Raw genomic sequence first — 72,089 nt, forward strand, 5'->3', positions numbered from 1 at the left:
AATGAACATAATTTTTGTCTTTCAATGTCCAGATAGAAAGGTTTTAACGGAATACTGAAAGTCAAATGTGTTGTCCCTTGTTCCTACTATTATTGCAAATCAATCAATGGTGAAAGGTAAAAGATGACGCAGTTATTGGACTTACTATCAATAACTATTAAAATTGAAACTTTCTATAAGTAACACTAAACATTTATACTTACAGTTTCTTATTAGTCGTTTAATTGAATTGTAATAATTAGTTTCCCTACGCCTCAAATCGCTGTACTTTCTTAGGCATTGACGTCTTGTCCTTTTTATCTTTGATACTCTATGCATCCTTCTTATCATTTTGTATATAATATGATCACGACTGTCCTGCTTTACCACTCGAACTCCTCCCATACGATGAGGAAAATATCGTTCCATTGCATATACCAGAATGACTATTTCTCCAGCTGTGAAAGGCTCCGTTAGCGACATGTTAGTATCTGACGTCACAACTATACTTGTCAATCAAATTGACGCATGACTATTTTTACAATGTAGCATTATTTTTTGTTGAATCTTTATTTTTCTAATACAATGTAACATGAATAATATTGTTGATCCGACTAACCATTAATAACCAATATTATATTAAATTTCTGTTGGAACGATAAATTTTGCATGAGGAATGAACAATGACGATATAAATATATCGTCATGGATAATCTTTTTTTTAGTACATCACTATATCCTAGGTCATTGACCACAGATAACACTACCAATATATATATTCTCAAATTTTGGGATTCATTTATATTTGATACAATTACTATGTAACAAAATCACTGGTTAAATGTAGAATAGTAAGTCTAATATGTAACCTTTTGAATAGATAAATGTTGAACTTTTTTAGTTATGTAAATATATTAGTTGTATTAGGATAGAAATAGTTATAATTATTATTCTTGTTGCCTTTTGAACTTAAAATAAATTGTTATATTATTTTCATTAAAAAAAAATCTGTTTCATTTATTTTTGGGGTGTGAACAATGAAAATAAGGTTTGTTTAGAAAAAGGGCTACAAAGAAATAACAATATGATGATGTTGCACACAAATTTTATTTGAAAAAAAAAAACATAACTGCAGAACACAATTTACATACAAGAGGAAAAAATTGTTAGAGAAAGATCAATCTTCGAAATATTGGTCAGAAACCATATCCCTTGTGGCCATGCCACGTCTATTGGTGTTTTCTCTGAAAATTTCTTCTGGAAAGTCATTAAAAGGCATGGCAATATCGTCATCAATGGGGCATCCTCTTTTGGTGGCAATATTATGCAAGACACAGCAAACTAAGATGATTCTTGCTACTTTTTCTGTAGAATACTGCATTGCACCGCCAGATCTGTCCAGACATCGGAACCTCATTTTCAATAATCCAAAAGTCCTTTCGATGACACCCCTTGTGCTCTTGTGTGCTTCATTAAAACGAATATGTTTCCGGAGTTGGGGGTTATTATAGGGTGTCAGAAGCCATTCATAACAAGGGTAACCGGCATCCCCTGTAATTAAAAAAAAAAAATATTGATGTAAGTCATTCCAAAAAGACAAAATAATTTTTATTAGTTATTGAGGCTAGCGTCAAATTAGTATAAATTTATAGTAACAAATTAAAAATTTAATTATATAATGTGTTTTTTTTCAAAATTTATTTATATATCCTTTGTTGAAAAAATATCAATGCACAAATGTGAGCCAATCAAACAAGGCCTCTAGGTGCATCAACCAATCGGCAGCTATTGAGCATATATCTAGATATGATTTTCAACAACTGATATAAAAAGAATAAAAAGTCGTTTAAAATTACATGCTCTTTAAAAAACCTTTAAAAATTTTGGTTGAGTTCAATTCAAGCTTACCTAATAACCATCCCTCTGGCATTTCCCCATTTTCGAATTTTTGGTACAGTCCAGTCTGCCGCAGGATATAAGCGTCATGGCAGGAGCCAGGGTAATTTGATCTCACGCTGATAATTCTCATTTTGGGGTCACAAACCATCTGTACATTCAAGGAATGGCAGGACTTTCGGTTGCGGTAAATCTCCTCCCATAACCGTGGCGGTCGAACTGCAATATGGGTACAGTCTATTGCCCCAAGAACATTTGGCATTCCAGCCACACTGTAGAATTGCGACTTTATCGATTGCCACTCTTCTGTGGTAGATGGTAGACAAACATATTCGGGGAATATATGCATGAGTGCATCGATAACTTTGGCAAGATGACGAGAAAAGGCAGACTGACTGAAACCAATGATGACGCTGGACACTGCCTGAAATGATCCGGTGGCAAAAAAGTGCAAGGCAGCAAGAAACTTTAGTATTCCGGGAATGGCCCTTGAACGAGCCGTCACAGGCTCTAGAAAATGTGCTATTTGAGCATATAAAGACAATATTGAATGTCGATCCAGACGGAACCTTTGAATAACCTCTCGATCGGAAAGGGCATCTAAAGGAACCCGAGGAAGGAATACCCGCTGTACTCGTAATCGCCTTCTTCAAACCGGATTTGGGGCATCAGGTTGACGAATTTGCCTTCTACCCCTCATTTGCATCAGACGAACAATATAAAGTTGAAGAAGTGACTCCATAATGGCTAACAGGATCAAAAGTGAGTAACCATTCAATTGTACACCTCTTTTAAATCAGTTGTAGGCGTTGATCTGATAGACCCTATTGTTTATTATGGTGCTCGCCACCTATTAGCTGGGGAGGGATTTTTAACGAGGTAGGTGCGGAGAAATTCATGAGCGTATAAATAGATAGTTTAGTAATTCCTGTTTTGTGCGAGATTTATGTCGAGCGAGTATTTTCTAGCTACAAAAAAGACGAGAATTCAAGATTTGCGGGCAAGTTCGCTCGCCGTTTTTTAATATAAGGTTTTCAATGGATTCGTGGGATAGTACATACGGTTATTGATCCGCACGCAGAAATTTAGACGAAAATAGTGACGAAGACCTCGCAGACAGCTTAGTACATGGTGCCCATTGTATAGTGATCCTCTTTAGCCCACTCCCGACCTGCATCCAGTCTGTATGTAACAGTGTGCATCTGGGTTGCCGTATGTGATGGAATCAGAGCTCAAAGACCACATTCCTTGCAGATTACTTGATTCATAGGGAAACAGCAGCCACATTGTCCAGACTCTACCCTCCCACCTGCTCCATGTGTCTGGAATATGCTCAGGAATGGGTGAGGAGACTTCAGATCGATTCGGGGGTCCTGGCTGGGAGGGAGAGGATATTGAAGGAGCTTCCGTCGAACATATGGAGTAAGACTTTCTTGCGGGAGCTTCTGTTTAGTTAAGCATGGTGAGTATAGAGTGGCAGTGTTCCGTCGTCTGGCTTGCTGGTTATTGTTTTGACCTTAGACGTACTAAGCATCTCCACCTTTAATATTGAGGGGTGCTGTGTGATGAGCAAGTCTGCAGTTGGCACCAAAGGTTTAGTATCACAAAGTGTGGGTATACTGTTGCCATCTTGGAGGCGCATGTAGTCAATATTGGTCAGGGGATCATTAAGCCTTCTTTCAGCTTTGCGACTTAGTTCCTCCAGCAAGGCTGCTACGCGTGTATAAAACTCCTCCATCATGGGTTTCTTGTGTCATGGCTCTCACCTGGCAAGATATCAAGCCAGGGGGGGGGGTTGATGGTATGATGAACTAGGCCGGTGCAATCAGTCTCGGTTGGTGTGTGTCTTCTAGAGTCAGATTTGCGGTGTTATTGATATCATCTTACTCAGAATCCACTCCTCAGTTGATATGTGGATATCTTTTTGCAGGATGGGATAACAAATAGAAGATAATCAGTGGGTTATGAAGAGTACTGTAAGGGCTTCAGCAGTTAACATCCGACCATGCCTGCGGCTTAGACACGCCCCCTTATCTATTGCATTCTGTTTTGTTTATTTTGCTGCCTAATTTGTTTTAATCCTTTGTATCCTCTATTTCTGCTCTGTACTGCCTTAAGAATTTTTCTCCAGCCACCATCTTGCTTTCTCCTTGCTGGTCTCTGTGGGCTGTTTTTTGACCGTTCTCACCACCCTTTGCCTCTCTGATATTTTACTTGGCTTGCCACTTCTGGGCTTAACAAGAACTGTGTCTGTGGTCTTCCAATTCCTCACTATGTCCCTCACAGTGGACACTGACAGCTTAAATCTCTGCGATAGCTTTTTGTAGCCTTCCCCTAAAACATAATGTTGAACAATCTTTGTTTTCAGATCATTTGAGAGTTGTTTTGAGGCCCCCATGTTGCCACTCTTCAGAGGAGAGTCAAAGAGAACAACAACTTGAAATTGAACACCTTAAATACCTTTTCTCATGATTGGATGCACCTGTCTATGAAGTTCAAGGCTTAATGGGCTCACCAAACCAATTGTGTGTTCCAATTAATCAGTGCTAGGTAGTTACAGGTATTTAAATCAACAAAATGACAAGGGTGCCTACATTTAAGCACCTGTCTAATTTTCGTTTTGATGCATATTGCACAATTTCTGTTAATCCAATAAACCTCATTTCACTACTGAAATATTACTGTGTCCTTCAGTTATTTGATAGATCAAAATGAAATTGCTGATCCAAACACCCAATTATTATTGTCAGGGGTGCCTAAACTTTTGCATACAACTATATATATATATATATATATATATATATATATACAGTGTTTTTTTGTGAAAGAAAATGTGCCGGTACGCAAAAAAAAAGGTGTCAGTACTCACTGATTATTGATTGATATATTCTGTTTAGTTACTTTGAGAAATGAAAAGGACAACATTTTTTTACATTTGATTTATTTTGCAGACCTCTCTGGTGAAAATTATTACATGATGGTTAGAAATATTACCTCTTATGAGTTGGCAGAGGTGGGGGTACTCAGTACCGGTGAGTACCCCCCCAAAAAAGCCCTATCTATATATATATATTTATAATAAAGAAAGACAGTATGTCCTAGCCGGCACATACATATATCTATCCTAGATAGTGAATATATCCTGCAATACAGTTGCGTGAGCAAGGTACGATAGTCCCAAGGTGACAGGTACCCCTATCCCAGAGATAACCACAAAATATAGCATATACAGTATCAGATGAAATTTATTTATTAATGTGTGCAATTACTCAGATGTAAGTGCAAAAATAAGTGACTAATCGTCAAATTAATCAACCTATACAATTAATAACTAACAACCAATGGCCATTGGATCCTTTCTAGTAATACTAGTGGTGCCCCTTAAAAAACTGACAGGGGCTCAAATGGTCCGTATACTGCATATGTAATTCAAATCCAGTATCTTCGTAACAGTCACACATAGACCTTTAACCGTACTGGTAATAGTAATAATCCATCCATACTCATCTGTTATAAGTTAGTCGTCATAAGATGATGTTAGTAACAATGGTCAGGAATCTTTCATCTGCAAGGAGGAGACATAGCAATAAAATGGCAACAAACATTAAGCAAGGCATGCAGGTATAAAGCATTGGTAAAGTCAGTTAATCACAATCATTCACACAACCACTGCAGGGACCGCTGATGATATCAAATATCCATATAATGTCCCACGTAGCCACTACAAACACTTAACCCCTTCTGGGTACCACCTCCTGAGGGATATACCCTCACCAAAGGGACCCTAACTATGTCTCCTCATTGCATATGAATGATTCCTGACCATTGTTACTAACATCATCTTATGACGACTAACTTATAACAGATGAGTATGGATGGATTATTATTACCAGTACGGTTCAAGGTCTATGTGTGACTGTTACGAAGATACTGGATTTGAATTACATATGCAGTATACGGACCATTTGAGCCCCTGTCAGTTTTTTAAGGGGCACCACTAGTATTACTATTAAGGATCCAATGGCCATTGGTTGTTAGTTATTAATTGTATAGGTTGATTAATTGATGATTAGTCACTTATTTTTGCACTTACATCTGAGTAATTGCACACATTAATAAATCAATTTCATCTGATACTGTATATGCTATATTTTGTGGTTATCTCTGGGATAGGGGTACCTGCCACCTTGAGACTATCGTACCTTGCTCACGCAACTGTATTGCAGGATATATTCACTATCTAGGATAGGTATATGTATGTGCCGGCTAGGACATACTGTCTTTCTTTATTATAAATATTAATTCCTTTATGTCTCCAGGCACCCTTGGTTATCCTTATTTAGTTTACCAAGGTTACATCATTACATATAGATTTAGGTGAGCTGACACATTGCTTTCTTTTTCTCACACATATATATATATACACTGTATATATATATATATATATATATATATATATGTAACAATCCCATAATAATATATGTATATATATATATATATATATATATATATATATATATATATATATATATATATACTGTATATATTTTGTTAGTTTTTTTAAGTAATCTTTGGTGGCTTTTAATTTTTTTTTAAAGTAATGTTAGTTTTTTTAAGCAATGTTGTTATTTTTTTATTTTATGGTAAGGTTAGTTTTTTATTTAAAGATACTGTTAGTTTTTTTTTTACAAGTAAGGTTAGTTTTTTGGGGGGGTAACTTAGGGGGTGCGAGGTTAAGGGGTTTAGATGTTAGTGGGTTACTTTGCAATGAGGGTGTGTTGGTTTAGTGGTTAATAGTGTATTGGGTTACTTTGATTGGGGGTTTGGCAATTTAGGGTTTAATAATGTAGTGGGTTATTTTGGAATGGGGAGTGTGGCAGTTTACAGGTTAAATATGTAGTGGGTTACTTTAAGAAGAGGGGTGTCATGGTTTAGGGGTTAATAGAATAGTTTAGTGCTACTGTTTCCTCCGGCCAAACTCTTTACGCAATCTTTAAGGTCATGTAAAAAGTTTTAGCGGTAAATGCAATTGCGTTTGAGCAATTGCATTTCTTTTCAACTTGTAATACAAGCAGCATTTGTATGGGCATTACCCTTAAAAAGGCATTTATCTCTTTTACATTACCCTTAAAAGGGCATTTAGCTTTTTTTAAATAGCTCAAACCCTAATCTAAAAAAAAACAACCCAAATTTTTTTTTAAAAAAACTAACACTAACCCCCGACGATCCACTTACAGTCTCTGAAGTCCGGTCATCCAGGCGGCGAGAAGTCTTCATCCAGGTGGCAAGGCCTTCGTGCAACCAGACGGTGTCTTCTATCTTCATCCAGGTGGCATCTTCTATCTTTATCTCGGTGGCGTCTTCTATCTTCATCCCGGTGGCGCGGAGCAGGTCCATCTTTCAAGACATCCAGCATGGAGCGTCCTCTTTATACACTGAATCTTCAATGCAAGGGAACCTTTTCAAAATGGCGTCCCTTGCATTCCTATTGGCTGATTTGATTTTTTTAATTCAAATCAGCCAATAGGATGAGAGCTACTGAAATCCTATTGGCTGTTCAAATCAGCCAATAGGATGAGAGCTACTGAAATTCTATTGGCTGATTTGAATAGAGTCACTCCTAATGACTGTGTTACTGTTTTTATGCTGAAATGGCCATTTTTTCAGCGTTAAAAACATAACACAAAACTTGTAAACTAGGTGTATAAACTGTATTGTTACTGCTGTACTTATCACTTCACTATATACCAAATAACAGTACTGGAATAACAACCTTTTGTGCTCATGTGATATATCTCTTTATATATTCATATTGCTATAATTACTTTACATATTGACACAAAAAAGATTAAACAAGGCCACAACAAAGTCAATATAAACCTGGACAATATTGTGCTACCTGTGTATATACAGTGCATAGCCGGTATTACAAGTAAGAGAGTGCAGTCACATTTTATGCTCGTCTGGTTATGACTGAAAACCTTGTGTAAAGGGTAGTGAGTTAAAAAAAGTTGCAGCAAACACAACATAAATTAAATTACAGTTACTCTTATATAAACACTATCTCAGAGATATATCTGTATGGTCATGTATTTGACTGCAAAGGGCTATTATATATACACAGTATATATATATACAGTACACACATTACACACACACACACACATATATATATATATATATATATATATATATATATATATATATATATATATATATATATATATATGTCATGGAAGAGCAAGAAGAGATTCCAGGAACGAAATCCTGGTATAAAAGACAGGGATTTCAGCACTCTTTTTTTCAAAAAACTCATAAACAGTTTTCAACATTAATATGTGATTTTAATCATGAAAAGTAGTTCCTCTACACTAAAAAATGTAAGATCTGTGAAAAAGTTTAGACTAATAGTCTTATACTTATAGATACAATATATGTTTGCAAGTACAAGGTATTTTATTATATCAAGGGAGACCACCTCTAGTCTAACTACACCCGGCTGCTCACAGCACCCCTTAGTTTGGGGGTAAAGCGCTGTGCTCCTTGCATCTTCTAACATCACCTCCTCCCATGCCAGGCTACAGGACTTTGCTGCCTGGCTTTCTCACTTTCTCTCTACAAATACACCTGCTTTAATCCTGGGGGACTTCAACATCCCCATTGATAACCCATCTGCCCCTGCTGCCTCTAAACTTCTCTCACTCACAAAATCCTTTGGTCTCTCACAATCCACCATATTCCCTACTCACCGCGACGGACACTCTATTGATCTAGTATTCTCCTACCTCTGCTCTCCCTCTGACGCCACCTGTCTCCCATTTCCCATCTCAGACCACCATCTGCTCACCTTTAAGCTTAATATACAGGCTAAACCTACTTTTCCCCCTCACCCCCGCACCTGTAGAAATCTGCACACTGTGGATCCTCTACAACTCTCCAACCTTATTCAAAAACACCTCCCCCACACTTCTACAATATCCTGCCCTGACCTTGCTACAACCCACTATAACAATACTCTCTCCTCGGCACTGGACACTTTCGCTCCTCCCCAAATACGCAAAACCCCACGTCATCAGCTCCAACCCTGGCACTCTAACCAAACACGCTACCTGCAAAAATGCTCCCGTGCTGCTGAACGTGCCTGGAGGAAATCCCGCTCTGAATCAGATTTCCTTCACTATAAATTAATTCTTTATTCTTACTCCTCTGCCCTTCACTTAGCCAAGCAAACCTACTTCTCTTCTCTTATATCTACTCACTTCACAAACCCTAAACGTCTCTTCTCCATTTTCAACTCTCTCCTTTACCCACCTTCACCACCCCCTTCAACTGCCTTTAGTGCTCAAGACCTGGCAGACTACTTTTTCAACAAAACAATTACCATCCTAAGTAATATCCCAACACAAGTCTGAAACCTTCCATCTCCACCCCCGGCAACCCCCTCCACCACTCTCAGCACCTTCCCCCCTATCTCTGAGAATGAAGTGAGTTCCCTATTGTCTTCCTAACACCTCACTACCTGCCCACTTGACCCTATCCCTTCACATCTAATACCGTCTCTGTCTTCTACCCTCACTCCAGCTCTTACTCACATATTTAACCTATCCCTTACTACCGGTTCATTTCCATCTTCCTTCAAACATGCAAAGGTCACCCCCATCCTCAAAAAACCCTCCCTCGACCCCAATTCTCCTGCAAACTACCGCCCCATATCACTGCTTCCGCTAGCTTCAAAAGTCCTGGAAAACTAGTCTTCGATCGCTTAACCAACTTCTTGTCCTCCAACTCACTGCTTGACCCCTTACAATCTGGCTTCCGTTCCCAACACTCAACTGAGACTGCCCTCACCAAAGTTACTAATGATCTTCTTTCTGCTAAAAAAATGGCCACTACTCAATACTTATCTTACTTGATTTGTCTGCTGCCTTTGACACAGTTGACCATCCCCTTCTCCTACGGACTCTCAGCTCCTTTGGGCTCTCTGACACTGCCCTTTCCTGGATCCACTCTTATCTCTCTAATAGGTCCTTTTCTGTCTCCTTTGCTGGTGGCGACTCCTCTCCATTGCCTCTGTCTGTTGGAGTACCTCAAGGCTCTGTTCTGGGTCCCCTACTCTTCTCTATTTATACATCCTCACTGGGAAAACTTATCAGTAGCAATGGCTTCAACTACCACCTCTATTCTGATGATACCCAGATCTACCTATCCGCCCCTTCACTCTCTCCTTCTGTCCTTGCTCACATCGTTGTATCTGCTTATCTGGCATTTCTTCTTGGATGGCCTCTCACCACCTAAAAATCAATATGTCCAAGACTGAGCTCCTTCTAATCCCCCCCTCTAATTCTACCCCGGTCCCTAACTTTTCAATCACTGTTGGTGATACCACTATCTCCCCATCACCCCAAGTCTGTGTCCTAGGAGTTACACTTGACTCCAATCTATCCTTCATTCCCCACATCCAATTGCTCTCTTCCTCCTTTTACAACCATCTACGCAATATCTCCAAAATCCGTCCATTTCTGAGTGCTGAAACTACTAAACAGCTAATCCCCTCCCTGTAATCTCCCGACTTGACTACTGTAATAACCTACTAACTGGCCCCCCTCTCTCCCGCCTCTCCCCTCTTCAATCCATCCTAAATGCCTCTGCTAGGCTAATCCACCTCTCCCGACGCTCTGTATCTGCTGCACCTCTCTGCAAGTCCCTTCACTGGCTACCCATCCACAGCAGAATTAAATTCAAAATTCTCATCCTGACCTACAAAGCCCTTACCAACGTAGCCCCCCCTACCTGTCCTCACTCATCAAGAAATATACTCCAGCCCGCCCCCTAAGATCCAACAATGACCTGCTCCTTGCATCTTCTAACATCACCTCCTCCCATGCCAGGCTACAGGACTTCTCTCGTGCAGCACCAACCATCTGGAATGCACTTCCCAGAGCTGTTAGACTTTCCTCCTTTAAATGCTCCCTAAAGACCTTTCTGTTCATGGAAGCCTATCTCTAAATCAGTAAAAAATTAATTCTAACTGCTGCCCCATCTAATTCCACACTAACATCATTCTCACCTTTGCAGTCCCCACCTCCTGTTTCTCACCCTCCTACCATCTAGATTGTAAGTTCCCACGGGAACAGGGCCCTCAATTCCCCCTGTATTTGTTTTGTTAAACTTTGGTGTCTTCTATATTGTATTGTACTGCACTTTTATCTTTGTACCCATGGACAGTGCTGCGGAATCTGTTAGCGCTTTATAAATAAAGAATAATAATAATAATATGTTTGCAGGTACAAGGTATTTTATTATATCAAGGGAGACCACCTCTAGTCTAACTACACCTGGCTGCTCACAGCACCCCTTAGTTTGGGGGTAAAGCGCTGTGCAGGTACGTATTTGGGATCTAAGTAGACACTCAAGTGGACCCTCTAAATATGTACATATCAAGACAAACGTGCAGGAAGTTACAAGTACTGAAGTTTTACACTTGTTATTTCATAAAGCAACATTGTTTCATTCATGCATAGTTCAGAAATAAAACCATAAGGCAAGATGCAGGGTTGTTAAAGCAAGATGCAGGCAGCATGTAAGTTGTTGCAAGGTTAGCAAGCATAGGCAAGAGCGAGTTCGTTAGTACATAGTCTTAGCAAGAAATGTATGATCCCAAGCAGAGACCTGTTCATCCAAACTTCAATTGATTATGTCAAAACTGAGAACATAGCCTTACCAGTAACAATTGTAACTTAACAAACGAAGATTCCTTCCAAAGCGGGTATTGCCAAGTATAATGACTGGCTACTTTATCTCTTAGGTGTCAACAATTGTGAGTTCATATGACCTTGCTTTTGAAAACTTTATCCCGAATGTCCAAGTAACTCCACGCTTGTCTCTTTCTTGTGTGGTTTCATTCAGGCAACGATCTCCATTACCGGGACCAAACAGTTGCGGTACTTGCGTGCATCACATGACCTGATCAGCCTAGCCAATGCTAGTATATATATAAATATATATATATATATATATATAAATAAATATAATATACTATATATATATATATATATATATATATATATATATATATATATATAGTAAAACGAAGAAAGGTCCAGACAGGGAGCTCAAAGCAAAAGGTGAATGTTTATTGACAATACAGTATAAAAGCTTCTAAGATTATTATTACTGGGCAAATGGCTATGATTGGCAGCAGAAAAGGGGCTGGGGTGGGCGTCTGACGCGTTTCAGCTCCTTGGGAGCCTTAATCATAGACAGAATACTGCCCTAATGCCCTATTCTGACTGATATAGACTATGCTGACTTACTATTGGATAGCCTGACCTGCCTGTGTTACTGGCGGGCGTGTACCTGCTCTGGAGAGCTACCTATGTAAGGTTAAATGCCTTATGCTACAGAATAGTAATTCTCTGACTTGTTTGCTTTATTATATATATGTATTTAGCCTTGCTAGTACCCTAATCACCATAAACTGATAAATTAATAGATAAATAAGTGAAAGAAAAAGGTGTGTAAACTAATCTAATAATTGAGTTTCTATATTCTTATATTTAATAAAGACTACTAATCTAATCGCATTGTATGATATATATGGACAAAATCTTGTTAGTAATCATACATTTTTGCTGCTTATTATAGATGGTAGCAACTCAGTCATATATATATATAAAAAAAATCCCATAATAATATCTGTATATATTTATGTGAAATATATATCTAGTTATTTTGTTAGTTTTTTTTAAGTAATATTTGTTTGTTTTTTTAAGTTTTTTTTTTAAGTAATGTTATTTTTTTAAAGTAATGTTCGTTGTTTTATTTAGTAATGTTAAGTTTTTTTTAAGCAATGTTAGGTTTGTTAGTTTTATGGTAAGGTTAGGTTTTTAATTTTTAAGGTAAGGTTAGATTTTTTACTTTTTCAGGTATTTTCTTTATTTTAAGGTACTGTTAGTTTTTTTTACAGGTAAGGTTAGTTTTTTGGGGGGTAACTAAGGGGGTGCGAGGTTAAGGGGTTTAGATGTTAGTGGGTTACTTTGCGATGGGGGGTTGTTGGTTTAGTGGTTAATAGTGTAAAGGGTTACTTTGATTGGGGGTTTGGCAATTTAGGGTTTAATAGTGTAGTGGGTTACTTTGCGATGGGGAGTGTGGCAGTTTACGGGTTAAATGTGTAGTGGGTTACTTTGAGATAAGGGGTGCAGTGGTTTAGGGGTTAATAAAATAGTTTAGTGCAACTGTTTCCTCTGGCCAAACTTTTTATGCAATCTTTTAGGTCACGTAAAAAGTTTTAGCGGTAAATGCAAATGCGTTTGAACAATTGCATTTACTTTCAACTTGTAATATAAGCAGATACTGCTGCTCAATGCCGCCCATAGAAAATATGAGAAGCATAAATTACCTCGCTTTGAACAGCGCACAACTTGTAATATGGATTTGAGCTTAAAGAACTCTGAGATCTTGCAATTACATTTATGCTCCTCGCGCTTACTATAGCACTCCACTCGTAATCTGGCCCTAAGTCCTACGTTACAAGTGGAGCACTATAATAATGCCATACACAATTAATAACACATGACAGGGTAAAAATGTTTATTAACCAAAGCATTTTTAATGCATTCAATACTTATACACTGATCTGCCACAACATTAAAACCACCTGCCTAATATAATGTAGGTCTCCTTCATGCTGCCAAAACATCTCTGATGCGTCAAGGCATGGACTCCACCAGAACTTTAAATGTGTCTTGTGGTATCTGTCAACAAGACATTAATAGCAGATCCTTTAAGTACTGCAAGATGCGAGATGGGGCCTCCATGGATCGGATTTATTGTCTCAGCACATCCCAAAAATACTCAAACGGATTGAGATCTGGGGAATTTGGAGGCCAAGGCAACATCTTGAACTCTTTATTATGTCCCTCATACCATTCCTGAACAATTTTTGCAGTGTGGCAGGTTGCATTATCCTGCTGAAAGAGGCCACTGCCATGAAGGAACACCATTTCCCTGAAGTGGTCTACATGATCTGTAACAATTTCTATGCAGGTGGTACATGTCAAAATAAAAAACACATTAATGCGAGGACCCAAGGTTTCCCAGCTGTCATATATATGATGTTCCTTTAACTCAAAACCTCCTCCTCACTCCACACTTCCTATAAAAGGATTTGTTCTACTCCTCCTCCTTGCTTGATAATTGTGAGTGTTCATTGAATTAATAGTAGTTTGGTCTCTCACTTTGTTTAAGCCTGCTAATTCATAGCCCTTTTTCACCTAACTTCAAATTGCCTACTCATCGCTTCGTGGGATTTCCTAACTCAAGATAAAGAGACTTTGGGTTTCCATTAACCACTCTTTCATAACTTGTACAAACCTTTTAATTATAGCATTTTCGCAGTTCCTCAACTCTCACCTGATTATCTCTCACCTGATACCGCTGAAGCATTCCACTTAGTCCGCCTCATACACTCTCTACACAGGCGGTGATGTCATCAGCCTCTCTCTCAGTATCACAGCGATTCAGCGGTGGATCATCGGAGCCTCTCACAGACGCTACCATGGAGAAAGCAAAGATCAACAGGTACTCTCCTGAAAGGAGTTTAAAAATGAACTTATAATATTTGTTTGTACCAATTCCTTCAGCTATCTCAATAACCAAAGACTATTTAACTAAACTGAATTCTATTGGAAACTGTCACTGAAAATCTATGTATCTCGATCTATACTGTTAAATCTAAGTCCTATGTGGAAATACCTATTCTGATTATTCTGTTGATTACGTGTTGTTAAATAGCGTATCACTCATAAAAAAGACTAACACTCACTTAAGGCAAATTACTATATACAGGTATACCTCACTTTACATCGCTTCACTTTACAGCGATTCGCTAATACAGCTCTTTGTGGAGCTGAAGTTCAACCTCCAAGGATTTTGAAAATGTGCTGTAATCTTTGTGAGATTGCGAGAAAAGTGACTGGCACCATTTTGTTATGCTTAGCTCACTCTGTTTACAGCATTACAGTGCAATCTGTGTCTCAGTATTATAGTCTGGTAAATTGTACTACAGTAATTGTCACTATTTTACACGTACAGTATTTATTGAATACTAATTGAATACTGTGCTGTGCGAGTGTTAAACTAAACATAGCACTATTGCATCCCTAATATATGTTAGTTCAAATATGCTTTCAAGTTTTTAAACACACTGGCAAGTGAAAAGAAAGCTAAAACCGCCTTGTTTCACTTTAAGGCGGTTTTCACTTTACAGCGAGGCTCCGGTCCCTAACCCGCTGTATGAGCGGGGTATACCTGTAGTTATCCTGAATCTTTAGGGGTAACATTCTCAAGTCTCGATAGCTTTTATTCAAACACTGTTTTTGTATAAAGTGTTGTTATAAGGGCATTACAGACCAACTGCTTTTCTCTGGTTAAAGTTCAATTCCCTCAATATTGGACTGTGTACTTATAGAAAAGCTACATATACAATCTAATCAACAATCTGAAAGGATAAAGTGTCACACCAGCAGAACATTGCTTAGAGAATAACACTGCCTCTGCCGGCCTGCCTTCTTCCCATAGTGCATCCTGCTGCCATCTCTTTCCCAGGTAAATGATGCACATGCACCTGGCCATCCACCTGAAGAAAACATGATTCATCAGACCAGGCAACCTTCTTCCATTGCTCCATATTCCTGTTCTGACACTCACAGCCCCATTAAAGGTGCTTTTGGCAGTGGACAGAGGTCATTATGGGCACTCTGATCGGTCTTCTGCTACGCAGGCTCCTACTCATCAAACTGTAATGCACTTTGTGTTCTGTCTCCTTTCTATCACGGTCAGCATTTAGCATTTAGCAATTCAAACTACAATAGCTCTTCTGTGTTATCAGACCAGACAGGCTATCCTTCCCTCTCCATGTGCATCAATGAGCGTTGGGCATCCATGACCCTGTTCACTGGTTGTCCTTCCACTTTTGGTAGGTACTAACCACTGCATTCCGGGAACACCCCACAAGACTTGTCGTTTTGGAGATGCTCTGACCCAGTTGTCTAGTCATCACTATTTGGCCCTTGTCAAAGTTAATTATACATTTTCGCTTGTCCTTTTTTCTGCTTCCAACTCATGAAATTCAAGAACTGACTGTTCACTTGCTGGCTAATATATATATATATATATATATATATATATATATATATATATATATATATTGCATACAAAGAGAGAAGCGCTCTACCAGGAATGACCAACAGTTCATCAGCTAGTTCTATGGCAATTTACCACACAGGAGCAGCCTCTTTTAGATCAGTGTGCTTTTAACAGAGGAAAATTTTCGTGAAATATATCAGCCTGATCCCGCCAAGTAAGGTCAGTCCAGCCCGAAAATTAAATACCAGGCAATTACTGACCTTACTTGGCGGGATCAGACTGACATACTACAGGAAAGTTTTCCTCTGTGAAAAGCACACTGGTCTAAAAGAGGCTGCTCCTGGGTGGTAAATCGCCATAGAACTAGCTGATGAGCTGTTGTTCGCTCCTGGTAGAGTGCTTCTCTCTTCGTATGCAAATATATATATATATATTTATAATATTTAATGCTGTGGCTTATCAGTGTATAGTGTGCCCTATAGAAGAAGAAGAAGAAGCAGTTTTAGTGTGCTTATTCTTCTTGTTACAAGTTGTCATTTAAAAGTTGCACTCTGAAAAACTGCTTTCTCTTGAAACACAGTTATTACCTGTGTGCTTTCTATTGTACACTAAAAACCATGGTTTATAACAAAACACTGTTCCAAACACTCCATTTGCTTTGTACTATCTAATATGAATTTAATTGTGGGCCACCAAAGAAATCCAATATCAATTGTGTAGCATGCACTATACTACCATTAGCATGAGAAATATTAACCATGAACTTGTAATACTAATGTAAAAATGCAAGAGCTATGCATTTGGGTTGCATTCCAATAATGTTTATGCTTCTAAAATTGTATTTTTTGAAATGCAATAAGAAATGTTATTTTAGCTGTATGATTAATGCATATAAGACTGTGAAATAATGGTTCCATTCCACCAAAAATAAGTAACATCATTTATATTTCAGATTTAAGGCTTTTTATTTTTATACATAAAAAACTGGGGATAACAACATACAGGGAGTGCAGAATTATTAGGCAAATTAGTATTTTGACCACATCATCCTCTTTATGCATGTTGTCTTACTCCAAGCTGTATAGGCTCGAAAGCCTACTACCAATTAAGCATATTAGGTGATGTGCATCTCTGTAATGAGAAGGGGTGTGGTCTAATGACATCAACACCCTATATCAGGTGTGCATAATTATTAGGCAACTTCCTTTCCTTTGGCAAAATGGGTCAAAAGAAGGACTTGACAGGCTCAGAAAAGTCAAAAATAGTGAGATATCTTGCAGAGGGATGCAGCACTCTTAAAATTGCAAAGCTTCTGAAGCGTGATCATCGAACAATAAAGCGTTTCATTCAAAATAGTCAACAGGGTCACAAGAAGCGTGTGGAAAAACCAAGGCGCAAAATAACTGCCCATGAACTGAGAAAAGTCAAGCGTGCAGCTGCCAAGATGCCACTTGCCACCAGTTTGGCCATATTTCAGAGCTGCAACATCACTGGAGTGCCCAAAAGCACAAGGTGTGCAATACTCAGAGACATAGACAAGGTAAGAAAGGCTGAAAGACGACCACCACTGAACAAGACGCACAAGCTGAAACGTCAAGACTGGGCCAAGAAATATCTCAAGACTGATTTTTCTAAGGTTTTATGGACTGATGAAATGAGAGTGAGTCTTGATGGGCCAGATGGATGGGCCCGTGGCTGGATTGGTAAAGGGCAGAGAGCTCCAGTCCGACTCAGACGCCAGCAAGGTGGAGGTGGAGTACTGGTTTGGGCTGGTATCATCAAAGATGAGCTTGTGGGGCCTTTTCGGGTTGAGGATGGAGTCAAGCTTAACTCCCAGTCCTACTGCCAGTTTCTGGAAGACACCTTCTTCAAGCAGTGGTACCGGAAGAAGTCTGCATCCTTCAAGAAAAACATGATTTTCATGCAGGACAATGCTCCATCACACGCGTCCAAGTACTCCACAGTGTGGCTGGCAAGAAAGGGTATAAAAGAAGAAAATCTAATGACATGGCCTCCTTGATCACCTGATCTGAACCCCATTGAGAACCTGTGGTCCATCATCAAATGTGAGATTTACAAGGAGGGAAAACAGTACACCTCTTTGAACAGTGTCTGGGAGGCTGTGGTTGCTGCTGCACGCAATGTTGATGGTGAACAGATCAAAACACTGACAGAATCCATGGATGGCAGGCTTTTGAGTGTCCTTGCAAAGAAAGGTGGCTATATTGGTCACTGATTTGTTTTTGTTTTGTTTTTGAATGTCAGAAATGTATATTTGTGAATGTTGAGATGTTATATTGGTTTCACTGGTAAAAATAAATAATTGAAATGGGTATATATTTGTTTTTTGTTAAGTTGCCTAATAATTATGCACAGTAATAGTAACCTGCACACACAGATATCCCCATAAAATAGCTATAACTAAAAACAAAACTACTTCCAAAACTATTCAGCTTTGATATTAATGAGTTTTTGGGGTTCATTGAGAACATGGTTGTTGTTCAATAATAAAATGAATCCTCAAAAATACAACTTGCCTAATAATTCTGCACTCCCTGTATATAGGTAGAAAACTGGTTGTTTTAGAATGATGCAGTTGAAAAAAGGTAATTATGTAAAATGATGATAAAAATAGTATAACAACATTGTTTGTTAAATAAACCTAACAAATCTTATTCATGTGAAATATTAGGAATATGATAAACACATTGTTAAAAATACACATTTAAAATAATTTGATAAGAAGGTATCCGGGAGATTACGAGTTTTGCCTGTAACAAGGGGTGCGTTGCTAGCGAGCATTTTCTTTTAACGCTCCCTTAAGACAACGCTGGTATTATGGGTTTTTTTAAATCCGGCGTTAGCCGCAAAAAGGTGAGCGTAGAGCAAAATTTAGCTCCACATCTCGCCTCAATACCAGCATTGCTTATGGTAGCGGTAAGCTGGCTAAACGTGCTCATGCACGATTTCCCCATAGGAATCAATGGGGCAGATTCAGCTGATAAAAAAACCTAACACCTGCAAAAAAGCAGCGTTCAGCTCCTAACGCAGCCCCATTGATTCCCCTATTGGGAAAGAAATTTTATGTCTACACCTAACACCCTAACATGAACCCCGAGTCTAAACACCCCTAATCTTACACTTATTTACCCCTAATCTGCCGCCCCTGACATTGTCGCCACCTACATTATAATTATTAACCCCTACTCTGCCGCTCCGGACACCGCCACAACCTACATTATACCTATGAACCCCTAATCTGCTGACCCAACATCGTCGAATCCTAAATTATATTTATTAACCCCTAAACTGCCCCCCAATGTCGCCGCAACCTACCTACACTTATTAACCCCTAATCTGACGCCGCCAACATCGCCACCACTATAATAAAGTTATTAACCCCTTAACCTAAGTCTAACTCTAACCCTAACACCCCCCTAATTTAAATATAATTTAAATAAATCTAAATAAAATAACTACAATTAAATAAATTATTCCTATTTAAAACTAAATACTTACCTATAAAATAAACCATAAGCTAGCTACAATATAACTAATAGTTACATTGTATCTTGCTTAGGATTTATTTTTATTTTACAGGCAACTTTGTATTTATTTTAAATAGGTACAATAGTTATTAAATAGTTATTAACTATTTAATAGCTACCTAGTTAAAATAAATGCAAATTTTCCTGTAAAATAAATCCTAACCTAAGTTACAATTACACATAACACTACACTATAATTAAATTAATTACCTAAACTAACTACAATTAACTACAATTACATAAAATAAACTATAGTACGAACCCCCCCCCCACTAAATTACAGAAAATAAAAAAATAATTACAAGAATTTTAAACTAATTACATCTACTCTAATCCCCCTAATAAAATAAAAAAGCCCCCCAAAATAAAAAAATCCCTACCCTATACTAAATTACAAATAGCTCTTAAAAGGGCCTTTTGCGGGGCATTGCCCCAAAGTAACCAGCTCTTTTACCTGTAAAAATAAAATACAATACCCCCCCAACATTAAAACCCACCACCCACACACCCAACCCTACTCTAAAACCCACCCAATTCCCCATTAAAAAAAACTAACACTAACCCCTTGAAGATCACCCTACCTTGAGACATCTTAACCCAGCCGGGCACAAGTGGACATCCAAAGGGGCAGAAGTCTTCATCCGATCCGGGCAGAAGAGGTCCTCCAAGTGGCAGAAGTCTTTATCCAGACGGCATCTTCTATCTTCATCCATCCGGAGCGGAGCGGGTCCATCTTCAATCCAGCCGATGCAGAGCATCCTCTTCAAATGAAGTCCAAGCAAAGAATGAAGGTTCCTTTAAATGACGTCGTCCAAGATGGCGTCCCTTGAATTCTGATTGGCTGATAGGATTCTATCAGCCAATCAGAATTAAGGTAGGAAAAATCCTATTGGCTGATCCAATCAGCCAATAGGATTGAAGTTCAATCCTATTGGCTGATCCAATCAGCCAATAGGATTGAGCTTGTATTCTATTGGCTGTTCCAATCAGCTAATAGAATGCAACCTCAATCCTATTGGCTGATTGCATCAGCCAATAGGATTTTTCCTACCTTAATCCCAATCGGAATTCAAGGGACGCCATATTGGATGACATCATTTAAAGGAACCTTCATTCTTCGCTTGGACTTCATTTGAAGAGGATGCTCTGCATCGGCTGGATTGAAGATGGACCCGCTCCGCTCCGGATGGATGAAGATAGAAGATGCCGTCTGGATGAAGACTTCTGCCGCTTGGAGGACCTCTTATGCCCGGATCGGATGAAGACTTCTGCCCCTCTGGAGTCCACTTGTGCACGGCTGGGTGAAGACGTCTCAAGGTAGGGTGATCTTCAAGGGGGTAGTGTTAGGTTTTTTTAACGGGGGATTGGGTGGGTTTTAGAGTAGGGTTGGGTGTGTGGGTGGTGGTGGGTTTTAATGTTGGGGGGGATATTGTATTTTTTTTTTACAGGTAAAAGAGCTGATTACTTTTGGACAATGCCCCATAAAAGGCCCTTTTAAGGGCTATTTGTAATTATTTTTTTATTTTGGGGGGCTTTATTATTTTAAAATTATTGTAATTATTTTTTTATTTTCTGTAATTTAGTGTTTTTTCCATACTTTAGTTTATTTTATTTAATTGTAGTTAATTGTAGTTAGTTTAGTTAATTAATTTAATTATAGTGTAGTGTTAGGTGTAATTGTAACTTAGGTTAGGATTTATTTTACAGGTAAATTTGTATTTATTTTAACTAGGTAGATATTAAATAGTTAATAAATATTTAATAACTATTGTACCTATTTAAAATAAATACAAAGTTGCCTGTAAAATAAAAATAAATCCTAACATATTGTAGCTAGCTTAGGGTTTATTTTATAGGTAAGTATTTAGTTTTAAATAGGATTAATTTATTTAATTGTAGTAATTTTATTTTGTTTTATTTAAATTATATTTAAGTTAGGAGGTGTTAGACTTAGGGTTAGACTTTGCGATGTGGGGGGGGGGGGGGCTCGGTTTAGGGGTTAATAGGTAGTTTATGGGTGTTAGCTTACTTTGTAGCACTTTAGTTAAGAGTTAGCCCATAAAACTCTTAACTACTGACTTTTAAATGCGGTAGGAGTCTTGACAGGAGAGGGTCTACCGCTCACTTCTTCCAAGATTCGTAATACCGGTGTTAAGCAAGTCCCATTAAAAAGATAGGATACACAATTGACATAAGGGGATTTGCGGGAAGCTCGAGTCGCGGAAGAAAAGTGAGCGGTACACCTGTACCTGCCAGACTTGTAATACCAGTGGGCGTTAAAAAGCAGTGTTGGGACCTCTCAACGCTGCTTTTTAAGGCTAACGCAAGACTCGTAATCTAGCCGTATGAAAATAATGTGCCTTTTTTATTTGCTGCACCACCTTAACTTGAATTTAAATAATAGATATGTTTTGCTTTTTTTTTTTTTTTCATTCTGATTTTTTTTTAATTCCAAAATATTTTAGCAATATTTAAGTAATCTTTAAAATTCATGTAAATTCTTCAGCAATATAAAGGTGTTTATTTGCAACAGTTTCCCCTTCTTTGGCTTTTGAAATAATCATTGATAGAACACAAAATGTATTGAAACAAAGACTTTTATTATTATTATTATTATTATTATTATTATTATTATTATTATTATTATTATTATTAAAATTATTAAATAAATAAGTATACTTGTAAAAGGTGACAATTTATAAAGCACTCTGTGAATGTGGACAGACATAATATTTATTTACATATGTATATACTTATATTTTTTTACCAAAGTAAAACTAGCAATAGGGGTGGAAGGGAAACTAGTTGTTCTGTTCTTCATTCTTGGTAGATAATTTGTTGACTTTTACTGATTATTTATTTATTTTTGAAAGAAATAAAATACCAGTATACATGAATCAAAGAAACAGGAATGTCCTGGTGATGAAATAAATGGAGTCATGTGCCTTGAGAAGTAGACTGGTTTGAATATGCGGTGGCAGACTTTCTGAAATGGCGAAGCATCGTTCTGAGTAGTCCAGTAGGTCTGTTCCTCATTAGATTTAGTTGGACTCATTCTTACATTTTTCTTTAAAGCACCAAAGGCTCAGAATATCATGCACTGCTAATACAACAAATTATAAAGTAAAACAATACTACTTCAAATTGCAAAAGGGGCTGCCAAGAAAAATACATGAGTCTACAGCACCTTTTGCCAATATACAACCAATCTACTTAAGAGGCTGATGATTTAAAGCATTAAATATAAAAAGCTAAAGTCTAACAATATACTGCAATAGCAGTCTATGTCCTTACTCATGCACTGTTTGACAAACTGGTATTATTTTGTCATGCATTTTAACAAGGTAAAAAGGTGGATCATTGCTCACTCAGGGCTCAATGTCCAAAAGATTGTTTCGTCCACTGACAAATCTTTATTTATGTTTTTCCAGTTTCGCAAAGTTCTAGCTGAGGAAAATATTCTAAAAAAAAGTGTTCATATCCTCACTATTCAGATGACTAGCAATGTGCCTTCCATGGAAAACTATAGGGCTTGCTGCCTTGAAACATTCCAAGAACATCGCTAATGAATGCATATGTGTGTGTGTATGTGTGTGTATGTGTGTGTATGTATGTGTGTATGTGTGTATGTGTGTGTATATGTGTGTATATGTGTGTATGTCTGTGTGTATATGTGTATATGTGTGCATGTGTGTGTGTATGTGTATGTGTGTGTATGTGTGTATATGTGTGTGTATGTGTGTATGTGTGTATGTGTGTGTGTATGTGTGTGTGTATGTGTGTATGTATGTATGTATGTGTGTGTGTATATGTGTGTGTGTGTGTGTATGTGTGTGTATGTATGTGTGTGTGTATGTGTGTATGTATGTGTGTGTGTATGTGTGTGTGTATGTATGTATGTATGTATGTGTGTGTGTGTATGTATGTATGTATGTGTGTGTGTGTGTGTGTGTGTGTGTATGTATGTATGTATGTGTGTGTATGTATATATGTGTGTATGTGTGTATGTGTGTGTGTGTTTGGGGGGGGGGGGGTCATATTTTCAAAACATGTTTACACAACATATACTCCACATTTTGTAGATCTGAAAATTGAGTATGTTTTGTATTAGTAAGTGACATATATTACTTAAAAATTCTCATCTCGCTGTTAGAAGAATGACAAGAAATGTTTGTGTGAAAATGTTCAGCTAAGATAGCATTTATTGTTTTGAACAGGGTTCAGCAACTTTGTGCCTCCAGATTTTTTTGGAAATACATTTGCCATGATGCTCAGACAGCCTAAAGAGTGTCTCAGCATCATGGGAAATGTAGTTCTAAAACAACTGGGGGCCCAAAGTTGCTGACTCCTGTTTTAGAACATTAGAACACACCTGTGAAGTTTCCTCTTTGTTATACAAGTTAAAGGGACAAGAAACATATTTCTTTTTAAAGGGAAGGTCCATTATGATGAATTAGTGCCCGGTTTTTAATAAACCTATTAAAAACAAGGGCACTTTAATTAATCAAAATTGACATTTCACTGTTGGCTGGGTGAAGACGACTCAAGGTAGGGAGATCTTCAGGGGGGTAGTGTTAGGTTTATTTAAGGGGGTTTGGGTTGGTTAGAGTAGGGGTATGTGGGTGGTGTGTTTTAATGTTGGGGGGTTGTATTTTTTTTTTACAGGCAAAAGAGCTGATTACTTTGGGGCATGCCCCGCAAAAAGCCCTTTTAAGGGCTGGTAAAAGAGCTGATTACTTGGTAATGTAGAATTGGGTAGGGACTTTTATTATTTTATTTTTATTTTTATTTTATTAGGGGGCTTAGATTAGGTGTAATTAGTTTAAAATTCTTGTAATATTTTTTTATTTTCTGTAATTTAGTGTTTGTTTTTGTTTGGAATTTAGTTTAGTTTATTTAATTGTATTTAATTGTAGGTATTGGTAGGTATTTTATTTAATTAATTTAATGATAGTGTAGTGTTAGGTTTAATTGTAACTTAGGTTAGGATTTATTTTACAGTTAATTTTGTATTATTTTAACTAGGTAGCTATTAAATGGTTAATAACTATTTAATAGCTATTGTACCTAGTTAAAATAAATACAAAGCCTGTAAAATAAATATAAATACTAAAATAGCTACAATATAATTATTCGTTATATTGTAGCTATATTAGGGTTTATTTTCCAGGTAAGTATTTAGTTTTAAATAGGAATACTTTAGTTAATAAGAGTTAATTTATTTTGTTAGATTAAAATTATATTTAACTTAGGGGGTGTTAGGGTTAGGGTTAGACTTAGCTTTAGGGGTTAATACATTTATTATAGTAGCGGCGAGGTCCGGTCGGCAGATTAGGGGTTAATATTTTAAGTTAGGTAGCGGCGACATGGGGGGGGGGCAGATTAGGGGTTAACAAATATTATGTAGGTGTCGGCGATGTTAGGGGCAGCAGATTAGAGGTTCATAGGGATAATGTAGGTGGCGGCGATGTGCGGTTGGCAGATTAGGGGTTAAAAATATTTATTATAGTGGCGGCGATGTGGGGGGACCTCGGTTTAGAGGTACATAGGTAGTTTATGGGTGTTAGTGTACTTTAGAGCACTGTAGTTAAGAGCTTTATATGCCGGCGTTAGCCCATAAAGCTCTTAACTACAGCCCTTCCATGGGCGTTAGGAGTCTTGTCGGTAGAGGGTGTACCGCTCACTTCAGCCAAGACTCTAAATACCGGTGTTAGGAAGATCCCATTGAAAAGATAGGATACGCTATTGGCGTAAGGGGATCTGTGGTATGGAAAAGTCGAGGCTTGAAAGTGAGCGGCACAACTTTACCTGGCCGACTCTAAATACCAGCGGGCGGCCAAAAGCAGCGTTAGGACCCCTTAACGCTGCTTTTGACGGCTAACGCAGAACTCTAAATCTAGGTGATAGTATGAATTTTAAAAAGCATAATATTGTATGTAACCCACCTTCTTCAGCCAAATATTAAAACCCCTTACGTGAAGTCTTGTTCCAAGAAACAGAAAGTGTACCAAAATTAAAAACATGTTTCTACTTAAAGGGACAGTCTACTTGAAAAATGTTATTGTTTAAAAAGACAGATAATCTCTTTATTACCCATTCCCCAGTTTTGCATAACCAAGACTTGTACTTTTTTCCTCTATGATTACCTTGTATCTATGCCTCTGCAGACTGCTCCCTTATCTCAGTGCTTTTTACTAACTTGCATTTTAGCCAATAAGTGATGGTTCCTGCGTAACTCCACGGAAGTGAGGACAATGTTATCTATATGGCGCACATGAACTAACACTGTCTGGCTGTAAAAGCCAATGCAAATTCTGCTATAAGAGGATCCCTGCAAGGGCTTAGAAACAGGCAGAGATTGAAAGGTTTAGAGGTTATAAAGTCTATTAATATAACAAAGTTGGTTGTGCAAAGCTGGGGAATGGGAAGTAAAAGTGTTATCTGTCTTTTTAAGCAAAAAAAAAATCAAGTAGACTGTCCCTTTAAGCCTTTTGCTCTGCATGACATGAACGGGTCACCATACAAATTGCAAATCAGTGATTCTCCTGATTTTTGGTGGCATAGTGGGCAGCACTCCAATATGACAGGCAGGTAAAGGAGATGGATGGTGGTTGCCATTTAAACTCCTTTATCTCAGCTCCCTTACTAGCCACAGACCCCCAAGATCACTTTCAAATGGTCTTAGAAAGCAGATGTTTAAATAAAGTACAAACACAACACATGGGGATTTGCTTGGGAATGGGACATTGTATGCTTAATAAATAAAACCTGTTATGTCTACAGACCCCTAATAAAGTTTATTTTCTAATAAACAAGTCCCTAACTTATACAAATATATATGAATTTTGTTTGTATAGTCAGGTGATCACCTTGCAAGAATAAAAAAGTGCTTTTATTTCTGTACTGCACAATGAGGCCTCTCTAATCTGTATTATAACTCCCGGAAGCTCGTATGGGCACCAGTTTCACAGGTAGCTACCCTTGGAGACAATTTATTAAGGTGATCACAGTAACATCAGTGATCATCTGGCCATTTTCAATATTATTTACTAAAGTCATAACAAAATATGCATTGTTTTGACACCGCTATCTTGGCTTGCTGAAATAAACAATATAATAATATATATATTTAATAATTTGTGTAGGTATATATATATATATAGCAGCCAAGAAAAGATGCACTCTCAGGTCTTTCACAAAAAACGGAGTTACTTTATTTGTAACGTTTTCGGAGGTCTCGCCTCCTTCATCAGCATGAATCAATAACACAACTAACACACTTAAATAGTGATACACACACACCTACACTTCAAACCATACCCCTCTGTTTGGCGCCAAACCCTCGATGCTGGAACGCAGTCTGCGTTCCACCGGCCTTGCAAACAGCAAGCAGTGCGCAGCGTCACTTCCGGTTTGCCTCTTAGACGGCGTTATCATCTTCATATTATATAAAAGTGCCGTAAAATGTAAAAAGTGTTTTCACTCTGTGTGTCACAGACCTTGATGTCAAAAACAAGTAAAACAAGTGTGAAATAATAACAAACTGTAATATTAGACTTTGCGTGCTGAATACACATACGTTGCCATGGCAACATGTACACACTTATGTCCCCGTATTAAGCTTCAGGGGAAAAGAACTGACTAAACTTAGTGATCCTCAGTATTCTGTAGCAAAAAGTAACTTGTGGTGTCACCACTCTTATGGCTAGATTTAGAGTTGGGCGGTAGCCGTCAAAACGAGCGTTAGAGGCTCCTAACGCTGGTTTTTACCGCCCTCTGGTATTTGGAGTCAGTCAGGAAAGGGTCTAACGCTCACTTTACAGCCGCGACTTTTCCATACCGCAGATCCCCCTACGCCAATTGCGTATCCTATCTTTTCAATGGGATCTTTCTAACGCCGGTATTTAGAGTCGTGACTGAAGTGAGCGTTAGAAATCTAAAACTCCAAAAAACTCCAGCCGCAGAAAAAAGTCAGTAGTTAAGAGCTTTCTGGGCTAACGCCGGTTTATAAAGCTCTTAACTACTGCACTCTAAAGTACACTAACACCCATAAACTACCTATGTACCCCTAAACCGAGGCCCCCCCACATCGCCGCCACTCTATTAAAAATTTTTAACTTCTAATCTGCTGACCGCACACCGCTGCCACCTACGTTATCCCTATGAACCCCTAATCTGCTGCCCCTAACACCGCCGACCACTATATTATATTTATTAACCCCTAATATGCCGCCCCCAACGTCGCCGCTACCTACCTACACTTATTAACCCCTAATCTGCCGAGCGGACCGCGCCGCTACTATAATAAAGTTATTAACCCCTAATCCGCCTCACTCCCACCTCAAAAACCCTATAATAAATTGTATTAACCCCTAATCTGCCCTCCCTAACATCGCCGACACCTAACTTCAAGTATTAACCCCTAATCTGCCGATCGGAGCTCACCGCTACTCTAATAAATGTATTAACTCCTAAAGCTAAGTCTAACCCTAACACCCCCCTAAATTAAATATAATTTAAATCTAACGAAATAAATTAACTCTTATTAAATAAATTATTCCTATTTAAATCTAAATACTTACCTGTAAAATAAACCCTAATATAGCTACAATATAAATTATAATTATATTGTAGCTATTTTAGGATTAATATTTATTTTACAGGCAACTTTGTAATTATATTAACCAGGTACAATAGCTATTAAATAGTTAATAACTATTTAATAGTTACCTAGTTAAAATAATTACAAAATTACCTGTAAAATAAATCCTAACCTAAGTTACAATTAAACCTAACACTACACTATCAATAAATTAATTACATAAAATACCTACAAATAAATACAATTAAATAAACTAACTAAAGTACAAAAAATAAAAAAGAACTAAGATACAAAAAATAAAAAAATATTTACAAACATTAGAAAAATATTACAACAATTTTCAACTAATTACACCTACTCTAAGCCCCCTAATAAAATAACAAAGCCCCACAAAATAAAAAAATGCCCTACCCTATTCTAAATTAAAAAAGTTCAAAGCTCTTTTACCTTACCAGCCCTGAACAGGGCCCTTTGCGGGGCATGCCCCAAAGAATTCAGCTCTTTTGCCTGTAAAAAAAACACATACAATACCCCCCCCAACATTACAACCCACCACCCACATACCCCTAATAGGATTCTATCAGCCAATCGGAATTAAGGTAGGAATATTCTGATTGGCTGATGGAATCAGCCAATCAGAATCAAGTTCAATCCGATTGGCTGATTGGATCAGCCAATCAGATTGAGCTCGCATTCTATTGGCTGATCGGAACAGCCAATAGAATGCGAGCTCAATCTGATTGGCTGATTGGATCAGCCAATCGGATTGAACTTGAATCTGATTGGCTGATTCCATCAGCCAATCAGAATATTCCTACCTTAATTCCAATTGGCTGATAGAATCCTATCAGCCAATTGGAATTCGAGGGACGCCATCTTGGATGACGTCATTTAAAGGAACCGTCATTCGGCGAGTAGGCGTCGGTTGAAGAGGATGTTCCGCGTCAGCTGGGAAGAAGATGGCTCCACTCTGCTCCGGAAGAAAGAAGATTGAAGATGCAGCTTGATAGAAGACTTCATCCCGATGATGGACTTGTGACTTCAGCCCGATGATGGAGTTCTTCAGCCGCCGCTTGGATCAAGACTTCGGACCCTCTTCTGGACCGATTGTTGAACCCGGTGAGGTGAAGACAAGGTAGGGAGATCTTCAGGGGCTTAGTGTTAGGTTTATTTAAGGGGGGTTTGGGTTAAATTAGGGGTATGTGGTTGGTGGGTTGTAATGTTGGGGGGGTATTGTATGTGTTTTTTTACAGGCAAAAGAGATGAATTCTTTGGGGCATGCCCCGCAAAGGGCCCTGTTCAGGGCTGGTAAGGTAAAAGAGCTTTGAACTTTTTTAATTTAGAATAGGGTAGGGCATTTTTTTATTTTGGGGGTCTTTGTTATTTTATTAGGGGGCTTAGAGTAGGTGTAATTAGTTTAAAATTGTTGTAATATTTTTCTAATGTTTGTAAATATTTTTTTATTTTTTGTAACAGTTCTTTTTTATTTTTTGTACTTTAGTTAGTTTATTTCATTGTATTTATCTGTAGATATTGTATTTAATTAATTTATTGATAGTGTAGTGTTAGGTTTAATTGTAGATAATTGTAGGTATTGTATTTAATTAATTTATTGATAGTGTAGTGTTAGGTTTAATTGTAACTTAGGTTAGGATTTATTTTACAGGTAATTTTGTAATTATTTTAACTATTTTAGCTATTAAATAGTTCTTAACTATTTAATAGCTATTGTACCTGGTTAAAATAAATACAAAGTTGCCTGTAAAATAAATATTAATCCTAAAATAGCTATAATATAATTATAATTTATATTGTAGCTATATTAGGGTTTATTTTACAGGTAAGTATTTAGCTTTAAATAGGAATAATTTATTTAATAATAGTTAATTTATTTCGTTAGATTTAAATTATATTTAACTTAGGGGGGGTGTTAGTGTTAGGGTTAGACTTAGCTTTAGGGGTTAATCCATTTATTACAGTAGCGGCAAGATTCAGTAGGCAGATTAGGGGTTAATAATTGAAGTTAGGTGTCGGCGATGTTAGGGAGGGCAGATTAGGGGTTAATACTATTTATTATAGGGTTATTGAGGCGGGAGTGAGGCGGATTAGGGGTTAATAACTTTATTATAGTAGCGGTGAGGTCCGCTCGGCAGATTAGGGGTTAATAAGTGTAGGCAAGTGGAGGCGACGTTGAGGGGGGCAGATTAGGGGTTAATAAATATAATATAGGGGTCGGCGGTGTTAGGGGCAGCAGATTAGGGGTACATAGGTATAATGTAGGTAGCGGCGGTATACGGAGCGGCAGATTAGGGGTTAATAATATAATGCAGGTGTCAGTGATAGCGGGGTCGGCAGATTAGTGGTTAATAAGTGTAAGGTTAGGGGTGTTTAGACTCGGGGTTCATGTTAGGGTGTTAGGTGCAGACTTAGGAAGTGTTTCCGCATAGCAAACAATGGGGCTGCGTTAGGAGCTGAACGCTGCTTTTTTGCAGGTGTTAGGTTTTTTTTCAGCTCAAACAGCCCCATTGTTTTCTATGGGGGAATCGTGCATGAGCACGTTTTTGAAGCTGGCCGCGTCCGTAAGCAACGCTGGTATCTAGAGTTGCAGTGGCGGTAAATATGCCTGTACGCTCCCTTTTTGGAGCCTAACGCAGCCACTCTGTGAACTCTAAATACCAGCGTTGTTTAAAAGGTGCAGGGGGAAAAAAGCATGCGTAGCTAACGCACCCCTTGGCCGCAGAACTCTAAATCTAGCCGTTAATTAATAAAATTATGCACCATATGTGAAGAAAATCGTGACTTATTTGTGCTACACTAAATGTGCCTAAGAGGAATGAATGCTGAATGCTATTATACCGGTAACCATATGCTTTTACAGTTTATATTAGGAGGGGTTCATTTTGTACCTAATGGAACTATTAAATAGCTTCCCACACCATTTTTAGGTCCTAACTAGATTATGAAATTTGAATTTCTCTGGACGTGCAGTAAATTAAGCGCATATCATAACGTCCACTAGATGGCTCCCGGCTTTTAGATGTTGTCTTTGCTACGTGTAGAATTGTATTGTTGTAAGTTAAGGGGTTTGTAGTGATAAATAACACACTACCCGAATATCACTGTGTTGTCTAGGATATGAAGCAACACAATTATATAAGCACAAAGGACCTACCAAAAGATAAAATCCTAACAGTTTACTAATGGACATAATAATCTAGCAATACCGCTAAGGAGCGCCCCCTCCATATGTTAATCCCAAAAAATTTTTATAGACCCCAGAATTTGCAATAGCGATTATTTCTAGGGGTACTATGGTATATATAGCATATGGCCCAAAAACTAAAAAATCCCACATACATTCCAACATACTCACATTCTACTTAAATCACATCACACTAGATAAAATAAACAAATAAAGAGAAAAAGAAAACACTAAAAATATATTAACGTCAGAGTCCATATTATCTGCAATATGGTACCCCGATGGGTAGTATCTCTACTGTTAAAGTTCAAGGTTTGCATTGTAAATGACCGCGAAAATATTTTGCCATATGATAAAGTCAATAAGGAGCCTGCTGTCTCTCAGAGCATCCTTGTATGGGCTTTTTATTGCAGGCCATTCCTTCTCAGTGCCATACTGCTCCACTTCAAGAATCCGTTCTTGATGAGATGTCCTCATGTAACTCTTACAGACTCCATCCAGTACATCCTCTGGAATGCCTTGATGCTAAGAATACCGTCCCTTTGTAGATATTAAAAAAGCCCATATGGACTCTTCTTGTTTGTGTCTTGACGTATACTCTGTCACAATCATGGTGTCCATTTGTTGTCTTCCAAGCGGTTTGTACCTTGTTGGCTGACATACCTTATAGTGAAATTACCAGTTATGCGTGAAAAAAGAAGGTAACACATTACACCACTACCTGACTTCCACACAGGCAATGGGAATAACACAGACCCCCCCTGACTGGTGCTGTGTACCAACGTGGATGGGAAAACCCAAAAAGGGGACCCCCCTCCACCGGAACCACAGAATCACGGTAGTTTAGGTGCCGTACCCCTGGATTGTACCACACATTAAAACTGCACTATGTTAAGGCTTTAAAGTCAGGTTCTGTATTGAGGCCCCCTGGGTGCACTGTTCCTAACCGATACATCCATTGCGCCTCCTGCTGAAGGAGTATCTTGCTCCTGTCTCCTCCCCTGTCCAGAGGGGGGACATGATCAATTAGCGTATATCTTATTAATGCAACGGAATGGTTGTATTGTGCACAGTGCCTCGCTATGGGTTGATCCGAGTCCCCAGACTTGAGTGCCACACGGATGGCATGTCGATGGTTTGCCATTCTTTCCCTCAATGTAACTGTTGTTTTCCCAACGTAAAAAACGGGAACAGGGAAAAACCAATAGATAAATGACAAAAGAAGTTGTGCATGTTATAGAATGCCGAATGCTAAACTGTCTATTGATGTGAGGATGATGAAATGTTTTCATACTGAGGAGTCCGTTACAGGTGGTGCACCCTAGGCATCGATAGGATCCCTTGATATTAATGTGAGACTTGGGTCTATAACTTGCTCTTGGGTCAGTCCTGACAAGTAGATCACGTAAACTCGTGCCCCTCCTGTACCCCACCATTGGTGTAAGGTTGTTACTGAAGTGTAATTTGGGGTCTGTAGTTATTATGGGCCAATGTCTCCGTAAAGACTGCCATGCATTTCTGGTAGTGGGTGAGAAGGTGGTAGCCATAATTAGTTTTTCATCTGAGGTGTGTCTTTGTTTCTTAACAAGTAGTTGTGCCTGTGTATATTGTGACACCTTTTTGATCATCTCCTTGATGTGGTTTGTCTTATAGCCCCTTTCTGCAAATTTCTCTCCCATCTCAATTGTGACAGAGTATACGTCAAGACACAAACAAGAAGAGTCCGTATGGGATTTTTTAATATCTACAAAGGGACGGTATTCTTAGCATCAAGGCATTCCAGAGGATGTACTGGATGGAGTCTGTAAGAGTTACATGAGGACATCTCACCAAGAACGGATTCTTGAAGTGGAGCAGTATGGCACTGAGAAGGAATGGCCTGCAATATAAAGCCCATACAAGGAGGCTCTGAGAGACAGCAGGCTCCTTATTGACTTTATCATATGGCAAAATATTTTCGCTGTCATTTACAATGCAAACCTGGAACTTTAACAGTAGAGATACTACCCATCGGGGTATCATATTGCAGATAATATGGACTCTGACGTTAATATATTTTTAGTGTTTTCTTTATCTCTTTATTTGTTTATTTTATCTAGTGTGATGTGATTTAAGTAGAATGTGAGAGTATGTTGGAATGTATGTGGGATTTTTTTAGTTTTTGGGCCATATGCTATATATACCATAGTACCCCTAGAAATAATCGCTATTGCAAATTCTGGGGTCTATAAAAAATTTTTTGATTAACATATGGAGGGGGCGCTCCTTAGCGGTATTGCTAGATTATTATGTCCATTAGTAAGCTGTTAGGATTTTATCTTTTGGGTAGGTCCTTTGTGCTTATATAATTGTGTTGCTTCATATCCTAGACAACACAGTGATATTGGGGTAGTGTGTTATTTATCACTACAAACCCCTTAACTTACAACAATACAATTCTACAGGTAGGAAAGACAAAATCTAAAAGCCGGGGAGCTATCTAGTGGACGTTATGATATGCGCTTAATTTACTGCACGTCCAGAGAAATTCAAACTTCATAATCTAGTTAGGACCTAAAAATGGTGTGGGAAGCTATTTAATAGTTCCATTAGGTACAAAATGAACCCCTCGTAATATAAACTGTAAGAGCATATGGTTACCGGTATCATAGAATTCAGCATTCATTCCTCTTAGGCACATTTAGTGTAGCACAAATAAGTCACGATTTTCTTCACATATGGTGCATAATTTTATTAATTAAGAGTGGTAACACCACAAGTTAGTTTTTGCTACAGAATACTGAGGATCACTAAGTTTAGTCAGTTCTTTTCCCCTGAAGCTTAATACGGGGACATGTGTGTACATGTTGCCATGGCAACGTGTGTGTATTCAGCACGCAAAGTCTGATATTACAGTTTTTATTATTTCACACTTGTTTTACTTGTTTTTGACATCAAGGTCTGTGACACATAGAGTGAAAACACTTTTTACATTTTACGGCACTTTTATATAATATGAAGATGATAACGCCGTCTAAGAGGCAAACCGGAAGTGACGCTGTGCACTGCTTGCTGTTTGCAAGGCCGGTGGAACGCAGACTGTGTTCCAGCATCGAGGGTTTGGCGCCAAACAGAGGGGTATGGTTTGAAGTGTAGGTGTGTGTGTATCACTATTTAGTGTGTTAGTTGTGTTATTGATTCATGCTGATGAAGGAGGCGAGACCTCCAAAAACGTTACAAATAAAGTAACTCCGTTTTTTGTGAAAGACCTATGAGTGCATCTTTTCTTGGCTGCTGTATGATTTCAAAGTTTCACCCAGGCGGTTATCCCTCTGAGGGCAAGATCTGGTAATTGGATATATGTATTGAGGACCAGGTGTGCCCCTTCTGTTTAACCCCATTACTTCAAACCATCCATTTTGGGACTATCTCACTGTGTAACTGTTTCAATATTTCAGGATTTGCGGATTTATCTGTTTTTCATCTTTGAGATGTGTCATCTCAAGGGGATGGCCATCAGGATACACCTTACGTCACTGTGGATGTGGTCGAGGACCCGGCAGGACAAGCCAGGGCAGCACAAACAGGGATTGCATCCTATACTCAAGATGATGCTGACCGCATTCTGTTCGCCCCATTATCCAGAACAACTGGTGAGACTCCCTTAAATTTATATTTCGCACTATTAAAGCTTAAGGAATGTGAAATAGATTTATCCTTGCATGGTAGCTATCTATCAGATTATCATAGGACTGGGCATATACCAAGGGGATTTAGAGTTCACAATATTCAAACTATTGGAAGGAAAAATCCTGAATTTAGGAAAAAATAGTGCTACATTTTAAATAAATGCTCTTTAGACCTAATTTTGTTAGTTATTGAGGAGGTCACATCTATCCTTGCTAAGGTTAAAATAGAAATTCAACAATTTGAAACTACACATAGTATGTCACTCACTAATGACCAACAAGAGAATTGGATGTCTAAAATCAGTACACAGATTGAAAAATATAAAAATGATTTGATCATATTTAAAAATAGAAAACTTGAAGTGGTGAACTCAGATTACACACAGGGCAAGGTCTACAAATGGCTCACAGGCATTAGGGAAATTCAACCTAGAAGGAGACAACGTGACAGACGTGTACGTTTCGACACGGTTGACACTAGTGGGGCAGAATCTACAGACACAGAGAGACCACACAGTATTAGATCTTATGCCTCTCCAGGATCGGTAGATGCATTTGAACAATACAATACACAATCCACCCCTAGGCATTTTTTAGGGGTAACTACACGGTCGCAGGGAGGCACCACTCTAGACCCCACATCAGGTGGGCGGGGACCAAGACACAGACCTCCAAGAAGGGGGAGACACAGAATGCAGTGATTAATCTAAGCTCTCATGTTCTTTCAGCTTGTGAACTCCAACTGCTCAATAAGGGACTTTCTTTTGTCCCTAGTACTGCAACTACGGAGTATGAGCAAAAGTTGGATATACACAAGCTAAATAGAACTTTGAAACTTAAAGAGTTTTTTCAAAACTCAATGACTGACTGCCCGAAAACACCCATAGAACGAAACTGTCATGTTCAGAGTACATTTGAACCAGTCAATTGTAGTGCTAGCACAAAAACCTTCATACGTTTGGTTTCCCAAGACCTAGACAGGGAAAGGGAACACACATTATGGAAAAACAATCTCACTTCTGAAGAAAGGAAGGCCATTACAACACTTCAGAATGACACTTCCCTCATAATAAGGCCTGCAGATAAGGGAGGGGCCATTGTCCTCCTAGATTACTGTAATTATAGGGAAGACATTATGTCCCAACTCTCAGACACATCTACTTACATGCCATTGGTGTCTGACCCGACAGTGACATTTAAGAAGCAACTTGATGCCCTGATATGTATGGGCTGTGAACAGGGCTTCATTTCAGAGCACATAAAGAAATTCTGTATCACAACTTTTCCTAGGATACCTATTCTCTACACGATCCCGAAGGTCCATAAGAACTTGGAGAGACCTCCGGGCTGCCCCATTGTATCTGCAGTGAAATCCTTGTTTCAACCGGTGGCTCAATATATTGATCTATTGCTACAACCGATTGTTAAGGATACACGTTCTTTTTTGCTTGATACCAGTGAGTTCATTCGATTGTTGGGGGCTGTTCACGTCCAACCGGATGATATTTTGGTCACCATGGATGTGAACAGCCTCTATACAATCATTCCACACATGGAAGGGTTGGAAGCGGTTAAATAACACCTCATTAATAACCCTCTATACGAAGGACCCCCTGTTGAGTATTTACTGACATTGGTAGACTTCTGTCTGCGTAAGAATTATTTCAGATTTCAAGATGATTTTTTCTTGCAAATAGCAGGCACTGCCATGGGATCATCCATGGCCCCCTCTTACGCAAACATCTTTATGTCACACTTTGAAAATCTTTACCTATGGGATGGATGTGATGCATCTATTATATTCTACCGTAGGTACATAGATGACATTTTCCTGATCTGGAGGGGGGGCCTGGATGATCTCCATGGGTGGTTTGAAGCATTCAATAGCACACAATCAACGGTCTGGTTTAAAATTACCGCTGACACACAATTCATTAATTTTCTTGACCTTAAAATATACAAGACAGCACAGGGTTTGGGTTGTACATTATACAACAAACACACTGACAGGAACTCCCTCTTGCAATCTGACAGTTGGCATCCTCCCGCATTGTTAAAGGGCATTCTTAAGTCACAATTAATTAGAACTGTGCGCAATAATTCGGACTACACTATGGGAGTCTCTCAGTTGACTGAGATGGGAGAGAAATTTGCAGAAAGGGGCTATAAGACAAACCACATCAAGGAGATGATCAACAAGGTGTCACAATATACACAGGCACAACTACTTGTTAAGAAACAAAGACACACCTCAGATGAAAAACTAATTATGGCTACCACCTTCTCACCCACTACCAGAAATGCAGGGCAGTCTTTATGGAGACATTGGCCCATAATAACTACAGACCCCAAATTACACTTCAGTAACAACCTTACACCAATGGTGGGGTACAGGAGGGGCAAGAGTTTACGTGATCTACTTGTCAGGACTGACCCGAGAGCAAGTTATAGACCCAAGTCTCACATTAATATCAAGGGATCCTATCGATGCCTATGGTGCACCACCTGTAACGGACTCCTCAGTACGAAAACATTTCATCATCCTCACATCAATAAACAGTTTAGCATTCTGCATTCTATAACATGCACAACTTCTTTTGTCATTTATCTATTGGTTTTTCCCTGTTCCCATTTTTTACGTTGGGAAAACAACAGGTACATTCAGGGAAAGAATGGCAAACCATCGACATGCCATCCGTGTGGCACTCAAGTCTGGGGACTCGGATCAACCCGTAGCGAGGCACTGTGCACAATACAACCATTCCGTTGCATTAATAAGATATACGCTGATTGATCATTTCCCCCGTCTGGACAGGGGAGGAGACAGGAGCAAGATACTCCTTCAGCGGGAGGTGCAATGGATGTATCGGTTAGGAACAGTGCACCCAGGGGGCCTCAATACAGCACCTGACTTTAAAGCCTTAACATAGTGCGGTTTTAATGTGTGGTACAATCCAGGGGTACGGCACCTAAACTACTGTGACTCTGTGGTTCCGGTGGAGGGGGGTCCCCTTTTTGGGTTTTCCCATCCACGTTGGTATACAGCACCAGTCAGGGGGGTCTGTATTATTCCCATTGCCTGTGTGGAAGTCAGGTAGTGGTGTAAGGTGTTACCTTCTTTTTACACGCATAACCGGTAATTTCACTATAAGGTATGTCAGCCAACAAGGTACGAACCGCTTGGAAGACAACAAATGGACACCATGATTGTGACACAAACAAGAAGAGTCCGTATGGGCTTTTTTAATATCTACAAAGGGACGGTATTCTTAGCATCAAGGCATTCCAGAGGATGTACTGGATGGAGTCTGTAAGAGTTACATGAGGACATCTCACCAAGAACGGATTCTTGAAGTGGAGCAGTATGGTACTGAGAAGGAATGGCCTGCAATAAAAAGCCCATACAAGGAGGCTCTGAGAGACAGAAGGCTCCTTATTGACTGTATCATATGGCAAAATATTTACGCTGTCATTCACAATGCAAACCTGGAACTTTAACAGTAGAGATACTACCCATTGCGGTACCATATTGCAGATAATATGGACTCTGACGTTAATATATTTTTAGTGTTTTCTTTTTCTCTTTATTTGTTTATTTTATCTAGTGTGATGTGATTTAAGTAGAATGTGAGAGTATGTTGGAATGTATGTGGGATTTTTTAGTTTTTGGGCCATATGCTATATATACCATAGTACCCCTAGAAATAATCGCTATTGCAAATTCTGGGGTCTATAAAAAAAATTTTGGATTAACATATGGAGGGGGCGCTCCTTAGACATTATTATGTCTATTAGTAAGCTGCTAGGATTTTATCTTTTGGGTAGGTCCTTTGTGCTTATATAATTGTGTTGCTTCATATCCTACGACACAGTGATATTGGGGTAGTGTGTTATTTATCACTACAAACCCCTTAACTTACAACAATACAATTCTACACGTAGCAAAGACAACATCTAAAAGCCGGGGAGCCATCTAGTGGACCTAAAAATGGTGTGGGAAACTATTTAATAGTTCCATTAGGTACAAAATGAACCCCTCCTAATATAAACTGTAAGAGCATATGGTTACCGGTATCATAGCATTCAGCATTCATTCCTCTTAGGCACATTTAGTGTAGCACAAATAAGTCACGATTTTCTTTACATATGGTGCATAATTTTATTAATTAAGAGTGGTGACACCACAAGTTACTTTTTGCTACAGAATACTGAGGATCACTAAGTTTAGTCAGTTCTTTTCCCCTGAAGCTTAATACAGGGACATAAGTGTGTACATGTTGCCATGGCAACGTATGTGTATTCCGCACACAAAGTCTAATATTACAGTTTGTTATTATTTCACACTTGTTTTACTTATTTTTGACATCAAGGTCTGTGACACATAGAGTGAAAACACTTTTTACATTTTACGGCACTTTTATATAATATGAAGATGATAACGCCATCTAAGAGGCAAACTGTGCACTGCTTCCTGTTTGCAAGGTCGGTGGAACGCAGACTGCGTTCCAGCATCGAGGGTTTGGCGCCAAACAGAGGGGTATGGTTTGAAGGTTATGTAGGTGTGTGTGTATCACTATTTAGTGTGTTAGGTTATTGATTCATGCTGATGAAGGAGGCGAGACCTCCAAAAACGTTACAAATAAAGTAACTCCGTTTTTTGTGAAAGACCTGTGAGTGTATCTTTTCTTGGCTGCTGTATGATTTCAAAGTTGCACCCAGGCGGTTATCCCTCTGAGGGCAAGATCTGGTAATTGGATATATATATATATATGTATATATAATAATTTGTGTAGGTCACTCACTGAAATTTGACCTACAAATAGCATTTAAATATGGGTAGCACAAAAAGCTCAAAATTGGCTTAGCTCTGGGGTGTGAAAATGGTTTAGCTACAAAAGGGTTAATAACAAACAGTGAAAAATAGATAGTGCCGGAATGAGTGCTGCACTCATTGTTTGCTGTGCAGGGGTATTAAAGAGGGTGAGTATACTGTTTACCATTATGCTGTTTTTGAAAACGAGGTGATACCCGAAACGTCAAAATAAATACTATGTGTATTTCATGCAAGACCCTGTGAGTGACTTCTTTTGCTGTTGCCTTTATGTATTATTGAAGTGCACCTGGGGCAAGGTGAGCTTAACAAGCTACTTATAGCTGGAATGCTTCTACACCATTTGCAAATATATATATATATATATATATATATATATATATATATATACACAGTATACCCACAATGTCCTAGCTCGAAAAAGTTTTTTTTATTTATTTAGTTTAATTAATAAAGTTTAAGTTTAATTAAAGTATTGAAACTAAAGTTTTGTATTGTCATTCCTCACTTTCTAAAAGGATCAGCTACATTAAACCCTGCAATGCTAGAGTGAATATTCTGTTACTGGCAGAGAACCTATACATCGCACATTGAAGACTAATAAACACATCTTCTTTATAAGACTAATTTCAAACAATGATTCAATCCCTTGAATTTGCAATACGGATACCTTTGCAACATAGAACTATTATGAAAATCATCAGACACACAAATAAACTTATACAGGAAAATAAAATATACAACCCCCCAGACCCCCAAAAAAAATTATTCAAGAAATAATAATAGTAAAAGTAAAACATAATCATGTATTTTATCATTTATAGAATATGCCCTGTTAAACGGACAGTCAAGTCCAAAATAAACAACTTTCCATTTTACTTTTGTCACCAATTTTGCTTTGTTCTCTTGGTATTCTTAGTTGAAAACTAAACCTAGGTAGGGTCATATGCTAATTTCTTAGACCTTGATGGCTGCCTCTTATCTAAATGCATTTTGACAGTTTTTTTTACCATTAGAGGGTGTTAGTTCATGTGTGTCATACAGATAATGTGCAGTTACCTAGGAGTCAGCACTGATTGGCTAAAATGCAAGTCTGTCAAAAGAGCTAAAATAAGGGGGCAGTATGCAGAGGCATAGATACAAGGTAATCACAGAGGTAAAAAGTATATTATTATAACTGTGTTGGTTATAAAAAACAGGTGTTGACTGTCCCTTTAAATACACTAGAAAAACTGATGGAAGTTCCATGTCAATGTTTCCATGGCAACAAACTGAAACCTTCCCCACATCTCAATGGTCACTCACGTTAAAGGGAGCAGGATAGAATTTGAACCTGCAACAACAAATTGTGATTATACCCATATCTCTACAGCTACTGCTGGGAATTAAAAATTTCCAAAATACCATGCAATGACATCTGCCTTTTACATTTTTACACCATCCAGTATGATCAAAAAATATCTAACATATTTTCTGTTAAACAGTTCCTCAAAAGCCTGAGTGATTTTACTTTGCTCACATGTACATTTCATGAGTTTTATTCTCTTCAAGTTGAAAGGTGAATCAAAACAAATAGTTTTCTAAAATCATTTGATTCTCCTTTCAAATTAATCAAAATCTTCACAGATTTAGTCCATATATTGCTACAATTGTTATTTTTATTGACACTATAGAAATAGTTTGTTTTAATAACAAAAAGTCCTCATGTTTAAGGCAACTCACTGAGCCATCAGCTCACACTATACTCTTTATATCAGATATCAAATATGTAGAAAAGACAGCAGCACCATCAATTATGATGTCTCATATATTTTATTTCCCAGAGAACAAAAACATGACGTTTCAGGCCTGCAAGCCCCTAATCATATGCTTGTCTGGTATCTCACAAACATCTCTTTTAAACGCAGCTCCACAGGTGAATATCATTAATCATCATTAAACAGGCCTATATACATATATTCCTATTTCTAATACAAAGTGACACCTAGTGGACTAATAGTGTAATACACATGTATATACATTTAAAACCTATCAATTCAACATGGAGGTTTGAAGACAATTTTTACATGCAAAAGAAAGGTATGGCAATGGGATCCAATGTCGCCCCTACCTATGCAAATTTGTTTATGGCGATTTTCGAAGAAAGATTTGTTTACCAAAACCAAAGGTTTCTTCTATATGGCGCCACCTGGTGGCGTTATATAGATTACAGCTTTGGGGTATGGTGGGGTGACATTGGATTCCTCCTTGAGTTTGACAAGGATCTCAGTATGGCCACTAGGCATATAAAATTTACTATTACTTGGAATGAACACTCTTTGAATTTTTTGGATACTTTGGTGTATAAGGAAGGTGGTTTATTAAAAACAGACATTTATAGTAAAAAAACAGACAAAAATAGTCTATTACACTACTCAAGTGTCCATCCCCCCCTCTTTAATTAAATCATTGCCTAATAGTCAAATGATGCGGGTAAATCGTATTGTCTCAGATAAAAAAAAATGAAAGAGCATCGTTTGGAGGAAATGGGTCTTAAATTTAAGAAAAGAGGTTATCCAGATGATTTAATTGGAAGGGAAATTACAAATATCAAGGCAGAAATAGGTGGAGTAGGTAAACAAGTAAAACAAGATAAAAATGTACAAAGGGTTGTTTTTGTCTCAAAACTTGAGTGATAAGGTACTTAAAATACTTCGTAAATATTGGTTCATATTGAAGGAATGTCATCCCAAAATCCCTATATTTCAAAATACCCCTATGCCCGCATATGAGAGAGGAATAAACATAAAAGATGTATTAGTGAGTGCAATAATAGGTAGCCAAAAGAAACAAACATATATAACCAAAAAAGTAATGGTTGCTATCCATGCTTGGGCTGCATTAATTGCAATAATATGATAAAGGGATCTGTGTCTCTACACCCTCTGACACAAAAAAAATTAAAATCAAAGGTTTCTATACCTGTAACGCAAGTTTTGTCATTTATTTAATCAACTGTCCGTGTGGGTGGGCCTACATCAGGGAGACCACCCAGAGAGTGAGAGATAGAATTACACAACATAAGTCTAATATCAGATGTGAGGATACCCTTGCCCCAATAGATAATATTTTTTTGACATTTGGCCATTCTATCTCCCAGTTAAAATTTCAGGTAATTGACCAGATCCCCATTCCAAGGAGAGATGGTGATAGAGAGCTACTACTCAAAAAAGAGAAAAAATGTGGATATTTAAATTGGACACTATGTATCCTAATGGTATGAACCGAGAGATAGATTTTTTTGTAATGGTTTCCTTTACTGTAATGCTCTAATATGTATGAATACCTGCATATTCTATAGTCAAAATGTATATATATATATATATATATATATATATACATATATAATTGTAGATTATAACACTTTGTAGTGGTTCTAGCAGACCTCCATGTTGAATTGATTGGTTTAAAATTTATATACATGTGTATTACACTATTAGTCCACTAGGTGTCACTTTGTATTACAAATAGAAATATATGTATATAGGCTTGTTTAATGATGATTAATGATATTCACCTGTGGAGCTGTGTTTAAAAGAGATGTTTGTGAGATACCAGACAAGCATATGATTAAGGGCTTGCAGGCCCGAAACGTCATGTTTTTGTCCTCTGGGAAATAAAATATATGAGACATCATAATTGATGGTGCTGCTGTCTTTTCTACATATTTGATATTTGTGGGGCCTTGGCAGTGGCTCTGACACCCTGCACATCATTACCTACAGGAGCTTGTGAGACTTTCTATTCTTTATATCGAATATAGCATTCTGTTGTTATAAACTTTACCATTTTCTTTATAACTTGTTTGATTTATTTTTTTTTAAATTAAAAAATATAAGAGGATATAGCAAAAATGACATGCTCCAATTTGTTGAAATGCATCTGAACCTACTTCAATGTTTGCTTAAACCTTGCAAAGGAGTTCAACACAAAGAGAAAGCCCTGCTCAGGAACCATAATCACTGTAATGCTTGTGGTTTCCGAGCAGGACTATGCATAAAGTAAAGTAAGGTCACTAATACAAAAATGATACATTATAACAAATTAGAGCATCTTATTTTTGCTTTATAACCTGTCTTTTAAACATAAAAGGACAGTATACTCAAAATTGTAATCCCCATAAAGGGCCAGATTATGAGTGGTGCGCTAATAGTTACACGTAAGCAAAAAAGGGTTTATCACAGGTGTATGCGAGCGTCTCTGTCTCTATCCCCTCTGTTTTGCTCTCTCTTCTGCTCTCTTCTGCTTGCTCTCATCCCCTTCTCTTTTGCTCTCTCTCTTCCCCCTCACTTTTGCCCTCTCTCTCACCCCCCTATCTGTTGCTCTTTCTCTCCCCCTCTCTTGTTCTCTCTCTCCCCCCTCTCTTTTGCTTTCTCTCCCCCCCCCCCCTTTCTTTTGCTCTCTCTCTCTCTCTCTCTCTCTCTCTCACTCTCTCTCCCCCACTGTTTTTTGCTCTCTCTCTCCCTCCCCCTCTCTTTTGCTCTCTCCCTCTTTCCTCCTAACTTTTGCTCTCTCTTCCCCCTCTCTTTTGCTTTCCTTGTCTCTTTCCCTTTTTTGCTCTCTCTCTGCCACTCTTTTGTTTTCTTTCTCCCACCTATCTGTTGCTCTCTCTCCCCCTCTCTTTTGCTTTCCTTGTCTCTTTCCCTTTTATGTTCTCTCTCTCCCTCTCTTTTGCTTTCTCTCTCTCTTTCCCCCCCTCTATTTTGCTCTCTCTCTCTCCCTCTCTTTTGCTCTCTATCTCTCCCCTACTGTTTTGCTCTCTCTCTCTCCCTCTCTCTTTTGCTCTCTATCTCCCCCCTGCTCTGTGGCACTCTCTCTCCCCCTCTCCTTTTCTCTCTTTCTCCACTTCTCTTTTGCTCTTTCTCTCCTCCCCTCTCTTTTGCCCTCTCTCTCTCCCCCTCTCTTTTGCTCTCTCCCCCTCTCTTTTGCTGTCTTTTTCTGCCCCCTCTTTTTTGTTCTCTCTCTCCCCCTTCTGTTTTGCGCTCTCTCCCCTCTCTTTTGCACTCTCTCTCTAACCCTTTCTTTTGCGCTCTCTCTCTCCTGCTCTCTCTCTCCTCCTCTCTCTTTTGCGCTCTCTCTCCCCACCTCTTTTGAGCTTTCTATCTCCCCCTGTCTTTTGCTCTCTCTCTCTCCCCCCTCTTTTTAGCACTCTCTCTCTGTGCTCTCTCTCCCCCTCTTTTGCACTCTCTCTCCCCCTTCTCTTTTGCACTCTCTCTCTCCCGTCTCTTTTGTGCTCTCTCCCGTCTCTTTTGTGCTCTCTCTGCTCCTCTCTTTTGCGCTCTCTCTCCCCCCTCTCTTTTGCACTCTCTCTCTCCCCCTCTCTTTTCCTCTTTCTCTTGCCCCCTCTCTTTTGCTCTCTCTCTCCCTCTCTCTTTTGCTCTTTATGTCTCCCCCCTCTCTTTTGCAGTCTTTCTCTCTCTCCCCTCTCTTTTGCTCTCAATCCCCTCTCTTTTGCTCTCTCTCACCCCCCTTTATTTTGCTCTTTCTTTTCCCTCCCTTTCTTTTGCAGTCTCTCTCTCTCTCCCCTAACTTTTGCTCTCTCTTCCCCCTCTCTTTTGCTTTCCTTGTCTCTTTCCCTTTTTTGCTCTCTCTCTCCCGCTCTTTTGTTTTCTTTCTCCCACCTATCTGTTGCTCTCTCTCCCCCTCTCTTTTGCTTTTCTTGTCTCTTTCCCTTTTATGCTCTCTCTCTCCCTCTCTTTTGCTTTCTCTCTCTCTTTCCCCCCTCTATTTTGCTCTCTCTCTCTCTCTCTCCCCCTTTCTCTTTTGCTCTCTATCTCTCCCCTACTGTTTTGCTCTTTCTCTCCTCCCCTCTCGTTTGCCCTCTCTCTCTCCCCCCTCTCTTTTGCTCTCTCCTTCCCTTCTCTTTTGCTGTCTTTTTCTGCCCCCTCTTTTGCGTTCTCTCTCTTCCCCTTCTATTTTGCGCTCTCTCCCCTCTCTTTTGCACTCTCTCTAACCTTTTCTTTTGCGCTCTCTCTCTCCTCCCCTCTCTTTTGCGCTCTCTCTCCCCACCTCTTTTGAGCTTTCTCTCTCCCCCCTCTCTTTTGCTCTCTCTCTCCCCCTCTCTTTAGCACTCTCTCTCTGTGCTCTCTCTCCCCCTCTTTTTCACTCTCTCTCCCCCTTCTCTTTTGCACTCTCTCTCTCCCGTCTCTTTTGCGCTCTATCCCCCCTCTTTTTTGAGGTCTCTCTCCCCCTCTCTTTTGTGCTCTCTCTCCCCCCTCTCTTTTGCACTCTCTCTCTCCCCCTCTCTTTTCCTCTCGCACCATCTCTTTTGCTCTCTCTCTCCCTCTCTCTTTTGCTCTTTATGTCTCCCCCTCTCTTTTGCAGTCTTTCTCTCTCTCCCCTCTCTTTTGCTCTCAATCCCCCCTCTCTTTTGCTCTCTTTCCCCTCTCTTTTGCTCTCTCTCCCCCCCTTTATTTTGCTCTTTCTTTTCCCTCCCTCTCTTTTGCAGTCTCTCTCTCTCTTCTCTCTTTTGCTCTCTTTCTCACTCTATTTTGCGCTCTCTCTCCCCCTCTCTTTTGCTCTCTCCCCCTCTCTTTTGCTCTCTCTCCCATCTCTTTTGCTCTCTCAAACTATCTTTTGCTCTCTCTCTCCAACCTTTCTATTGATCTCTCGCATGCACGCGACCGTGAGCACACCCACTCATGCATGGCCATGCCCCCTGGTACACCTGGTCTCGCCCCACCATGCCCGGTCCCATCTGGTCCTGTCCACCATTCTTGCGTGGACACTACAGAAGATCAGGTAGACTCTAAGGCCAGGTGTGTTTGTCCTTGCGCTGTCTCTACTGCGCATGACAGCTTCATACAAACACACTTGGCCTTTTATATTATAGGATTATGCATAATTAAACAAATTTGCAGTGGACTTTCATTATTTATTTTGCCTGCTTCTGCTTTGGAAGTCTGAAAATTGTAATGAATACACTTAACCCAGAGAAACTGGAGTGATCTCCATGGAATGCACCCTTAATAGGACATAATACTCATATGCTAAATCATTTGAAAGTAATGCAGCATAACAGTAAAAAGTTGACATGAAAATATTACCTGAACATCTCTATGTAAAAATGGAAGATATTTTACCTCAAAAGTTCTTCAGCTCACCAGAGTAAGTACTCTCCGTACAGTTATACTTGAGCTGCTGTCCAGGTGCAAGTTGAAACCCCCCCAAAAAAAACAATATCCAACCAGCATCAGCAGTGCTGAGGTCATGCCTTGCTATAATCTCATGAGATTTCACTGAAATCTTGTGAGATTTCATAGTCAACTTCCTTAAACTTAATAGAAAAATAACATGACTGTGCCTGCACATTCCAGATGCACAGTCCCTTTTAAGTCCTGGGACTAGCATCCTGATTGGCTGCTTAAAGTCTCTTTACAGTGGGGTGTGAATGCTTAGAAAATTTTGAGGTAAAATATCATCCTTTTTTACATGGAGATGTTCAGGTGATATTTTCTAGTCAACTTTTTACAGCTATGCTGCATCTCTTTTAAGTGATTCAATATTTGGGTATCATGTCCCTTTAAATTGCAACATATATCATAGCGATTGGGTGGTATATGTTGGAGGTTATTTACATCTCTCCCTTTCTGGACACAGAAAAGTACGTAAGATAGACATTAAACCCTTCCTGCCGTTAATATGTTCCATGCCGTCCTAACTGCACTGGGCTTAAGTGCCGTTAGGACGGCATAGAACATCCTAGCTATACTGCTGTCCTGAAGCCATAATGGCTTCCTAACTGGGATTGTGGGCTCAGGGCTGGGGGGCATTCATAGCGTCATAGGCACTCCCCCAGACCTGATACTATTATTGAAATCACGTGATCACATGTACGATTGCGTGATTTCAGTTTTTTACTTATTTGTTGATGTAACAAATAAGTACCAGCAGGAAGGGGTTAAAATATTTTAGTAGGTTTGTCGTATGTTTAACTTACAAAATTTCAGTTTTAGATCATTTTAAAATGATCATGTTTAATGTTTTAAAAATAACCATGTCCAGCTAGTTTTAAAGTGGTCAATGCTGTAGAATGAAATATATCTAAAAAAAATGTGACTGCAACTGGGGTGAATATTGTTTTCTAATGCATAAGAATACAATTTGTAACAGTTCACAATTCAATACATCAATGTGATTAAAAAAAAAATACAAAAGCATAGTAAAAGTGATGGATTCAATTTTTTTTTTTTTTTCTAGGGGACATTTTTTTATTTTTATCTATGCCAAATATAATACTCAGAATGCCTAAATTGTAACTATTATAATACAATCGAATACATTGTTAAATTATTATTTTCCCTTTAACTTTGTATATATATATATATATATATATATATATATATATATATATACATACATTCATTATTATTTTTTTTACTTGATATCAGTATATAAAATAGGGGAATTCTGGAACCCAAATTAAATAGATTAACTAGAATAAGTAAAATCTATAAAGAATTATAGGATAAGACTAAGCATACTATTACTGTCTTTCCAAATTATTTCTTTATAATATGTGTGAAGAGAAGAGAACATGATGTTTACACTTTTAGTGAACAAATCACACCAACAGCAAGACTTACCATCTCATTATGTGGTCAGCTGTGGCGCTGCAAACCTGGCCAATACACAGTGGAAAGAAATGAATAGATCTTGTTGTCTTAGCACACCTGTGATTCTCATACAGCTGTTTGGTTCACAACAGGGTTGCTGTTTGCAGTTAGGAAACATTTTTACACCAGCCACCCACTCACTATTTCTTTAACCCCTTTGCTGCCACGGAGGGCCACAGTACTTTGTCAGGCAGCATGTTGCAACTGTATCTGGCAGCAAAGGGGTTAATTAATTAACTTCACTCATTTTTAAGGGACAGTTTGTTTTAACAAAAAAAAAATGTTACAAGAAAAGTATCTGACAGTAGAAAATAAGCTAAAGATTTGCATCTTTTATTGCCACTATAGCAGCACTAAAAATGCAACACATATACACTTACTGCTTGATTGTATATTTCACATTTATTCAAATGATCTCAATGGCATAATTATAAAAATACAACAATGTTGTAGTTAAATCTCTGCAACCATAGGGAATCACAAAAAAAAATCCATTGGAGAAAAGAGAAATCTGCCTTTGGTGAGTAAATACTCAATCAGCAGAAGAGCAAATCACAACTGATCCTTTTTTGGCTAGGAGAAAAAAATATACAAATCGCTGTGGAGCTCTAAAACCGCATATTCACAGGGGGAAATATGTTAGCATTTAAATGCCATTATGATTTTAGAATACTAGAAATTGCATTGGCATTCTATTACTACTAGTGGCTTTGTTGATTAAGAAGTTAATTGATATTAGAAAACATCATCCAGTAGTAAACCAGAAAAATGTAGGATGCAAAATATTAATTAAATAAATAAATAAATAACAGGGACAGCATGCAGGAAATGTAACCTGATTTTCAATCCCCTTCTCTAACTACAGATCACACCAAATCTGCCTTTAAAGGAACATGAAACCCAAATGTTTTCTTTTATGATTAAGATAGAAAATCCAATTTTAAAAAAAGTTTCCAAATTTGCTTATATTATCAAATTTGCATTGTTCTCATGTTATTCTTTGTTGAAGAGATATCTAGATAGGTAGCGTGCACATGTCTGGAGTATTACATGACAGGAAATAGTGCTACATCTAGTTCTTTTGCTAATGTATAACATTGTTTAAAAACTGCTGCCATATAATGCTACAAACATGCGCACACTCCTGAACTTAGCTTCCTGCTTTTCAACAAAGGATAACAAGAAAACGAAAACAGTTGATAATAGAAGTACATTTTTAGGTTTTATGTCCCTTTAAATATAATGATCATAGATCGCTTTTCTTCTTGGATGCTCTACATCTGGTCAGTAATTGCAGAAAGCTTATGATCAATGATATTGACTAGGCACAATTGCAAGTAAAGGGATATTAAACACTAAGGGCTAGATTACAAGTGAAGTGCTAATTTAACATGTGCCTGTAAAGGGGCAAATTCACCTGTTTACGGGGACATGTTCAATAACCAGCCATTACAAGTAGCGGGTTAATGCTCCCGCAAGTTCATGGTGGCACTTTGTGCCAAGCCAAATTATTATTATTATTATCTTTATTATTATTAGGTATTTGTAGAGCGCCAACAGGTTCCGCCGCGCTATGAACATGGGTGGTATATAAAAAATGATTACAGGGATCAAATGGGTGAAGGATCCTGCCAAGTGTTGCACTGTTGTAGTCGGCTCTTATGAAGGTGGACTACAAACAGCTGGGCTCATAGGCTTACATGCTATGGGGTTTAAGGGGCTAGCAGTGGAGATAGGAAGGTTAGTGTAGGTTGTAAGCGTCCCTGAATAGTAGAGTCTTCCGAGAGCACTTGAAGCTTTTAAAACTAGGGTAGATTATTGTGGAGCGAGGCAGATAGTTCCATAAGATGGGAGCCAGTCTTGAGAAATCTTGTAGACGGGAATGTGACGAGGTAACAAGAGAGGAGGAGAGAAGGAGATCATGAGCAGAGCGAAGGGGGCGGGAGGGAGAGTATCTGTAGACAAGGTCTGAGATGTAGGGGGGAGCAATGCAATTGAGGGCTTTGTGTGTCAGAGTGAGAATTTTGTGTTTAATCCTGGAGGCAAGAGGAAGCCAGTGAAGGGATTGGCAGAGAGGTGCGGCAGATGAAGAGCGACATGCAAGGAAGATGAGCCAGGCAGAAGCATTCATTGGATTTTAAATGAGCTAGGCGGCAGCTAGGGAGACCAGAGAGGATAGAGTTGCAGTAGTCGAGGTGGGAAAGGATGAGAGTGTGGATTAAAATATTTGTTGTGTCTTGTGTAAGGAAAAGTCTAATTTTAGCGATGTTTTTAAGGTGGAAGCAGCAGGCTTTAGCCAAGGACTGAATGTGAGGAGTGAAAGAAAGATCTGAGTCAAGTGTGACCCCAAGACATCAGGCATGTGACGTTGGGGAAATGATGGAGTTGTCAACAGTTATAGAGACATGGGGGTGGAGATTTTTGAAGAAGGGGGGAAAATAAGGAGCTCAGTTTTGGAGAGATTTAGCTTGAGGTAGTGAGAGGACATCCAAGATGAGATATGAGAGAGACAGTTAGTGATACGGGTTAGCAAGAAAGGAGATAATTCTGGTGCAGAGAGGTAGATTTGTGTAACATCGGCATACAAATGATAATGAAACCCGTGGGACTTTATTAAGGTTTATTAACCTAGTTTATTAAACCTAGTGAGGATGTGTAGATTGAGAAGAGAATGGGACCGAGGACAGAGCCTTGCGGTACCCCAACAGAAAGAGGTAATGGGGCAGAAGATACCCCAGAGAAGGCTACACTAAAGGTACGGTTAGACAGATAGGAAGAGAAGCAAGAGAGAGCTGTGTCACAGATGCCGAAGGATTGCAGGGTATAAAGCAAAAGAGGGTGATCGACAGTATCACAGGCTGCAGATAGATCAAGGAGGATAAGTAGAGAGAAGTGGCCTTTTGATTTTGCTGTAAGTAGGTCGTTGGTAACCTTAACAATTGCTGTCTCTGTTGAGTGAAGGGGCAAAATCCAGATTGCAGTGGGTCAAGGAGGGAGTTTAATGTAAGGAAATGGGATAGACGTGCATATACTAGCTTTTCAAGAAGCTTTGAGGCAAAAGGTAGTAGGGAAATAGGGCGGTAGTTGGATGGGGAGGTTGGATCGAGAGAAGTTTTTTTGAGGATAGGTGTGACTAATGCATGTTTAAAAGATGTGGGAACTATACCAGTGCTGAGGGAGAGGTTGAAGATGTGTGTGAGTATATGGGTAAGGGTAGAAAAGAGGGAGGGGAGTAGTTGTGAGGGGATGGGGTCGAGGGGACAGGTAGTGAGGTGAGAGGATAGTATAAGGGCAGAAACTTCATCCTCTGTAACAGGGGCAAAAGAGCTAAATTTATGGCTATGTGGGTTTTGGATGATTGTGAGCTTTTGAGGGGGTGGGAGACTGGCAGTATGTTGAGAACTTATTTCAGTTCTGATGGAGTCGATTTTGCTGTTGAAGTAGCTGGCAAAATCTTGGGCTAAGAGAGAAGTTGTGGTGGGAGGTGGGGTTGGGCGGACAAGTATTGAATGTGGAGAACAGACGTTTTGGGTTTGAAGAAAGAGTAGAGATAAGAGTAGAGAAGTAGTGTTGCTTATATAGATTAAGGGCAGAATAGTAAGAGTTCAAGATGAACTTATAGTGAAGAAAGTCAGCAGAACTCAGAAATTTCCTCCAGTGTCGCTCAGCAGTACGGGAACATTTGTGTAGGTACCATGTCAGAGGAGTATGCCAGGGCTGAGGATGAGTGTATGTTTTCCGAGCTATGGTAGATGGGGCCAGGTTATCAAGGACTGATGTAAAGGTGGAGTTATAGTGGGAGATGGATTCATAAGGACAGGAAAAGGAGGGGATGGAAGAGAGAAGAGGTTCAAGAGAGCTAGCGAGCTGTTGCTGATCTAATGACTTGATTCTTCTGTAAAGTTTAGTTTGGGGGTAGACGGAGGGAGAATTGTAGGGAGGGAGGTGATGGTACAAGTGAGGAGGTGGTGGTCAGAAAGAGGAGAAGGTGAGTTTGTGAATTTTGAGATAGTGCATCGATAACTGAAAATCAGATTAATGGAGTGACCATCTTTGTGAGTGGGAGAGTCAGTCCATTGTGACAGGCCGAAAGAGGAAGTGAGTTGCAGAAGTTGTTTTATTATCAACAGGGAGGTTGAAGTCACCGAGAATGAGGGCAAGGGTATCTGAGGAAAGAAAGTAAGGTAGTCAGGCGGCAAAGTGATCTAGAAATAGAGTTTCGTAGCCAGGGGTCTGGTAAATGACTGCAACGCGTATAGAGACGGGAGAGAATAAGCAAATCATGTGTGTTTCGAATGAAGAAAATGTGAGGGAAGAGAAGGGATGTATTTGTTGAAAGGTGCAATGAGAGAAAAGTAAAATACCAACACCACCTCCCCTATTTTTACAAAATAGTCAGATAGTGTATAAAACTCAGTATTAAAACAAAACTTGCCTTATCCCTTGTCCAATCCTTGTTCAATTCTTGTATAATTCTTTGTTCCTCACTTATAAATGTGAACAGATGATCTAGAGGTCAGACCTCAGGTTAATTCAAAAAATGTCCCTCAATTGCCCCCCAAATAAAGTGGACAGGTCCTTTATTTAAATTTAAAATATGAGCATTTAAAAAAAAAAAAAAAACTGCACAAAGCAGTTATAAGGGGTTAAAGTGAAGGGATGTAAAGTGCCTTTACATAGCAGTCTAAGGGGACTGTGTTTTATACTGCATATATACAGTATATGTATATACTTACAGGGAGTGCAGAATTATTAGGCAAATGAGTATTTTGACCACATCATCCTCTTTATGCATGTTGTCTTACTCCAAGCTGTATAGGCTCGAAAGCCTACTACCAATTAAGCATATTAGGTGATGTGCATCTCTGTAATGAGAAGGGGTGTGTCTAATGACATCAACACCCTATATCAGGTGTGCATAATTATTAGGCAACTTCCTTTCCTTTGGCAAAATGGGTCAAAAGAAGGACTTGACAGGCTCAGAAAAGTCAAAAATAGTGAGATATCTTGCAGAGGAATGCAGCACTCTTAAAATTTCAAAGCTTCTGAAGCGTGATCATCGAACAATCAAGCGTTTCATTCAAAATAGTCAACAGGGTCGCAAGAAGCGTGTGGAAAAACCAAGGCGCAAAATAACTGCCCATGAACTGAGAAAAGTCAAGCGTGCAGCTGCCAAGAAGTTTGGCCATATTTCAGAGCTGCAACATCACTGGAGTGCCCAAAAGCGCAAGGTGTGCAATACTCAGAGACATGGCCAAGGTAAGAAAGGCTGAAAGACGACCACCACTGAACAAGACACACAAGCTGAAACGTCAAGACTGGGCCAAGAAATATCTCAAGACTGATTTTTCTAAGTTTTTATGGACTGATGAAATGAGAGTGAGTCTTGATGGGCCAGATGGATGGGCCCGTGGCTGGATTGGTAAAGGGCAGAGAGCTCCAGTCCGACTCAGACGCCAGCAAGGTGGAGGTGGAGTACTGGTTTGGGCTGGTATCATCAAAGATGAGCTTGTGGGGCCTTTTCGGGTTGAGGATGGAGTCAAGCTCAACTCCCAGTCCTACTGCCAGTTTCTGGAAGACACCTTCTTGAAGCAGTGGTACAGGAAGAAGTCTGCATCCTTCAAGAAAAACATGATTTTCATGCAGGACAATGCTCCATCACACGCGTCCAAGTACTCCACAGCGTGGCTGGCAAGAAAGGGTATAAAAGAAGAAAATCTAATGACATGGCCTCCTTGTTCACCTGATCTGAACCCCATTGAGAACCTGTGGTCCATCATCAAATGTGAGATTTACAAGGAGGGAAAACAGTACACCTCTCTGAACAGTGTCTGGGAGGCTGTGGTTGCTGCTGCACGCAATGTTGATGGTGAACAGATCAAAACACTGACAGAATCCATGGATGGCAGGCTTTTGAGTGTCCTTGCAAAGAAAGGTGGCTATATTGGTCACTGATTTGTTTTTGTTTTGTTTTTGAATGTCAGAAATGTATATTTGTGAATGTTGAGATGTTTCACTGGTAAAAATAAATAATTGAAATGGGTATATATTTGTTTTTTGTTAAGTTGCCTAATAATTATGCACAGTAATAGTCACCTGCACACACAGATATCCCCCTAAAATAGCTATAACTAAAAACAAACTAAAAACTACTTCCAAAACTATTCAGCTTTGATATTAATGAGTTTTTTGGGTTCATTGAGAACATGGTTGTTGTTCAATAATAAAATTAATCCTCAAAAATACAACTTGCCTAATAATTCTGCACTCCCTGTATATACTTATATACATATATATTTATGTGTTAATATGTGTATAAACACATATAAACACATAAATATATATGTATATATTTATATACATATATGTTTTAAATTTGCTGCCCAGCGCTGAGCGACTTACCCCTACGCTGCGCTAGATTCTTTGCCATGTCTGACAGAATCAGAATGAGGCTTCCATTGGAGATCACATTCGCATTGTGCTCAACTTGTAATACCAGCGAACATTTGCATGTGCCGGTATTACTGAGTGGAGCGCAGATATTGCGCTAGCGAAAGCGCAATTTTGCGCTCCACTCGTAATATAGCCCTAAAAAAACACTAGATAGAGTGATGTAGTCAAAGAAAAGATTAGTCTGAGAATAACATGTAGAAACATTTTTTAAACTATTATTAGTTGTTAAAATATAAAGCAATGGGAGCTTCCATGTTGTAACTTAGGCTACCTTCTGTTCTGTGCCCAATTAGAGACAGTAATAAATAGGTCACTAGAGTTTTCAGCCAATGGCTGGGTGGAATATAACAGTGTTCTGCAATTCCATTTCTAACATAAACTTTAAAGCTCACAATTTCAGAGTGGAATTACAGAAAAAGGGGACACAATAAGTACGTATATTGCAGAGTTTATATATACTATATATATATATATATATATATATATATATATATATATATATATAACATTTCTCATTTTGTTACCATCTCAAAATGTTTAATGGGTCACTTTAATGTTGAAGAAAAGACTTGAGCAAATTCTGTTAATATTTATAAACATGCAAAACGAGTCTATTTAAGAACAAATAAAATCAATCAGTCATTAAACTGATTTAATTTGAGTTGATGTTAAACAAAATATAATTTGATTTCTAAACAAATTCTTTCTTTCGAAGAATTTTTAAAACCTCGAAAGGCCTCAGTCAAAAAGACCTGAAATGTTTTAGAAGCTATTTGTTTCGTGTTTCACTCATAAGTTTTTTAATGGCAAATACAAACAGTGAGAAGTTTGGGAACATTGCACACTGTACTTTTATATTTTTTATTGCTGTAAAATTCCTCAGAATTGCTATGCAACTGTTGTCCAGTCGGCAGCAGCTTTTCCATTGCAATGTACAAACAAACTTGAGTTAGTGGATCAAAAGCCAAATACATATTGAAGACTATTTGGCAATATTGTGACTTTTCTGGGCAACTATAACAGGAAAATAATGTGCTGCAGCGTATAACCATGAGAACTATCTTACAATAGGTGGTTACACAAAACCATGCGCTTTTAGCAGGTGGTTACTTCTTAGATGATAGGGTGCACATGTATAGTTAATGTAACAGTAAACGCAGCTGTTGGGAGACGTAGACATACAAAGATACATATGCTTTGTCCAAGCTTAGCTACTTAAAAAAGTATTTTAAAAAGCAACAAAATATTTTTATAAAACTCTGTTTTCCAATGTATTATCTTTCAAATGAGAGGTGATACCCCCTGTTAACCATCCGATGGCCACCATGAAGACAATGATCATAGGAGGGGTGATATTTTCTATGGTGATGGGTCAAAAAGGTATTCTTTAGAGTAGACCTCCCAAATTGAACTTTATTATTTATTGATCTTTATTAATATAATCAGCTAGACACAGAGAGACTCATTTGAAAGAGGAGTCTTTCTGCTTTCAAATAAGCAGTTTTATGTCCTTTACCTATTAATAACATTAATAACTATTGCCTAGATTACGAGTTTTGTCGGTAAAGACCTGCGGGGCTAGCAAGCCTTTTTTTCCAGCGCACACTTTAAACAACGCTGGTATTACAAGTTTTCTGAATGGCTGCGTTAGCCTCAGAAAAGTGATTGTTGAGCAAATTTAGCTCCACTTCTACCTGTAATACCAGCGTTGCTTACGGTAGCGGTAAGCTGGCAAAACGTGCTCCCCGGATTGAAGTCCAATCCGATTGGCTGATTGAATCAGCCAATAGAATTGACCTTGCATTCTATTGGCTGATCCAATCAGCCAATCGGATTGAACTTCAATCCGATTGGCTGATTAAATCAACCAATCAGATTTTTCCTACCTTAATTCCTATTGGCTGATAGAATCCTATCAGTCAATCGGAATTCGAGGGACGCAATCTTGGATGACGTCATTTAAAGGAACCTTCATTCTTCATTAGGACTTCGATTGAAGAGGATGGCTCCGCGTCGGCTGGATAGAAGATGGCTCCGCTCCGCTCCGGAAGGATGAAGATAGAAGATGCCGCCTGGATGAAGATGTCTGCTGGTCTGGATGTCCTCTTCTGCCCGGATAGGATGAAGACTTCTGCCGGTCCGGATGTCCTCTTCTGGCCCATCGGTGCCCGGCTGGGTGAAGACAGCTCAAGGTAGGGTGATCTTCAATGGGGTAGTGTTAGATTTTTTAAAGGGGGGGATCGGGTGGGTTTTAGAGTAGGGGTGTGTGGGTGGTGGGTTGTAATGTTGGGGGGGATTGTATTTCTTTTTTTTACAGGTAAAAGAGCTGATTACTTTGGGGCAATGCCCCGCAAAAAGCCCTTTTAAGGGCTGGTAAAAGAGCTGATTACTTTGTAATTTAGTTTAGGATAGGGAATTTTATTATTTTGGGGGGCTTTTTTATTTTATTAGGGGGCTTAGATTAGGTGTAATTAGATTAAACTTCTTGTAATATTTTTTTATTTTTTGTAATTTAGTGTTTGTTTTCTTTTGTAATATAATTTAGTTTATTTAATTGTATTTTATTTTATATAATTGTAGTTAATTTATTTAATTAATTTATTGATAGTGTAGTGTTAGGTGTATTTGTAACTTAGGTTAGGATTTATTTTACAGGTAATTTTGTAGTTATTTTAACTAGGTAGCTATTAAATAGTTATTAACTATTTAATAGCTATTGTACCTAGTTAAAATAAATACAAAGTTGCCTGTAAAATAAATATAAATCCTAAAATAGCTACAATGTAACTATTAGTTATATTGTAGCTATATTAGGGTTTATTTTATAAGTATTTAGTTTTAAATAGGATTAATTTATTTAATTATAGTAATGTTATCTAGATTTATTAAAAATAGATTTAAGTTAGGGGGTGTTAGGGTTAGACTTAGGTTTAGGGGTAAATAACTTTATTATTGTAGCAACGACGTTGGGGTCGGAAGATTAGGGGTTAATTATTGTAGTTAGGTGGCGGCAACGTTGGGGGGGCAGATTAGGGGTTAATACAATTTACTATAGTGTTTGTGATGCGGGAGTGCGACGGTTTAGGGGTTAATACATTTATTAAAGTGGCGGCAATGTCCGGTCGGCAGATTAGGGGTTAATGATTGTAGGTAGGTGGCAGCGACGTTGGGGGCGGCAGATTTGGGCTTAAGAAATATAATGTAGGTGTCGGCGATGTTAGGGGCTGCAGATTAGGGGTTCATAGGTATAATGTAGGTGGCAGCGATGTCCGGTCGGCAGATTAGGGGTTAATAATTTTTATTATAGTGTTTGCCATGTGGGGAGGCCTCGGTTTAGGGGTTAATAGGTAGTTTATGGGTGTTAGTGTACATTGTAGCACTTTAGTTAAGAGTTTTATGTTCCGGCGTTAGCCCATAAAACTCTTAACTACTGACTTTTATATGCGGTAGGAGTCTTGGAGGTAGAGGCTGTACCGCTCACTTCTTCCAAGACTCGTAATACCAGCGTTAGAAAAATCCAATTAAAAAGATAGGATATGCAATTGTCGTAAGGGGATTTGCGGTAGCCTCGAGTCGTGGAAGAACAGTGAGCGGTGAACCTCTACCTGCCAAACTTGTAATACCAGCATTAGATAAAAAGCAGCGTTGGGACCTCTCAATGCTGCTTTTTAAGTCTAACGCAAAACTCGTAATCTCGCCGTATGTTTACTCCTCTTTTTAATGCCATCCTTTTATTACTGACAGCAGGCCTACTGAATGGTTTCCGTCTTGTTGTTAAAGGGACAATCCAGCTAAAATTGGAATTCACACGAGGGCATTTCACTTTTAAAAAGTAGCAATTTTGCAATATACATGAATTAGCAAAAATGCTTCTAATAACTGCTATTTCAAGACTACTTTTAAAAGTTATTTAATTCAAAAGCTTGTTCTAAAAATAAGCTTTTCATAATAACTTACTTTTTTTTTATGCTGCGTATTCATGCAATTTGCAAATCGAAAATCCCTTTGTTTCCAAAACCTACATGGGACTCATTCTACGAGGGGGGTCTACCCGAGTAGGAATATGTCTCTTGTTCCTCGTGATGCGCTTGTGCTGTTCTTTGAGCCCATCTACGTAGTGTTGATGTCACCGAACTATCCTATCTCGCTAATACAATCAAAAGTGCATGTTCTGCTCCAACACTAAAAGCTTGTAGGATCTACTACATTGATTAACAGTGTGCACTTAACTTAATGAAAAGTGAATGCGCATGTAAACGATAATTATCTCTCATGATTATTTTAAGTTTGCTGTTAGAACAGCCCCTTTCTAGAGTGACATCACTTTTGAAATAAAATTAATCACTTCATACTATAATGAAGCTTAGTTTATAAATAAAAGCAAGTCTATTCTATTGTGGTCAAGTTAATTAATTAATTAATATATATGATTTGCTTAGGTGAAGTTTGGCAGTGTTTTGTAATCCTTTAGGTATACAAAGTGCACCAGCATTTTAAATATAGCACAAGTGGCCCCACTAGCTATCTGAACTTCTGCAGTATTTAAAATGCTGGTGCATTGAGAATATCAAGCTATGCTTCACATGCATATGCAGAAACAATTATTAAGACTAAAAAAGTGATAACTTTTACCAGAAGCATTTTTGCCAATGTATATTGTATATATGTTTCTATTCAAAGATGTACTTAATCTATGTGCATATAAATTTTGACCGGAATGTTCCTTTAAGTATTCTGGCAAGCTTTCTAATTCTTTGACTTCTCTTACTAAAGATGTCTATAAATGATTTAGCTTATTTAATTAATTTATTAAAAATGTTTTAAAACAAATAGACATGAATTCCTTTTCAAAAACTAATAGCTAAATTTAAATATAAAAAATATATGACTCATAAGAAGCATCATATCCGGAACTTCCAAAATTGAGTTTAAATTCCCGGGAGGGATTGCACACAAACAGGAAAGGCACGCTATGAAGAAGCCGTACAGAGTATCCCTGGCAGCGAAACATGTGTAGCGTAGTTTTGTACTACTGACCTCGGCTAGGCCAGCTGAGGGTCCTGGATTCCTCTGACCGTTGGGGAGTTTATGCACACACCCCACTTTGTTACCTCCGTTTGAACGACAAGGGAATGCAGTTATTTAATCAGCATTCGATTGCAGCACATAGGGGAAGCAGCATCTCAGCACTTTACCGAGTCCGGTTTGATATACATCAGCATACACGGATGTCATATTTTGACGAAGTCCATATTACTTGTCTGCACAAACGGGTCCCTTGGGCGAGGGTTGCTGCTGCTGCTTTTTACTAACATTCACTGAATATTGACTGTGTTCTTGGAGTTTCAGTGCGGTGCAAATACTACATGGATTTATGGGCCACTATCCCATACTTTAGGATCATTGTATAAACTTTATCACGCTCCATTATGATGCTCTAATTTTTTAATTGAGCCCAATCCATGGATATTGCCTCCTCCCCAATGGCCATTGGTAGATAGGTATTTTTGCTATATTTAGGTTTAACTCACTTTTTAACTCGTTCTTATATATTTATATTTGTGTATTTTTGACTAATAAATTGAATTCACTTTTTTGTACATCTATGACAAGCAGTTTTATGTTTAAAGGAGAGGGTCTTATATCCCCTAGAACAGTAGGTTCTACATCCAGCTTTGAGGACTTTATTTTATAAATTCTTTTTACATGATTAGTGCTGGCACAGGGCATACTTTTTTCTTTCTCTTTTCTGTCCCCTCTTGTATTTTTTCCATATATTATAGTATATTATTTCTTTATGCCCCCGAGCACCCCTAGATATATTAATTTACATATCTAGGGTCAATCTATATATTACTTGATTGGGTTTAGCTGGCACACCGCCCCTAATTTTTTGCTTATATATTGTGGGATTAACCCCCACCTTCCATGGTGAACCGTGTCTCCTCAATATAATTAAGCCTCATTTTTTGCTGGACTATAGAGCACTGTTGTTCTAGGGGATATAACATCACTATGGCTACAATAAACGATGAGGAATGGGAGAGCGACATGAATGATACCTTTAGTATTACAAACAAAGAGACTAATACTACACAAAAAAATTGAGAGTAGTAACATCTATAAGGCTTTTAAAATTCATAAAAAGAGATCAATCAAACAACTAAAATTGAAATGGGATATTTCTAGTCTAAACAAATATACTGAATCACAAATGGTCCCAGGAGGCCTAAGATTCAGGAAAAGACCAGGTAACAATTTGAAAGACCCCCTATTGGAAGGTTTTAGCACTACATGTGATAGTTACTTGTCTGAATGTTCCTTTAAAATTATGGGACTAATAGTGAAAGAAAATACCTTGAGATTGGAAAAGATAACAAAGTAATTAGAAGAATCTAACAATACACTTGAAAAATTGATTAATAACCCAGAATATGAAAGACTGTTAAATGGGGTTAAATTAGAATAAAGAAACTAAATTTAGGAAAAACAAGAAAAAAACAAGGGATTTCCAAGATTATCACACTAACAAAGTATATGACTTTGCTAGGGGAGCCAATACTGATACATCATCAGACACAGATACATCATCCACAAGTGACAATAGACCAAGGGTAGAAATAGAAGACGAAATCAGAGGTATTTTTTAGACAAAACTCAGAAGAAAACATCAAAAGAAAAAGACGTAGAGCAGGGAAAAAACACAGGGGAGGACGATACAGTCAAAAAGGTATACAATCTGAGGAGCCAACAATAACCACACAAACCTTAATAAAAGAAAACCCCTAATCCTGAAAATACTGATCTAAAAAATATCAATCTGTCTAGGAAAATACTATCAATTGAACATGAACAGGTCCTACAAAAAGGACTTTCCTTTTCACCAACTAATATAATAGACATATTTACATTGGTGAAGGACCTACACATGTTCGCTAAGAAGGTAGTTCTAGGTAAAATGCACTTTGGGAAAGAAAAGCAACACATTTTAGATCAACAGGATAGGCTGACACTTAAAGAACTTACATCTTTACTAGAGGAAAACCAGATACCAGCTGAGAGTGAGCCACAAAATGTCAGTATAGGTCAAACAACATTAAAATGAAAATCTTCATACATGCCACCCTTGTCTGTGGTTCCATCGGTCAATACCTACTAAGGGACTTGATGGAAGACGAAAGCATTACGATCAAGCCATCAGACAAGAGTGGCAATGTAGTAATAATGGACACATCAGAATATAATAAGGAATGTTTGAGGCAACTTACTGATAAAACACACTATGAACTACTCAAAGGTGATCCAATTATAGGATATCAAATGGAACTTGAAGATTTATTACAAAAAGCATTAAAAGAGGGAATCATCAATAAGGCAGAATATAATTATATGTACATAAAAAACCCTAGAACAGCAACTTTCTATACAACACCTAAAATACACATAAAGAAACATCCCCCTACAGGCAGACCCATAATCTCGGGGCAAATGAGTCTGAATGAGAACATTTCTCAATACATTGACTACTGTTTACAGCCCTTCATGATGACACTCCCCTCATTCGTCCAAGATACTAATAACATGCTTAGTAAATTAGATGGACTCACAGTTGAGGATAATACCATACTTGTAGCTATATATGTGGAAGCACTGTATTCCTCAATTCCCCAGATATTAGGAATAGAGACTTGTAAATATTACCTAGATCAAAGAGGCAGTGAATATTCAGCACATACAAGCTTTACCCTGAACCTATTGAATTTTGTCCTTGAGAGAAATGTCTTCATGTTTGATCATAAATTCTACCGCAAAATACTTGGCACAGCAATGGGGGCAAGATGTGCCCCCACATATGCTTGCCTGTACCTCGGTAAATGGGATGTTGATTGTATAAGGAATACTCTATCAGAATATGAAGAAAAAATTAGTCTCTGGGCACGCTATATAGATGTAATAATGAAAGACAGCACCTTTTTTCCTTCTGGGGCACAGGAAAGGGTTAGCCAGACCCCAATATGTATTCAAAAGAAGTAGTTTTCCAGCCTCCAGTTAAATTTTAAAAAGACCTTTATTAACTTCTTACAGGGTCCATCATATCAACAACGCTTCAAACCTATTCCAGGTTCTTAATCATGTCTATTGAATAGTGTACAGGTGTGTCTTTTATACCTGTCCAACTTCTATCAGATTACACAGTGGTGCCATCTTGTGGTTAAAATTTAAAATTACATGTGATAAATAACTTTATAGATTTTTTGATCTTATGTTTGGAATACATTTCTCTAAGTTTCTATATATATTTATCACATGAAATGTTAAAACCAAACTGCTATATATACAATTAAAACCTATACACATGATAACATCAGAATCAATTATGCTACTACAGATATATGATACAATTTCAGAAAAACAGTGACCATTCAAAATCTTTATTGAGACCTTCAGGTATCATTGTGTTTAATTTATTTATCCAATACATCTCCCTTCTCTTAAGCAATTGGTCCCTGTCACCTCCCCTCCTGGGTCTGTCAACTTGTTCAATGACTTGAAATCTAAGTTGACTGATGTTATGACCCATGGAGAGGAAGTGACAGGAAACAGGAGCTTCTATGTTTTTGTTCCTGATGTTGGATTTGTGTTCAGTAATTCTAGTTCTTACTTCCCTACTTGTTTCTCCTATATAAATTCTGGCACACGGACATTTGATGAGATATATAGCGTATGTGCTTCTGCATGTCAGATATTTCTTTATTGGGTATTTAGTTCCCTTAATGGGATGAAAGAATTCCTTCCCTTTTATTATCGAACTGCAGTGGCTACAATGTATGCAAGGATAACAACCTCTATTATCAGATCCTATTGTTGTTTGTGAGTTTTTCTTTTTGCTACCTATATCTGCCCTTACCAATAAGTCTCTCAAATTCTTAGTTTTTTTTATAGGCTACCATAGGTATATTTTTAAAATCCTCGACCTGGGGATTGCAATCTCTAAGTATGTGCCAGTGTTTATTTATAATGTGTGATATTTTTGTTCCTAGAGAATTGTATTGAGTAACAAATATCATTCTGTTTTCTTTTGTCTTGTTTTTTGTAGTATCTTCTTTATTTTTAAAGTGTTCTAATTGTTTTGTAATTAATTCTTCTGGATACCCTCTTCTTTTGAATTTTTCTGCCATTTCTGTTAATCTTATGTCTCATTTCTTTTCATCAGTCACTATTCTTTTCACTCTTTTAAATTGGCCTTGGGGTATTGCTTCTATTGTCTTTTTTGAATGGAAGCTGTCATATTGCAATACTTTATTTTTATCTGTAGGTTTCACATACAGATCGGTTTTCAAGAAACCTTGTTCTTTATATACAAAAGTATCTAAAAAGGCTACTCCTGTTTCCTCCATGTTGAGTGTGAATTTGAGACCAGCGACAGATGTATTAAGATGTTGAACAAATTGCATTAGGCTACCAGTGTCACCCCACCATATGCCAAATATGTCATCCATAAATCTCCACCATGCTGCACCATATTGTAAAAATAATGGATGTGAGTATACAAATTTCTCTTCTATATGGGACATAAAAATGTTGGCATATGTTGGGGCAACACTGGAGCCCATTGCAGTCAACTTAGATTTCAAGTCATTGAACAAGTTGACAGACCCAGGAGGGGAGGTGACAGGGACCAATTGCTTAAGAGAAGGGAGATGTATTGGATAAATAAATTAAACACAATGATACCTGAAGGTCTCAATAAAGATTTTGAATGGTCACTGTTTTTCTGAAATTGTATCATATATCTGTAGTAGCATAATTGATTCTGATGTTATCATGTGTATAGGTTTTAATTGTATATATAGCAGTTTGGTTTTAACATTTCATGTGATAAATATATATAGAAACTTAGAGAAATGTATTCCAAACATAAGATCAAAAAATCTATAAAGTTATTTATCACATGTAATTTTAAATTTTAACCACAAGATGGCACCACTGTGTAATCTGATAGAAGTTGGACAGGTATAAAAGACACACCTGTACACTATTCAATAGACATGATTAAGAACCTGGTATAGGTTTGAAACGTTGTTGATATGATGGACCCTGTAAGAAGTTAATAATGGTCTTTTTAAAATTTAACTGGAGGCTGGAAAACTACTTCTTTTGAACACGCTATATAGATGACATTCTAGTGGTGTGGCATGGGACAGATGCGGAATTAAAACAATTCATTCAACTAATAAACCATAATAACTTAAATTTAAAATTTACATATACATCAAGTAGGGATACTATCAATTTCCTAGACTTGCAAATAATGATTATGGAGGGAACCATTGTGACTGAAATGTACAGGAAAGATACCTCGGCAAATACCATCCTAATGGCAGAAAGTCATCACGCAGGGTCAGTATTAAAAGGTATTCTTTATGGTCAATATCTGCGGTGTAAAAGAAACTGTTCTACATCAGAAAGTTTGAAATTCAAGCAAAAAAATTGACACATAGATTATTGGATAGGGGTTATTTAATAACTTAAAAAATAGCTACCATAAAGCAAAAGAAACATCAAGGGACAGTATACTATATACCAAAAATGAAAAACTACAGATAGGAGACAACACAGTAAGATTCATATCCACATACCATAATAAATGGAATGATATTAGATCTATACTGTCTAAACATTGGGATATTTTAATGGTAGACCCTTTCTTAAAAACAATAGTTGGTGAGACTCCCAGAAGTTCACCAAATCTACAGGATAAATTAGTGCATAGTCACTTCAAAAACACAGCCAAAAGTCAAAATTGGCTCCAAAACTACAAGGCAAAAGATGGCAATTTCATATGGGGAAGATGTAGTGTATGTAAATACATACATAAAGGTACCCATATAATAGATGCTGAGGGAAGAAAACACAAGATAAAGGGAAATATAAACTGTAAAAGTGAAGGGGTTGTATATGCCATATCATGTTCTTGCCCACAATTCTATGTGGGTAAAACCTATAGAGAGCTAAAATAAAGGGTGCTAGAGAACAAGAGGGACATAAAAAATTAAAAACCTCCAAGATAGTAGTGTAGTGCGACACGTCTTTACACACCACAATAGGTATAAAGGCGATGGGCTTGGAACTTATAGATTTACATGGCAGAGGCGGGGACCTAGATAAGAAACTGCTTCAGACTGAATGCAAATGGATCAATAACATGAACACTCTGAAACCCAAGGGGATTAAGGAAGAAACAAACTTTGCCCTTTTCTTGTAGAGATAGCAATGACTTATGCATGTCAGGATGCCAGGAATCAGACTGAGACGAGAAGTGCAAAAATAATCACACCTTTATTAATAGCAAAAAAAATAAAAAGTCCACAAGTCAAATAACAAGCCAGAAATCAAAACCAGAGCTGATAGTCAGACAAGCCGAGTCAGGAGCCAAAGTGAGTAGTCAGAGAAGCCAGAATCAGGAACAAGGAGAACAACAGAGTCAGGAAAAAGCCAGGGATCAGGAACCAGGAGGGACGTCAGACAGCCAGGTATTACACAGGAGCTCTCACAAACAGGTCTGAGACAACACAAGGGCAAAGCATACTGAACAGAGGCCCTTTAAATAATAAGTGATGACATCACAATTTTGAGACTGCATCCTGTCTCACACGGATGATGTACACCAGTCTGGCCATAAAAGGAAGTGCAGGAAATGAGCAGCATCACACAGTATGCACCAGAGTCAGCAAGAGAGGTGAGTAAAATGGCTGCCAGCAGCACATGGCAAGCAAAACAGGGAAAAAACCCTAAAAGTACCCTTCCCTCAATGACCCCTCCCCTGAGGGAGGACAAAAGACTTATTGAGGAAACGGGCATGGAAGGCACGGAGGAGGGCGGAAGCATGAACATCAGAGGAGGGAACCCATGAACGCTCCTCTGGACCGTAGCCCCTCCATTCAACCAAATACTGTACGCGGCCCCTAGACATACGAGAGTCAATAATGCTGCTGACCTCATACTCCTCATAGTTGTCAACAAAGAAAGGATGGGGATGAGGCAACACAGTGGTAAACCAATTACAATCCAATGGTTTCAAGAGGGAGACATGAAAAACATTGGAGATGCGCAATGCAGGAGGAAGGTCAAGAGCATAGGCCACAGGATTGACCCGTCGGAGTATTCGAAAAGGACCAACATAACCGGGAGCCAGTTTATTGGAAGGCACATGAAGGTTCAAGTTGCGGGAGGACAGCCAAACTCTCTCACCAACCTGGTAGGAAGGCTCAGGCAGATGCCTACGATAAGCCTGGAACTCTTGGCACTGCATAGAGCATCCTGAATCTGCACCCACATGGAACAGAGTTGCCGGAGATGCTCCTCCAAAGCCGGTATACCCTGAGACATGAATGAATCGTGCAACAAGGATGGTTGAAACCCATAATTCGCCATGAACGAGGATAACTTGGAGGAAGCATTAATGGCACTATTACGAGCAAACTCTGCCCAAAGTAACAGTTCAGACCAATTATTGTGATGATCTGAGACATAGCAACGGAGGAACTGTTCCAGAGCTTGATTAGACTGTTCCGCAGCCCCATTGGATTGAGAGTGATATGCCGAGGAGAAGGAAAGCTGGATCCCCATTTGAGCACAAAAGGAATGCCAAAACCTGGAGACAAACTTGGTACCCCAGTCCGACACTATCTCCTTGGGTAACCCATGTAAACAGAAGACCTCCCAGACAAAAATTGAAGCATGCTCCTGAGCGGTAGGCAACTTCTTCAAGGGAATGCAATATGACATTTTAGAAAAACGGTCAACCACCATAAGGATAACAGTATTGCCATTGGAAACAGGAAGCTCGACAATGAAGTCTATGGAAAGATGTGTCCAAGGACGCTCACCATTAGCAATAGGTTGAAGAAGACCCACAGGAAGACGTCGAGGAGTCTTAGTCTGTGCACAAACTGAGCAGGAGGAAACATACGCAGCAACATCAGAATGAAGACCTGGCCACCAGAATTATCGAGTGACAGACCAAATCATTTGGTTCTTGCCTAAGTGACCTGCAGCTTTAAGATAGTGGTAAGTGTGCAAAAGTTTAGTTCGAAGATTCTCAGGAACAAAGCACTTACCACTAGGTTTCTCAGGAGGTGCATTGGTTTGTGCAGCCAGGATCTCCTCCCCAAGGGAGAAGTCAAATTAGTACGTATGGTAGTCAAAATATGGTCAGGAGGTATAACTGGAGTAGGTACAGACTCCTCATTGGACAGATGCGAAAATTGTCGAGAGAGGGCATCAGCCCTAACATTCTTACTACCAGGCAGGTAGGAGACCACATAATTAAACTGAGACAAAAATAGTGCCCATCTGGCCTGTAGGGCGTCAAACGTTTTGCTTCAGATAGATAACTTAAATTCTTGTGGTCAGTAAGAATGAGCACAGGCATGCTAGTACCCTCAAGAAGATGCCTCCATTCCTTGAGTGCCAAAATTATGGCTAGTAATTCCCTGTCACCATAATTGCACTCCACTGGAGACAATTTCTTAGAGAAGAAACCACATGGATGCAAGAACCGTCAGGCATAGAATGTTGTGACAAGAGGGCACCTACTCCAGTCTCAGACGCATCAACCTCAAGAACAAAAGGCAGGACAGGGTTAGGATGAGCCAGAACTGGAGCGGCAGCAAAGGCAGTCTTAAGACTATCAAAGGCCTTAATGGCAGTAGGTGACCAATGGAGTGGATCATTCTCTTTAAAGTTCATGTCTGTGATAGGTTTGACCAAGGAAGAAAAGTTTTTAATAAACTTTCTATAGCAATTGGCGACCCCCAAAAAACATTGAATAGACTGAAGACCAACTGGACGAGGACACTGCAGAACTGCAGATAACTTGTCAGGATCTATGGAGAACCCTGCAACAGAGATAACATAACCTAGGAAGGTTACTTGAGTCTGATGGAACTCACATTTCTCAAGATTACAAAACAGGCCGTTCTCACGTAGTCTCTGAAGAACCCGTGTAACATCAGAACGATGAGCCTCAAGTGTTGGTGAGTGTATGAGGATGTCGTCTAAGTACACCACAACACACTGTTGCAACATATCTCGTAGGACATCATTAATGAATTCCTGGAAAACAGCAGGAGCATTACATAGGCCAAAGGGCATTACAAGATACTCATAATGCCCGCTCCTGGTGTTAAATGCTGTTTTCCATTTGTGGTCCTCCTTGATCCTAACCAGATTGTACGCTCCTCTTAAATCAAGTTTAGTAAAGACCGCAGCTCCCTTGAGGCAGTCAAAGAGTTTTGTAATGAGCGGAATTGGGTAAGCATTCTAATGGTAAGACGATTAAGACCCCTATAATCGATGCATGGTCTTAACTCGCCACCCTTTTTCTTCACAAAGAAGAAGCCAGCCCCTGCAGGAGAGCAGGATTTGCGGATGATCCCCCGCGACAGAGCGTCAGCAACATAATCCTCCATAGCACAATTCTCCGCAACAGACAGAGGGTAAACCCGGCCCCGAGGAGGAATGGCTCTGGGTGCAGGTCTATGGCACAATCGTAAGACCAGTGAGGAGGCAACGTACCGGCACGCACCTTGTCAAAAACCACTAGGAACTCTCGGTACTCCTCTGGCAATTGAGATACCGAAGAAGTGTTCAAGACTTTAACTGGTTTCCGAAGACAAGTGGAAATACATTGCCGAGTTTACGACAAAATTTCGGACCTGCACCAGTCAAGACTGGGATTGTGCTTTTGGAGCCAGGGATAACCCAGAACAACCGGAAAATGCGGAGAGTTTATCACCTGGAACTGGAGGGTTTCAAAATGGAGAGCCCCAACAGCCATGGATAACGGAGCAGTTTCGTGAGTAATGAGTGCGGACTGAAGGGGCCTGCCACCAATGGCCTCAATAGCAAGCAGAACGGACCGAGGCAAATAGAATGGAGTGCTTTGATACAAAAGCACTGTCAATGAAATAGCCCGCAGCACCGGAGTCAACAAGAGCCTGGGTGACTATGGAGGAGTCCACTCAGGAAAGGACAACCGTGACCAAAGGTTTCTCCTTTAGAGGTTCGGGGGACGAGGATAAACCACCCAAGGTCTGCCCCCGACAGGACCTTAGGTGTGAGCGTTTCCCGTCTGTGTAGGACAAGACTTCAAAAGGTGGCCCTGTAACCCACAATAGAGGCAGAGCCCCTCCCTCCTCCTAAAGGCCCTCTCCAACGTGGAGAGACGCGTAAATCCCAACTGCATCGGCTCAGCAGTACCTGATGACTCAGGACCAGGAGACATGGGAGGAGAATGAGGCATGGGTGGGAACGAACACGTAGAAGACAATGGAAAAGGAGGCTTCCGCAAGCGCTCCTTGAAAGAGGGCCTCTCTCTGAGTCTGATGTCAATTAGGATAAAAAAAGACACCAATGCCTCGAGATCCTCTGGTAAATCTCTGGCAGCAACTTAATCTTTAATCGCATCAGAGAGCCCATGAAAAAAGGCGGCAACAAGGGCTTCATTGTTCCAACCTACCTCTGCGGCAAGCGTACAGAACTCAATGGCATACTGAGCAACAGATCTTGTACCTTGCTGAATGGACATGAGTCATTTAGCAGCAGAGGAGGAGCGAGCCGGAACATCAAATACCCTTTGAAAGGAGGCCACAAATTCAGGGTAATTTTAAATCACAGGTTTATTAGTCTCCCACAAGGGATTAGCCCAGGCAAGATCTGTGTCAGAGAGAAACAAGATGAGAAATCCCACCTTAGCTCTGTCAGAGGGAAAAGCCTGAGGAAACATCTCAAAGTAAATGCCCATTTGCACTGATTTGGATCACCTCCATATCGCTGAGGTAGAGGTGCAGAACCGGACATGCTCCTGGTAGGACTAGGTGCAGCAGCGGAAACAGGAGCAGCCATAACTTGCGGGACACTTTGGTCCAAATGTGCAGTGTGAGTCAGCAGGGTTTGCAGGGCTAGTGCAAATTGATCCAAGCGGTGATCCTGTTCATCCATCCTGGAAATTATGGCAAGTAAAGGTGGATTATTAGCACCATCAGGATTCATGGCCCTTGCGTAATGTCAGGATGTCAGGAATCAGACTGAGACGAGAAGTGCAAAAATAATCACACCTTTATTAATAGCAAAACATAATAAAAAGTCCACAATTCAAATAACAAGCCAGGAATCAAAACCAGAGCTGGTAGTCAGACGAGCCGAGTCAGGAGCCAAAGCGAGTAGTCAGACGAGCCGGAATCAGGAACAAGGAGAACTACAGAGTCAGGAAAAAGCCAGGGATCAGGAACCAGGAGGGATGTCAGACAGCCAGATAATACACAGGAGCTCTCATAAACAGGTCTGAGACAACGCAAGGGCAAAACATACTGAACAGAGGCCCTTTAAATAATAAGTTATGACATCACAATTCTGAGACTGCATCCTGTCTCACATGGATGATGCACACCAGTCTGGCCATAAAAGGAAGTGCAGGAAATAAGCAGCATCACACAGTATGCACCAGAGTCAGCAAGAGAGGTGAGTAAAATGGCTGCCAGTAGCACATGGCAAACAAAACAGGGAAAAAACCCTGACAATGCGTTAATATATACATATACTGGACCCTATTACATGATTTTGGTAGCATATGTTAAGTGTAGATCTTCACACAGTAAAGTAACAAATGTCACAGACTATATAGCTCCAATTATGAGGATAGTCATTTTTTGACATTATGTATTGAATCAATGATATGAAGAAATACCATACACTACTATTGCTGTTTATATTTATATTTGCTCTATTTTTTACTTCTATTCAATTCTTAATTATTTATTTCTTGTTTACCTTAATTAACTCCATCAAGGAAGTATGAGATAACTAATGATGTCCATATCTAAACATCTCTCCTATTAAACTTCCTATTTATGTATATACATGTAAAATGTTTTGTAAATATGATGCTAGAAATTTAACATATTAGAGAGTTCTAAACAAGTTTTATTATTATATGTATCTTAGACTAATACCTCCTTAAAAGCAAGATACCTTCTTAACAGGTAAATATATGGCTCATAGGAAGCATCATATCCTGAACTTCCAAAATTGAGTTTAAATTTCGGGAG

Source organism: Bombina bombina, chromosome 4 (genome assembly GCF_027579735.1).
Source record: "Bombina bombina isolate aBomBom1 chromosome 4, aBomBom1.pri, whole genome shotgun sequence".
Classification (NCBI taxonomy): domain Eukaryota; kingdom Metazoa; phylum Chordata; class Amphibia; order Anura; family Bombinatoridae; genus Bombina; species Bombina bombina.